General features: G+C 32.4%; 6 protein-coding genes and 1 pseudogene across 12 annotated transcripts in view; 3 read left to right on the top strand and 4 right to left on the bottom strand.

The window, feature by feature from the left end:
- The first annotated feature begins 30,555 nt into the window (after nt 1-30,555).
- Nucleotides 30,556-32,160, top strand: LOC107963932 (uncharacterized; annotated as a pseudogene). Its single transcript, XR_005921915.1, has 2 exons — nt 30,556-30,688; nt 31,220-32,160. The product of XR_005921915.1 is annotated as an uncharacterized protein (transcript).
- Nucleotides 32,161-33,554: 1,394 nt separating this feature from the next.
- On the bottom strand, nt 33,555-35,921 carry LOC107963930 (60S ribosomal protein L23A). Its single transcript, XM_016900482.2, has 4 exons — nt 35,825-35,921; nt 35,696-35,740; nt 34,377-34,734; nt 33,555-33,843 (listed from the first exon to the last, which is right to left on the bottom strand). Exons 2-4 carry the CDS (start codon nt 35,706-35,708, stop codon nt 33,759-33,761), a joined length of 456 nt encoding a protein of 151 aa, XP_016755971.2. The 5' UTR covers nt 35,709-35,740; nt 35,825-35,921; the 3' UTR covers nt 33,555-33,758.
- Nucleotides 35,922-37,032: 1,111 nt separating this feature from the next.
- Nucleotides 37,033-50,835, top strand: LOC107963929 (UDP-galactose/UDP-glucose transporter 5B). 4 transcript variants are annotated; one of them, XM_041107312.1, is made up of 13 exons: nt 37,033-37,810; nt 37,919-38,048; nt 47,377-47,500; nt 48,209-48,322; nt 48,430-48,522; nt 48,596-48,661; nt 48,832-48,930; nt 49,234-49,313; nt 49,596-49,708; nt 49,830-49,918; nt 50,065-50,151; nt 50,239-50,307; nt 50,386-50,835. In XM_041107312.1, the coding sequence occupies exons 2-13, from the start codon at nt 38,026-38,028 to the stop codon at nt 50,500-50,502; spliced, it is 1,074 nt and encodes a 357-aa protein (XP_040963246.1). In that variant the 5' UTR covers nt 37,033-37,810; nt 37,919-38,025; the 3' UTR covers nt 50,503-50,835. The 4 variants fall into 4 exon arrangements, with proteins under 4 accessions (XP_040963246.1, XP_040963243.1, XP_016755970.1 ...); XM_041107309.1 differs by lacking the exon at nt 37,033-37,810 and adding an exon at nt 43,422-43,483 and having other exon boundaries at nt 37,981-38,048; XM_016900481.2 differs by lacking the exons at nt 37,033-37,810; nt 37,919-38,048 and adding an exon at nt 46,691-47,289.
- On the bottom strand, nt 43,275-45,886 carry LOC107887532 (monofunctional riboflavin biosynthesis protein RIBA 3, chloroplastic). 3 transcript variants are annotated; one of them, XM_041107297.1, is made up of 7 exons: nt 45,649-45,883; nt 45,237-45,561; nt 44,925-45,146; nt 44,517-44,842; nt 44,088-44,217; nt 43,711-44,007; nt 43,275-43,641 (listed from the first exon to the last, which is right to left on the bottom strand). In XM_041107297.1, the coding sequence occupies exons 1-7, from the start codon at nt 45,687-45,689 to the stop codon at nt 43,375-43,377; spliced, it is 1,608 nt and encodes a 535-aa protein (XP_040963231.1). In that variant the 5' UTR covers nt 45,690-45,883; the 3' UTR covers nt 43,275-43,374. The 3 variants fall into 3 exon arrangements, with proteins under 3 accessions (XP_040963231.1, XP_040963237.1, XP_040963226.1); XM_041107303.1 differs by having other exon boundaries at nt 43,275-44,007; nt 45,798-45,886; XM_041107292.1 differs by having other exon boundaries at nt 43,275-44,007.
- Nucleotides 50,836-58,556: 7,721 nt separating the features above from the next.
- On the top strand, nt 58,557-60,263 carry LOC107963928 (glutelin type-A 1). The gene is made up of 3 exons (XM_016900480.2): nt 58,557-58,977; nt 59,136-59,856; nt 59,941-60,263. The coding sequence occupies exons 1-3, from the start codon at nt 58,782-58,784 to the stop codon at nt 60,092-60,094; spliced, it is 1,071 nt and encodes a 356-aa protein (XP_016755969.1). The 5' UTR covers nt 58,557-58,781; the 3' UTR covers nt 60,095-60,263.
- Nucleotides 60,264-63,976: 3,713 nt separating this feature from the next.
- LOC107887530 (dirigent protein 24) lies at nt 63,977-64,863 on the bottom strand. The gene has a single exon (XM_041094043.1). It carries the CDS (start codon nt 64,745-64,747, stop codon nt 63,977-63,979), a length of 771 nt encoding a protein of 256 aa, XP_040949977.1. The 5' UTR covers nt 64,748-64,863.
- Nucleotides 64,864-71,923: 7,060 nt separating this feature from the next.
- Nucleotides 71,924-72,089, bottom strand: part of LOC107887989 (protein SODIUM POTASSIUM ROOT DEFECTIVE 2) — a 1,460-nt gene continuing 1,294 nt past the window's right edge. Inside the window, exon 3 of the mRNA XM_016812186.2 lies at nt 71,924-72,089. This exon is cut by the window's right edge and continues 192 nt beyond it. The gene's annotated coding sequence lies outside the window, so the exon portion shown is untranslated.

Genomic DNA, 72,089 nt, shown 5'->3' with positions numbered 1-72,089 from the left:
ACTTGCGTTATTTCCATGGTATTTATACAGGTGACGCCATTCTACATGGCTTCACCAAAAAAATTAATTTTTTTTCGTGAATGCTGACATGGCATGTTGGTGGCACCAAATCATTTGGCTCCACCAACTTTTACTGTAGATTTCAGGTTATTTTTGTATTTAATTAAAAAAATAGGTCATTTTGATAATTAATTAAAATTTTTGGGTTATTTTTGTAAAAAAAGCCTAAATTTTGTTATTTTCTCATTTTGCCCTTATTTCACCAATTCTCCTGATTTTTCTCAGCTTATGCCGTCCAGAATATCTCCTTTTGGGCTTATTTTCAATTTATGTCCCTCCTCATTTAAAAATTGAGCTATTTAATCCTTTTAGTAACTTTTACACCCTTTTCAATTTAGTCCTTTTTAATTAATTAACTACCCAAACGTAAAAATTTCCTAACGAAATTTTAATACCATATTACTAACATTTCATAAATATTTATAAAAATATTTTTGACTTAGTTTTACGAGATTGAGGTCTCGATACCTTGTTTTTACCCAATTTCTTCAATAATTTCTTTTTCTAACTAATCACTAAATCGATAAAATTTTTCTATCGATATTTTCATACGATTTTCCTATCATATCAATATTCATGCAAAAATATTAAAATAAATTTAATCAAATTTGTGGTTATGAAACCACTGTTCCGATAACATTAAATTTAGGCCATTACATTACTAGTGTCAAAAAGTGCGTTTAAGAAAATAAAATATTCATTTTAGAATGGTGTTTGTAGAGGGCTCTTTGGTGGAGAGAGGTAGTGTTGCAAACAAGTAAACGAGATGAACGGGAAGAAGGGGGACAGGAAGACTAGAACAAATCCAATAGTACTAAACATAGTGGTAGGTGGTGGTTGGTAAGGTGGAGAAAGGGAAATTATGTTGACGATAAGGCTAAACAAATAAAACAATTTTAGAGAGACTTTTAAGAGTCAGAATTTCAAAGTGCCAAAGCCCTTTCACCGATTGTGAAAGGCTTTTATTTATAGCGTTTCAAGGATAGAAGTTACAAAGCTAATAATTAATAAAAGTAATGATAGATATTTTCCAGTTATAAAGGCTAATAGCTTTCTTTTTTTATGAAAGGATTTTGTAGGTGATAGTAAATAGTGAACAAGAATTCATTATGTTCATAAAAGAAGAGAGAAGCACACAATGTTACAAAAAAGTACTAAAAGGAAAACCTTTTAATTACCTTATCTGATCCACCATGTCAAGCTCTTCAAAACATCCCAATAGTGAAGATAATCTAAGAACGTTGACATATTTCGGGGTTACTTCCACTTTTTCTACGTTGGAAGTGGTACCATTTGAAACATTTTTGCAAAACATATCCTGAAATGCAAGATAATGGTTGTTCTTGGATGAGAGTTGTTCCTGAATAATGGTTATTTTGACTTGTTTCAAACATGAGTTGTTCTCAATGCAGATGTTGTTCCAAACTAGAGTTTTTTTGTGGTGATGCTTTTCTAGGTAAAGCTTGTTTTGAATAACGACTCTTCCGGAAAAACACAATTGTTCTAAATACAAGTTGTTCCAAAAAATGGTTGTTCTAAACATAGCTATTTTTGAAACACCATTATTCTAAACAAGAGTTGTTTCGAACTTTAGTTGTTTTCAACAGGAGTTGTTCTCTAAGGACAACTACATTGAATGACAGTTGTTTAAACTAAAGTCTTATCCTGAACATAATTATTCTCAAACAACAGTTGTTCTGAACAACAACTATTCTAAACAAGAGTTGTGGCTCCGAAAGAGATATCAACTAAAACGACAAAACTAGTTGTTCCACGCTTGATAGCACAATTTTCTTAAATACAATATAATTTATCTCAAAGAAGAGATAAAATGTTAGTAGCGAAAATTGAGTATTTGCAGTGTTGTAAAGTAGAGAATATGTATTTAGATTCATTTATATATGAAATATATAAGCTTAGATTATAGTAAAAATAAAAAACAAGTTGTTAAGTAATTAATATTATGAAATATGTACATGTAATATATAAACTCGAATTTGTTTGTATTGTGGTATATGAAATATATAATCTTAAGCTATAAATAAAAATGATAATTTACTCAAATTAAAGTATCATTATTTTCATGTGTTATTATTTACCACAATGCTAAGTTAGTAGTATTTTGGTGTTAACAAATATTTAACTGAGATTATTGTATAAACAAAATAAAATAATTTAAGGTAACCCATTTATAATTTTGTGATATATGAAATATAAATTTAGATAATTAATATAATTTATTAATTATTTGTAAAATTTAATTTGAATCTATAAATCATAAATTTCTTTTATAATTAATATAAATGGTAGGCAAATTTATAATTTAACACTCAAGCTAGCTTTTGAAAACTCACACATACACATTATGTTCAAAGGTAATTTGAATAAAAGCCCTAAAAACTCAAACCCAGATGAGCTCTATGTGTCAGTATCTCTTAGCCACTAGATCAATCACAAGAGTTGTATTGTGTCCAAAGTTTTGTTTTTTTTTGGCTTAATTAATGGTTTGGCCTTCAAGTATACTCATTTTTCACTTTGGTACCTAAAATGTCAATTTCCTTTATTTTTGATCCATTTTGTAACAACTGCTAAAAAAAATTTTCATTAAGCAACTTTGGCCAATGGAAAAGTGGCATGCGACATGTTTTGACTAATAAAAAAATACCACATGACAATTAGATTTATTTAAAATAAAAACATTAAATATAAATTAAAATTTTAAAAAATATAATATATTTTTTAGAATTTTATAAAAAATGCTTTTAATTTTTTAAAAATATATATTATATGTTATTTTTTACATTTTAATCAATATAATATAATATTGGAAAAATAAGAAAAAAGAGACACATAGTGTATTCTAATACAAAACGTAGCCAATCAAAATCAAAAGTAATTTCTAATATTTAAATATTTAATATTATAATTTTTATTTTTTAATTTAAATAAACTTAATTTCCACGTGATGTTTTTTATTTCTCAAAACATATCACGAGTTGCTTTTTCATTGGCCAAAATTGCCTAATGAATTTTTTTTAACCATCGTTATAAAATGGACCAAAAGTAGAAGAAATTGATACTTTAAATACTAAATTGAAAAAAAAAAAGTATGAAATGATTATTATGACCGGTGAAGCGATACCTTGTACATTCTATAAGTCCAAGTAGCTGGCCTACGGTAAGCCCAAATTATATGATAAAAGGCTAGGCTTTTAAAAAAGCTGATTTTTCTACGTTGGCCCAATTCCCTCCTTTTTTAGTATCTTCATTCTTAAATTAGAGTTATTACAACTAATTAAATAATTAATGATTATATCATTTCCTAAAAATTATTATCAAAATAATTAAACCTGATTTATTTTTTATTTTAAATAATAAATATATTCGACGTACAAAAACACACTAATTTCTCTGTCAGATACTTCTCTTTTATATATATATATACACGCACATATTTGTTTCGGAAATGTTTTTTTTTTACTTGAGTTAAAATTTGTTATTAGTTTTTTATTAAACCTAAATTATGATTATATCTTAATTTGGTTATTTTTAATTATTATATTTTTCGAGTTTTGAAATTTTAAATCCTGACTAAATAATGATTTTAAATTGTTATTACCATTATTTTATGTGAAGGATATATTATCACATATATAATGTTATGTCACATATTACATAAAAAAAATTAATGAATTTATAAGTTTTCATTTGCAAATAAAAAAATTGCCAGCTTTTTTGTTGGAAGGTAGTTGAAAATGATCCAAATTTGTCATCAAAATATTTGTGTCTCACTTCTTGATGGAATTTATTCATCAAGTTAGCCATACTACTTAATATGAATTATTATGGTCAAACTTTTTGGATTCAATATTTCTCTACTTTCGGGTATTAATTAACTCAAAATTGCAATGTTTGTGATAATATCATTTCGAGACCAGCTTGATGATTGATCCATATGCCGCCATGCAACTACTTTATGGCATTTCAAATTTAATGCAGTGGATGAGTCTAGGTGACCAGTTTCGAGCTTTAATTAATTTTCCTACAACCAAAAGTTGATCAATAAATTTGTTCAAACTTTTAGACTGGATTATTGTTGTATTCATGCTGAGTGAATGATCCAAAAGGGAATGTTGTCATTGGAGAATCTACATTCAAAACCATATGTTCCACCCTTTGTTTTGTTTGGTCAAATCTGTACTGAAATTGGAAAGATTTGTTCATCAAAATATGTTAGGGGAACCTATGAAATGATGTTCCTACATGTGCTTAGAATATGACTTGCCTCTAGGGACCGGGTTGGCTCAAAGTTTACATCCCTAACATTCATTTTTATATCATCCAACTCATGTATTTTATGCAGTCAAAGAAATACTTTCCATGGGAGCTGTTGCACCATTTCCAGCAACAATTTCTACAATTTAATCATTTAGGATATGGGTCGATATGCAGTCTGGTTGTAATCAGAATAAGGAGTCCCCTTGTTTTCATTTATATAATATTTGGGTATTTCTTGTAATAAATTGGGTGTTGATTGCAATAAATCAGGGTTATCTAATTATTAATTTCAAAATTCTATAATTCTCCTAAGTATCTATACCATGTAGAAGATCTATGGATCTTAAAAGAGAGTTTAATATTCAAAAGATTTATGTCATTACAAGAATAATTGAAGATTCTTTGAAGACCGTTATTATTTTAGTGCAATATGTATTTGCAATTTATTATAACTTAACAAGTCTTCTTTAACTATTTATATACACAACTTGTTCAAGTTAAATAGATGCATTGAAAGAGCGTTTTATTCATTTATAAAGGACTTTGAGTGAACCTATTTAAACTTTCAAAGGAGAAGTCTTAGTAGAAGAATGATCTAAACTGTGCATGGGAATAAAGTTACAATTTGGTGAGTGAATTAAATATAAGTAGTCACGTCTAGTACAAATTGATTGACGATGAATTATCGTACAAAATTTTCAAATTGCATAAATAAACTTTTGACAACTATCTCTATTTTACCTATAGTAATTATTAACTGCAATTGAACATATATCGCAATTTTTATGATAATTATTATTTTAACTCGTGTGAATATGTCATGCATTTTGTGTCCATAGTATAATTAATACGATTAATTTGAGTTATAAAATTAATTCAATTCGATCTGATTATAGATTTAAAATAACTTGAATGTAATGATAGAAAAATTGACCTAATTGACTAAACCGGCCTAACTTACCAAATTTACAATTATGCTCCTAATTGGCTAGTCGTCTTAAAAGCTAAAACTCAGCACATTTTGACAACCATTTTAATAAAACGGTCTTTGAATAGATGGCCATGGGAAGCTTCGGCTTTATAGCTCATAATTTCAAAAGCATGACGGTGCACGAGTTTGGCTGGATTGAAGAAATGTAGAAATTTTGGTGAGGATTTCAAACAGTGTGAAATTAAGTACTTCATGAGATGTCATTATATGGACTAAAGTGAAAGAAGAAAAATATAAGCTTTATTCTCTAATCATCTTGACTTTTAATCATTATAACATGATGTACTTTTCTAAACGGAGCATAATTAGTTTAGTTATGGATTAATCCCATCAAACATTCCCAAATAATGGACCAAATTTCAAAAGGGTAAAACTATAAAAATAGTCACTTTAGTTTGTCTCAGATTATATCTTAGTCACTTATATTATCATTTTGTTACGAAGTGGTCACTCTACTGTTAAACTTCATTACCTCCCTAACAATGGTTCTATGTGACAGTCCAAATGGGTTTTAAATGCCAACTTGGATATTTTATGTGGTAGTCCAAATTAAAATTATTTAATTAAAAACTCATTTTCATCCCAGCAGCTAGACATCCAAGTTGGCATTTAAAACCCATTTAGACTACTATATAGGACTGTCATTAGGGAGGTAATAAAGTTTAACAGTAGAGTGACCACTTTGTAATAAAATGATAATATAAGTGACTAAAACGTAATATTTTAAACATAAATAACTATTTTTATAATTTACCCATTTTTAAAATGTTTCAATTAAATCTTCAAAATAAAGTAGAGAGAAATCGGGTTTCTAAGCCAATTTGATCGGTTTTCATGACTTTTTAACCGACCATCATAGGTCTTAATCCAATTCTTTTTTTTTTATATAAATAAGTTATATAATATTTAGGTCGAGTTAAATTAGGTTAAAATAATTTGAGTTAGGTTGGATTAATTTAAATTATATACTATATATTTATTATATTTTAACATATTTAAAAATATGTATTAAAGTCAATGAATTAATTAAGTTATGAATTTCATTCATTGTAAATCAATCGACTTAATTATTTTAATCAAATTCTAAATTGATTTGATCAGAATAATTTATTTAACTCAAACCAACAAAACCATTTGTGTAAATTAAATGGGTTGAGTTGTTTTACACCAACTTTTTTGTTCACCTTTAAATCTAACTATCAACTTTGGTATTTAATACTAATTTGAACTTAAAGCAATTGTTTTTTTAAAACATATATGGATTATTCCATATTTTCGAACATGTCAAACTTACAGTAAAATTAATGGAAGAAATTGATTAATTTAATTTTAGCTCATAATTTCAACACCTCTTTAATTATTTAAGGTTAGATATTTAAAATTTTTTCTTATCCTCGTCAACACGTTATAATCCTTTAACTGTCATGTTATTGAACATGGAGGAGTAAACACATTGGATGGTAGTCATTGCTGTACAGACCCAATGTTGCCCGGGCCCAGACAAATAAAAAATAACAAAAAACAAAACCCAAAACAATAAAAAAGAGTCCAAAATAATTAACCCATTTACAATATTAAACAGCCCAATTTACATCAAACCCTAGCCCAAATAACAGCCCACTTGCTTAAGGTTTTTCAGCAGCAAACCCCTGGCACCCCAGCTCTCCATGCCACCATGTCGGCCACCATGCCCCTCAGCCTTGGCCACCACGCCCCACGCGTCTGACACTCCCACCAACTTCTCCATGTGCGCCCACCTGTTGATTTCCATCACCTGCAGAATAAGACAAAAAAGAAAGCAAACACTAAGACAGAGGCAGACGGCAGGAAGCAATGGCAAGAAATTTAAAAAAATATTGTATTGAAATGGCTACAAATGCCAGATCTGAATGTAATAGAGGGGGAATATATATTTTTTTTGGAGATTTCAAAGGGAAGAATCGGTTGTATTTTGGGGGGGGACCCCTTTTTTTCTCTTCTCTCTTTCGATTTCTTAACCAAAAAGCAAACAATTGATATCCGAAATACTACGATCTTAACATCAAAAGGTAGAGATTCGAACACCTAAAAATCAGTGAATCAACAAGTCAAAAATCAGAACCGAAAACCTAAGGTGGTTGTGAATCTATTCTTGTTTTGTCTTTTGTTCTATTTTCCCATATATATATACTAAAAAATATAAAAATAACAATATAATACAAACAATAAAAAAAAGAGAAAAAAATTGACCTTTTCAAATTTGCAGCGCCGGCGAGACTTCGGTGACCGGACCGGTGACCCCCCCTGGCCGGAGCTCTCCCCTTTCCCCCCTTCTCCTCTCTTCCTTCTCTCATCTTCTTTTTTTTTTCCTAGCAGCTGTACAAATGAGAAAAAAAGCAAAATTTTTAACTTATATAGGGGACCAAAACGGTGCATTTTGGCCCCCCCCCAAGTAAATAAAACGACGTCGTTTTGGAAGCGGGTCGGGTCGACCCGACCCGCACCAGGGAGGATCCGCGTGTTTTTCTTTGGAAGGGCTAATTGCACTTCTAGCCCTTCCGCTTTTCTGGGAGTTTACAATCAAGGTCTTTTTTTTATTTTTAATTTGGCCCCATGGTTTTGCCCCGAATTCATTCTGGTCCCCACGCTGCGCAGCGTTTTAATACCTGAGTTTATTGCGCTTTTGACCCTCCAAGTTGCACGTGTGTTACAATTAAGTCCCTTTTCTTTGTTTTTATTTTAAATTGGCCCCATAACTTCGATTTTATTTTAATTTTAGTCCTTTTTCTTACCTTTTCTCATTTTTAATGTTATTGTATTTATTATTACCTATTACTTTATTCTTATTTTATTTTTATATCATTATATTTTATCCACTTTTTATATTATTATTATATATATTTTAATCTTACTTGTCATATTTTTCTTTTACACTATTATATACATTTTTCTAATATTATATTGTATATTCTTAATACTATTGTTTATATATCTATATATATATGTGTGTATGTATTTGTGTAGTGTATAAAATAGTTTTGTTATTATTATCATTTCTAACGTATGTACGTATTGTATATGTTCTATATATTTTTAATATTACTAGTTATATATAGTTCTTATACATTTCCATGTACATATCTTTATACCATCTTATGTATATATTCATTGTTTCTATTTCGTGTTTAATTCTAGTATTGCGCTAAAATGTCGTATAGATCTTTATCATTTTAATATTATTGTCACATTGGTTATTTGTTTCAATATATGCCTAGCCCTATCATTTATTTATTTTTATTTCATATCAATTTACTTTGCATTATTTCGAAAATCATATACTTGTTTTGCTAATTAATTTCAATAAACAAGGAAATGTACCGATTTAACATTAAGTCATCAAGTTCATCGCTATGTTGGGTGAACGTCAATTGACTCGTGTTAAAACAGCATATCCTTCTCAAAAAACCGAAATAAACTAAAATTTCTTGTTTTTTAATCGGATCACGACTAAATTTTACATTGAACCGTATTTTTGAAAATCAAGACAACCTGTGTTTATGAGATACCAATTTTTGGGCGTCGCGAGGGTGCTAATACCTTCCTCACGCGTAACCGACTCCCGAACCCTAATTTTTCTCTGGCTTTTAATGTAGACCTAAACTCACCCTTTTATTTGTTTTAAAAGAAGTCTAACAGGTGTCCGGTCACACCTAATAAAAAGGATCAGTGGCGACTCCCTGTTTATTTTTAAAATCAAACTTCAATTTTTCAAATTTTCAATAAATCACCACAATTAGCGACCGAAACCAAAATTTTTACGTCGCTACAGCTGGCGACTCCACTGGGGATGATTTTTGAGAGTCGAGTCAAATTAAACTCGCGTTGTCAAAATTTTCAAAGTTTATTGTTCAAATTAACATTTAGTCGTGATCCTTAAATTTTTTGTTTTCAAAAAAATCATGCATTTGCATCGTGTTGTATATATTCTAACTTGTTTTATCAGGTTGTTTTTCAGCTTTAAATTTTTGCGATTTTAGTTTTGGTTTAGTTTTTCTAAATAAAACGTAAAGGTTTACAAGTTTCTCCCCACACACCGTGCACGTGCATTTTTGTTGCATAAATGAGCTCTATACCCGGGCTCCGTCCCTGTTAAGAGAAAGTAAACGCTACGCCTTCGTGAGTTAACTCGTTCCTCCGCACAGGCTAGTGAATACTTTCGGGTTATATATGACTTATGCTTTCGTGAGTTAACTTGTCCCTCCGCATAGGCATAAGTAAATGTAATCCCTCGAATTGATCTCGTAAGCCTATGATGGGCCATGACCGAGGCTCTGTACTAATCTTAGTAAATGACAGTGCAGACGATTCGAGTACCCATCTAGAACCAAAAACGCATATAGTGAACCATACGAGCCACCTAACTAGAGCCATGCCGGACCTCTGTCCGCTTATAGTCACCAAAATAAGTACATGGGGAAAATGCCTTTTGCCTTTCATTTACACTGTTTATGCAAAATAATTGGATTGGGTAGTTTAATTTGTTTTTCAAATTATATTTGTTGTGTTTACTAACCAAGTTTGTTTGTTTTTACTTTTATCTTCATCATGCATCATAGGCATCATATTAGGAAGGTGTTGATTAAAAGTTGGTTGCCAAAAAACGGGTTTCTGATGGAGGAGTCAATTACACAAATAACTGAGAAGAATGTCATGGTTCGGGACTGGTCTCTAAAAATTCAGAGAGAAAAGGGGGATAGTCTAGTGGAAGGGTGTGTCGCCAATTTGCCCGAACATATAACTGTAAATGTTCGCCAAAATAACTTCGAGGATTTGGTTCGAATTTGGAATCAGTGGGATTCAGACACTAGAGACATTTTCACTGAGAGGTATGGAGATATAGCTCACCTGATCATCATCCGTGTAGACGAACGGTTGATTCAAGCCATGGTTCGGTTCTGGGACCCAGCTTATCAGTGTTTCACCTTCAATCAAGAAGACATGACTCCAACCATATAAGAGTATGCTGCTTTACTCCGCATCGACAATGTACAATTCGACAAAATATATGTGAAGGAGCCTAAGCCGATGACCTTCAAGAAAAAGTTAGTGAGACTGACAGACATGACTGATGCATGGGCCGAAAAACAGATAAAGAAGAAGAATAAAACCATTTGCATTCCATGGTCCTCCCTACGAGATTTGGCTCTGAACCATCCCAACATGCTGAAAAGGGTAAATCTTTCGCTTTGGCCATTTATGGTTTGGTCATTTTCCCAAAAGTTCTCGGACATCTCGAAGTTACAGTAGTTGATTTCTTCGAAAGGTTAAAACAAAGAATCAACCCTGTCCCGACCATCCTAGCCGAGACCTTCAGGTCCCTGAGTAGTTGTCGAAGAAAAGGGGAGGGACGATTTATTGGATGCGCGCAGTTGCTCAATGTTTGGATTTTGAGTCACTTCTGGAAGGTAGAGCGCACTCCGTTCCATATGTTTTCTAAAACATTCTCCTCGCTAGAAGCTTACCTCAAGAAAGAATGGCCGAAGGAAGTCACTGAGCAACATTGGGTATCAGTTTTTCAGAATCTTCGCGCCGAGAATATAACATGGAGAGCACCCTAGATCCGTCCTTCAGTTCTGCTATACAAATGTGGAAGCCAAGATTGGGTACCTTTACTCGGGTTATAGGGAGGAGTTGGATATGCCCCGCTATTAGTCCAAAGGCAATTTTCTTCGCGACAATTCCTCCCCGCAACTGGAGGATTAGCACAGTTCGAGTTCACTTTCGCGGGTGAAGGATATATAAAGAGAGTCCGAAACACTGCAAAGTATTGGAAGGAAATTCATTTCATGGAATTAGCTTTGTATGCTGATACCCTTACCCAAGATTACGACATATGGAGGAAGCAACGGGTAAATAGTCAGCAAATCTCATCAACAAACTATACCATCCAGAATCCTTTCTCGGAGGAAACGCCGTCTGAGCTAGAAATGGCAAGACAAGAATTCGAACGAGAAAAGGCCAAGATGTCTCGGGACCTTAGTGCCCTTCAAGAAGAAAACTATCAACTGAAGATTGAAGTTCAGGTTGAAAGGTCCAGAACTGAAAAAGTACAAAGAGAAGCCGAGATTTTGAGAAACGACTTAAGGGACCTTCATTTGGAAAACAAGAAATTAAGAAACACTATAAAGAATAGCAGGTTGGGCAAGTCGACAGCAGAATGGAAGGAAGAAATTAGCAATATCAAGGGAGGAATGGAGTTTTGGAAGGGAAAAGCAAAGAAAGAGGAGAAAAAGGCTGCGCGCGCTGTGATAGAGTTAAGAAGGAAGAACACCGAGTATGAAATAGTGACTGCAGAATTGGCGAATAGTCAGTCTGAACATCAAGAATTAAAAAGGAAAACACGAGATCTAGAAAATATGCTGCAATCTCGTCAACAACAATTAGATAACCTCTTGAAGGCTCTAGAAGAAAAGAGTGAGCAGTACGATAGGGACATTCACGCGTATGAAGGAACTCTCAAAGAAAAAGAAATGCAACTTGACTTCTTGATCAATGAAATTCGTAAAGCGGCTATACAAGTTGTTCAATTATCAGATGAAGCCGAAGTTCTCAGTTGCCAATTCCCTCCGAGCCAAAGATCGAGCATATCAGAGTTTTTAGAGCAAGTGAAGAAACAAGGCAATGTGGCTAGGAAATTTGTGTAACTGTTGGAAAAATGAGAACTTTGTGTAATAAACTATGTTGATAAATGAAATGCCTAAATATGGGGCTATCTTGAAATCAACACCAATTTCTTGCATTCCATTCATAACTGACATTCATTTGACATTCATGCATTCATTCATGCATCAATTCATTCATTGCATATCCCATACTCGTTCGCTGAGGTTAAAACGTACAATTCACAATTGCAAGACTTCAAGACTGGAACCACGTCATCCGTATAAAACGCGCCAACAAGCTAGAGTAATGGAGAATGAATTCAATGAGAGAATTGAAAGGATGGAAAGGGCTCAAAAGGAATTACAAGAGCAACTGGCCAAATCGCAACAAGAGACGAGAGACCTAATGGTGAAATCTCGAGAGGAATCTCTCGAGCAAAGAGATCATATGGCTAAAATGATGGAGATGATGACAACTTTGGTCAAAGGAAAAATGCAGAACCCCGATGTTATGGAACCTCAATCAAGAATTCACCATGACCAGCATCCACTCTATCCCCCGGGATTCACTCCACCGCCCGCATATACAATACAAAGAGGGTATACTCAAGAGGTGAAATTCATCATGGATGGCTGTTTGGTCACAGTCGATGGCAAAGAAGACATCGTCGCATCTATCTCTGCTGATGCGCCATACCTGGAAGTAAGCAAGGACGCAGTGGAATGTTTCTTTCGATCCCTTGAATTCATCAATGCCACTTTCGTCGCTGAGGGAAATAGAATTCTGATGCCAAAACTGTCGAGAAATACCAGAATGGGTGTCAAGTTGACCGTAGGAAGGGGAGCTCGTGCGAGAAGAGGTTTAGAGAGACATCTGCAAGGAATAGTGAGGGCTTTAAAGCCAGTGCACCACAAGGCCCGATACGGTTTAGAGTTCCAGCCTGACATGCGCCAAAGAAGAAGACAGTGGAAGAAGGATCAAGAGAGAAGAATTGAAAGAACTTTGGGCTGGGAACCAGAATGGGAACCAATAGAGTACCCTCCTCTGTCAAAAACATTTACATCTGCGGGAATGATGTACCCTGGACAAGATGATCCACGAAACATGATGGGATTAATTGAAAGGGATTTTTAGAATGTCAGTATAAATGTCATTGACAAAGAAGCTGGTGCAAGTAAAGATGTTTCGGGGATACGCCCTTGCCCTCCTGGTTTCATGTTGAACAATTGGATTGCTGAGGAGCTTCTTGTAGTTTATAAGCCTTCAGAGTAATGCTAAACATCAACCTTCTATTGTGTCCTTAGATATAATGGAATTATTTTGTAGGAGCTTGCATTCGCTCTTTATCATTTAAGTGAATATCAATGAAGATGCATTTTGTCACGATTTTTCGCATTATCACTAATTTCATAATCATTTTCTCATTTCATAGCCTATCCTTACATTTGCCTCATTGCCATGACATAACATTTTGTTTGTTGTTTCCAATACTTGGATGTCCTCCGATAGCTTCCTTTTCCATTCAACTTTCAGGTGCTCAGATATTAACGACATGAATAAGCCCGTTACGAATCTTGAAATTGATTTTGAGAAGGCTGTTTGCTTAGGAGAATTTGAAGCCAAAGAAAATGCTGAAGATTATGTCTCGTCTCCTGAATTGTTAAGAATGGTGGAACAAGAGGATAAACAGGTTCTGCCTCATGAAGAATCTGTGGAAACAATAAATTTGGGCACTGAAGAGAGGAAATAAGAAGTGAAGATTGGGACTTCTATTTCAGAAAGTACCAGGCATAGTTTGATCACTTTACTCCGCGAATACAAAGATGTTTTCGCGTGGTCATACCAGGACATGTCAGGGCTAGATGAAGATTTAGTGGTCCATAAGCTCCCATTAAAGCCAGAATGCAAGCCCATCTAGCAAAAATTAAGACGGATGAGGCCCGAAATGCTGTTGAAAATAAAAGAGGAAGTCAAGAAGCAATTTGACGCTGGCTTCCTACAAGCCTCCAAATATCCAGAATGGGTGGCTAACATAGTCCCGGTACCAAAGAAAGATGGAAAAGTACGAATGTGCGTGGATTACCGTGACCTGAATCGAGCAAGCCCAAAAGATAATTTTCCCTTGCCACATATTGACACGTTGGTGGACAACACAGCAAAACATTCATTGTTTTCTTTCATGGATGGATTCTCGGGGTATAATCAGATCAAGATGGCCCCTGAGGATATGGAGAAAACTACCTTCATAACAATGTGGGGAACGTTCTGCTACAAGGTGATGCCATTCGGGTTAAAGAATGCTGGGGCAACATATCAGAGGGCTATGGTGACATTATTCCATGACATGATGCATAAGGAAATAGAGGTCTACGTCGATGATATGATTGCTAAATCTCGAGGAGAAGAAGAACATGTAATGAACCTCAAGAAGTTGTTCGAAAGGCTGAGAAAGTTTCAGCTAAAGCTTAATCTAGCCAAATGTACATTCGGGGCTACCTCGGGAAAATTGCTAGGCTTCATTGTCAGTGAAAGAGGTATCGAAGTTGATCTAGATAAAATAAAAGCCATCCAAGAATTACCTCCCCGCGCACACAAAAGGAAGTCAGGGGATTTTTAGGGAGGTTGAATTACATTGCTCGATTCATTGCTCAACTTACCAATCAGTGCGACCCAATTTTTCGACTCCTTCGAAAACATAACCCGGGAGAATGGAACGAGGAGTGCCAAGTGGCCTTCGATAAGATAAAACGGTATTTGTCTAATCCTCCTGTGCTAGTACCACCGACCCCTGGAAAACCCTTAATTTTGTACCTGACCGTGTTTGAAAACTCAATGGGTTGCGTACTGGGGCAACATGAGGAGTCAGGGAGAAAAGAAAAGGCGATCTACTACCTCAGCAAAAAGTTCACTGAATATGAGGCAAAATATTCGCCCATTGAGAAATATTGTTGCGCTCTGGTTTGGGTAGCTCGGAGACTCAGACAATATATGTTGTATCACACGACATGGCTAATTTCAAAGCTGGACCCAATAAAATACATGATGGAATCGCCGGCACTATCAGGAAGAATGGCACGATGGCAGCTCCTCCTTTCGGAATATGACATTGCCTATGTAAGTCAGAAGTCAATAAAAGGGAGCGCAATAGCTGACTTCTTAGCAACTCGAACGACAGAGGAATATGAGCCTTTAAGATCCGATTTCACAGACGAAGACTTAATGTACATCACAAAAATAGAATCCGAGTCATCAAAAGAGAAGTCATGGAAGATGTGCTTTGATGGTGCGTCAAATGCTTTAGGGCATGGAATTGGAGCAATCCTGGTATCACCAGACGGGAATCATTATCCGTTCACTGCAAGACTGAACTTCTTCTGTACCAATAATATCGCAGAATATGAGGCCTGTATCATGGGGCTTCGTGCAGCTATCGAACGAAACATCGAGATCTTGGAGGTGTACGGGGACTCAGCCCTAGTGATTTACCAAATCCGTGAAGAATGGGAAGTGAGGGGCTCAAAATTGATTAAGTACAGCGATTTAGTGGCTGGATTGATCAAGGAATTCAAAGAAATAACTTTTTATTACTTCCCACGAGAAGAGAACCAACTGGCTGATGCCCTGGCCACTTTGGCTTCAATGTTCAAAGCAAGTAGAGAAGCAGAAATAATGCCCCTCAAAATGAGCATATACGAGGTCCTTGCACACTGTTGTAGCATTGAGAAAGAAGTAGATGGACGGCCTTGGTTCCATGATATCTTAGAATATATCAAGAATCAAAGGTATCCTGAACAAGCGAATGAGAACGATAAAAGAACAATTAGAAGAATGGCAACGGGATTTGTTCTTGATGGGGATATCTTGTATAAAAGAGGAAAGGATCAGATGCTTTTGAGATGTGTGGATGATGTTGAAGCCAGAAAAATACTTGAAGAGGTCCATGAGGGAATTTGCGGAACGCATGCCAATGGTTTCAATATGGCCAGAAAGATCATGAGACTCGGTTATTATTGGCTGACAATGGAAAGTGACTGCATCAATTTTGCCAGAAAATGCCACAAATGTCAAATCTACGGCGATAAAATTCATGTAACCCATTCACCCCTTCATGTCATGACTTCTCCGTGGCCTTTTTCTATGTGGGGCATGGATGTCATAGGGCCAATTTCTCCAAAAGCTTCAAATGGACATCGATTCATTTTTATGGTTATCGATTACTTCATAAAATGGATTGAAGCCGCTTCGTTTGCCAATGTGACGAAGACTGCAGTGTGCAAGTTTTTGAAAAAGGAAATCATTTGCCGATATGGTTTGCCTGAAAGAATCATCTCAGATAATGCCACGAATCTGAACAATAAGATGATGAAAGAAGTGTGCGAGCAGTTCCAAATAAAGCATCATAATTCCTCGCCCTATCGCCCAAAGATGAACGGGGCTGTTGAAGCAGCTAACAAGAACATTAAGAGGATCATCGGGAAAATGACTGAGACATATAAAGATTGGCACGAGAAACTTCCATTTGCTTTGTTTGCATATCGCACATCTGTGCGAACATCTACGGGAGCAACTCCTTTTTCTCTAGTCTATGGAATGGAAGCTGTGCTACCTATCGAGGTTGAGATCCCCTCTCTGCGAGTATTGATGGAATCAAAGTTAGAAGAAGCAGAATGGGTTCGAGCTCGATATGATCAGTTGAACCTCATTGAAGAAAAACGTCTAAGGGCAATTCGTCATGGGCAAATGTACCAAAAGAGAATGATCGTAGCCCATGACAAGAAGGTACGACCAAGAAAGTTCCATGAAGGAGAACTCGTTCTGAGAAAGATTCTCCCAATACAAAAAGACCTGCGAGGAAAATGGGCACCAATTTGGGAAGGACCATACGTTGTAAAAAAGGCATTCTCAGGAGGAGCTTTAATTCTCACTGAGATGGATGGGAAAGAATTACCTAATCCAGTGAATTCAGATGCTGTGAAGAAATATTATGCCTGAAAAAAAGTAGACAAAAAAATAAAAAAAACAACAAAAAAATAAAAAACAAAAAACAAAAAAAGAAAAAGAAAAATTAAGATGAAAACTCGAAAAGGGCATCTTAAAAAAAAAGGGATCAGGGCGAAAACCCGAAAAAGGCGTCTTGATTAGTACAAAAAGATTAGGATGAAAACCCGAAAGGGCGTCCTAATGAAACAAACCTGGCGGTCGAACGGTAGGTCAAGTAGTGAGACTACAGTATTTGAAGCACTTCTGAAAGCTCGAAATTTTCTACGCAAGAAGCCATGCTCGAAAAGATTATTGATTGAGGAACGTGGAAGAGTTCATGTGTTGAATATCTAGAGCATTTGTATCCATTGAATACGACCTTTTCTTTCTTTTTGACATTTTTACTCTCATTGGTTAACTTTCTTTGTTTGCCACATTTGAAATAAAGGAATATGAGATATCCTTTTTGTCCCTACCTAACCATTTTCATGCATCTCATTATGTGTTTATTTAATGATAAATAGTGAAATGACGTACTCTAAATAAAAGAAATGTCAAGCATTACCCGGATAAGAATTCGATAAGTACAAGATCTTCAAAGCAAGAACAAAGTTTAACCAAGGGCAAAAGGGTGATATCTGAGAAACGTCGATTACTCGTAAAGCTCGAAGACAGGTATGAGGCCTGAAGAAAAGGTCGAGAATCAAAGCAATGAACGCAGATCCTCAACAATCATGGCGAAAATGACATACGACCAATATGCTTAAGGAGCACTGCATAATCATGTAGGCATAAAGGCATTTAAGACAAACATGTGCATATCATGATGACATCATGCATGGCATATACAGGTAATCCAGTAAAGCAAGAAATCTTGAATGAGAGTCACACTGAATCAAAGGAAAAGATACCCGAGTTCTACCAAAGGACTGATTTTGGTATTTTGATGTTTAATACTCATGCTTTCCAAGGAAAATCAACTCATATTGCGAGAGATGAGTTGAGCCTCAAGACTCGTTGAGGTATTTTTAATTTTTTTTTTCAAAATCAACTCATATTACGAGAAGTGAGTTGAGCCTCGGGGCACGCTGAGGTATTTTTAGTTTATGTTTTAAATTGACTCATATTGCGAGAGGTGAGTTAAGCCTTTTAATTTTTGTTTTTCAAAATCAACTCATATTGCTAGATGTGAGTTGAGCCTCAGGACACGATAAGGTAATTTCAATTTCTGTTTGTCAAGAATCAACTCATATTGCGAGAGGTGGGTTGAACCTTTTAATTTCTACTTTTTCAAAATCAGCTCATATTGCAAGAGGTGAGTTGAGCCTCGGGGTACGCTGAGGTATTTTCAATTTTTGTGTTTTAATTTCAACTCATATTGCGAGAGGTGAGTTGAGCCTCGGGGCACGCCGAGGTATTTTTAGTTTATGTTTTAAATTGACTCATATTGCGAGAGGTGAGTTAAGCCTTTTAATTTTTGTTTTTCAAAATCAACTCATATTGCTAGAGGTGAGTTGAGCCTCAGGACACGCTGAGGTAATTTCAATTTCTGTTGTTAAAAAAAAATCAACTCATATTGCGAGAAATGAGTTGAGCCTCAGGACACGCTGAGGTAATTTCAATTTCTGTTGTTAAAAAAAAATCAACTCATATTGCGAGAAATGAGTTGAGCCTCAGGATACGCTGAGGTAATTTCAATTTCTGTTTTCAAAATTTAACTTATATTGCGAGAAATGAGTTGAGCCTCAAGACACGTTGAGGTATTTTCAATTTCTGTTTTCAAAAAAAAAAATCAACTTATATTGCGAGAGGTGAGTTGAGCCTCGGTTCACATGCTGAGGTATTTTCAATTTCTGTTTTTTTTTTTAAAAATCAACTCATATTGCGAGAGGTGAGTTGAGCTTCAGATTACACACTGTGGTATTTTTTTAATTCATATTGCGAGAGGTGAGTTGAGCCTCAGGACACGATGAGGTAATTTCAATTTCTGTTTGTCAAGAATCAACTCATATTGCGAGAGGTGGGTTGAACCTTTTAATTTCTACTTTTTCAAAATCAGCTCATATTGCAAGAGGTGAGTTGAGCCTCGGGGTACGCTGAGGTATTTTCAATTTTTGTGTTTTAATTTCAACTCATATTGCGAGAGGTGAGTTGAGCCTCAGGACACACGCCGAGGTATTTTCAATTAAGCCTTTTGATTTCTGTTTTTCAAAAAAATCAACTCATATTGCGAGAGGTGAGTTGAGCCTCAGGTCACACCGAGGTATTTTCCATTTCTGTTTTCGTTATTATGTTTTTGAAAGAATCAACTCATATTGCGAGAAATGAGTTGAGCCTCAAGACACATTGAGGTAATTTCAATTTCTGTTTTCAAAATTCAACTCATATTGCGAGAAATGAGTTGAGCCTCAAGACACGTTGAGGTATTTTCAATTTCTGCTTTTCAAAATTCAACTCATATTGCGAGAAATGAGTTGAGCCTCAGAACACGCTGAGGTAATTTCAATTTCTGTTGTCAAAAAAATCAACTCATATTGCGAAAAGTGAGTTGAGCCTCAGTTCACATGTTGAGATATCTTTATTTTTTGTTTTTAATGTCTGTTTTTAAAGAGTCAATTCATATTGCGAGAAATGAGTTGGGCTCAAGATCACATGCCAAGTAAGAATAAAGATTGAAGTTGATGAAAGACACCAGACTTGGTCTCCCTGAAGCTATAGTGGAACCGGTCAAAAGTTGCAAGTCTTGTCTCCCTGAGGTCGCAGTGGAACTGATCGAGGATATCAAATCTTGTCTCGCTAGAGTTACAAAAGAGAAGATCACAAATCTCATCTCACTGAAGTGATAAAAGAGTAGATTGAAGCTGTAGATCTTATCTTTATGAAGCTACATGGAAGCAGATCAAAGCCACAAATCTCATATCCTTGAAGTTACATTGGAGTAGATCGAAGCTACAAGGCATATGTCAGAAGATGTAGTGGATTGAATCTAAAGCTGCAAGATGCAGCGGACTGGAAGAAGATTATCTGAACTAGAAGAGCACCAATGAAGTCAAGACCCAGCAAGACCAGGCAAAATTGGCATTTCATTATGTCTTTGCTCCATTCCCGTTACACGACAATGAGCAAAGAGGGGCAGCTGTACAGGCCCAATGTTGCCCGGGCCCAGACAAATAAAAAATAACAAAAAACAAAACCCAAAACAATAAAAAAGAGTCTAAAATAATTAGCCCATTTACAATATTAAACAGCCCAATTTACATCAAACCCTAGCCCAAATAACAGCCCACTTGCTTAAGGTTTTTCAGCAGCAAACCCCTGGCACCCCAGCTCTCCATGCCACCATGTCGGCCACCATGCCCCTCAGCCTTGGCCACCACGCCCCACGCGTCTGACACTCCCACCAACTCCTCCATGTGCACCCACCTGTTGATTTCCATCACCTGCAGAATAAGACAAAAAAGAAAGCAAACACTAAGACAGAGGCAGACGGCAGGAAGCAATGGCAAGAAATTTAAAAAAATATTGTATTGAAAAGGCTATAAATGCCAGATCTGAATGTAATAGAGGGGGAATATATTTTTTTTTTTGGAGATTTCAAAGGGAAGAATCGGTTGTATTTTGGGGGGGGACCCCTTTTTTTCTCTTCTCTCTTTCGATTTCTTAACCAAAAAGCAAACAATTGATATCCGAAATACTACGATCTTAACATCAAAAGGCAGAGATTCGAACACCCAAAAACCAGTGAATCAACAAGTCAAAAATCAGAACCGGAAACCTAAGGTGGTTGTGAATCTATTCTTGTTTTGTCTTTTGTTCTATTTTCCCATATATATATACTAAAAAATATAAAAATAACAATATAATACAAACAATAAAAAAAAAAGAGAAAAAAATTGACCTTTTCAAATTTTCGGCCACCGTGCGCCGGCGAGACTCCGGTGACCGGACCGGTGACCCCCATGGCCGGAGCTCTCCTCTTTCCCCCTTCTCCTTTCTTCCTTCTCTCATCTTCTTTTTTTTTCCTTTCAGCTGTACAAATGAGAAAAAAAGCAAAATTTTTAACTTATATAGGGGACCAAAACGGTGAGTTTTGGTCCCCCCACAAGTAAATAAAACGACGTCGTTTTGGAAGCGGGTCGGGTCGACCCGACCCGCACCAGGGAGGATCCGCGTGTTTTTCTTTGGAAGGGCTAATTGCACTTCTAGCCTTTCCGCTTTTCTGGGAGTTTACAATCAAGGTTTTTTTTATTTTTAATTTGGCCCCATGGTTTTGCCCCGAATTCATTCTGGTCCCCACGCTGCGCAGCGTTTTAATACCTGGGTTTATTGCGCTTTTGACCCTCCAAGTTGCACGTGTTTACAATTAAGTCCCTTTTCTTTGTTTTTATTTTAAATTGGCCCCATAACTTCGATTTTATTTTAATTTTAGTCCTTTTTCTTACCTTTTCTCATTTTTAATGTTATTGTATTTATTATTACCTATTACTTTATTCTTATTTTATTTTTATATCATTATATTTTATCCACTTTTTATATTATTATATATATTTTAATCTTACTTGTCATATTTTTCTTTTACACTATTATATACATGTTTCTAATATTATATTGTATATTCTTAATACTATTGTTTATATATCTATATATATATGTGTGTATGTATTTGTGTAGTGTATAAAATAGTTTTGTTATTATTATCATTTCTAAGGTATGTACGTATTGTATATGTTCTATATATGTTATATATATTTTTAATATTACTAGTTATATATAGTTCTTATACATTTCCATGTACATATCTTTATACCATCTTATGTATATATTCATTGTTTCTATTTCGTGTTTAATTCTAGTATTGCGCTAAAATGTCGTATAGATCTTTATCATTTTAATATTATTGTCACATTGGTTATTTGTTTCAATATATGCCTAGCCCTATCATTTATTTATTTTTATTTCATATCAATTTACTTTGCATTATTTCGAAAATCATATACTTGTTTTGCTAATTAATTTCAATAAACAAGAAAATGTACCGATTTAACATTAAGTCATCAAGTTCATCGCTATGTTGGGTGAACGTCAATTGACTCGTGTTAAAACGGCATATCCTTCTCAAAAAACCGAAATAAACTAAAATTTCTTGTTTTTTAATCGGATCACGACTAAATTTTACATTGAACCGTATTTTTGAAAATCAAGACAACCTGTGTTTATGAGATACCAATTTTTGGGCGTCGCGAGGGTGCTAATACCTTCCTCACGCGTAACCGACTCCCGAACCCTAATTTTTCTCTGGCTTTTAATGTAGACCTAAACTCACTCTTTTATTTGTTTTAAAAGAAGTCTAACAGGTGTCCGGTCACACCTAATAAAAAGGATCGGTGGCGACTCCCTGTTTATTTTTAAAATCAAACTTCAATTTTTCAAATTTTCAATAAATCACCACAATTAGCGACCGAAACCAAAATTTTTACGTCGCTACAATTGCTACAGCTAGTCATTTACCATGCATTATAGTTTTCAATTTCATATTTAAATCATGAAAGAGCACTACTTAAAAATTTCCATGTCGTATATGAAACTTCTTCTCTTTGGAGAATGGAACAATTGATAGATATTTAGCAATCTTCTTTGCATCAAGTAATCCTTCTTGTACGGTCCGTAGCAAATGGGCAAAAGAAATTAAAAATTATAGGATTTCAAACCATAATAACTCTATTACAAAAATTATAACGGTAGATTTGAATGATCTGATCTTAAAATAATTTAAATCTAAAATTAAAGATGAAGTTCAATGTATGAGTAAAAGGATTTTAGAGACCAAGCGCAAAATAAAATCAAATTTAAAAATCTTCGGGACCGAAGACAAATTATCACATTTGTAAATATTAATTATAAGGGTTAAAATAAAATTCCAAAAATATCAACAACAAAAAATCTCACCTAAATTTTGACAAATTAGACCCAAAAAATTAAGATTGACAAATAAAAATAACCTACTTAAATTGGAAACAACACTAAACACAAAATGACTTAATTTTTTAAAAAATCAAATTAATCCAATCACATCCACCTAATTCAAAACCCCAATCTAATAGTTATACTCTTACTCTTAAAATCTTATACAGCAGTGTCAAAAGTAGCAGATTTTGACAAATATTTGAACCAAAGGTCTCTCAATAGATCCACCATGGAAACCTTGCTTTTATAGCTCATGGTTTCAACCTAAGATGAAAAGGGACTAAAAATTATTCCAATCATTATAACATGTAATTATTATTCATTAATTCTCCTCCTTATTTTACCATGCAGAAGTATATTTATTGGTTGACGAAAAAGAGAGGTAAATTATTTAAGGTTGATTTTTTAAAATATCTTTTTCCTTTTTCTCCTTATCCTCGTCAAGACGGTATAACCTTTCTAGTATCACGTTCTTGAACTGGAAGGAGTAAACGCATTTCGTTACCATCCTTTCTACTTTCTGCTTTTCATATTTAAATGTCTCTTTCAATTTTTTCACATAAAATCTCAATTAAATTTTATTTTAAAATATCAAATTTCTTATGGGTTAGACCAAATAGATTGTTTTGTTCACTGACAAATAAGTTGATTACATCAAGTAATTCCTTATTGTACGGTCCGTAATAAATGGGCAAAAGGAGAAAAAGGAGGATTTCGGCTATCATAAGAAGGTCGATCCATCTTTGAGCATTGAACAATGGTTAAAATCCAATGGCGTCTCATCAAAAGGAGTTGACCCCCTAAATATCTCCCACTCACAAAGCTGGTTTTTGTTGTTGTTGCCTATGTAAGTGCCGTTTGTAGACTGAATCCCATAGTGCGCATTACTCGATTTTAATCAAATTAATTTATAGAAAAAGAAAATTTGGTTGGATTAATAGAAGACATTAAAAAAAAAATTTAATTTAACATAATTTATCAATTTATTCGAATTAACTGAAATTTTAACACGTTTAGTGATCAGTTAATGTTTCAATTTTGTTATTCTGAAGTTGTTAACATCTTTGTTGGTAGAGTTATTAAAATTTTCTCCTTGAGTAAGTCTGAGTTTAACCTCTTTTCTTGAGTCTAGATCAATCTAGGATTAAAATTTTTTCGTTAAGTAATATTGAATAATTTATTTGGAGCCTAGGTTTTTTTACTTAATTTTTTTTCCTTCTCTTTTGAGTAAAGAGATACAAGTATTATTTCTTTCATTTTCAGTCGCTATGTTAGCAATCTATTTATTCTTGTTAAAATTTTTATTGGTATTATAGAGATCCAATTGGAAGATAAGAATATTCAATCAAAGCAGATGTCAGAATTCATGGTAATCTCTTATCGTATTTTAAATCAAAAGAGAGTTTTGAGGATTTTAAAGAGTATTTAGGCAGTTGATTCTTGTTTTTGTGTTCGGGATGTTGGAGATAACACTTATTCAATTTCATTTCGCAAAGAGAAATGGATGAGGAAAACCATAAATGAGGGGCCATGTATAGTTATGGGTCACCCAATAGAGTTTCACATATGGAGGGAGATACAATGGTTTTTGAGTTAGATATCTCCGGCATCCAATTTTGGATTCAGATTCACAATCTTCCAATGAATCTAATGAGTACTAAGAATGCAAAGATCATTGGGTGAAAAGTTAGGGACGGTAGTTCAAATAGATGATTTGATCAGTAGAAATGGAACTGGAAGGAGTTTCCTTAGGGTCCGAATTGAGGTGCAAATTTGCTATGCATTGGTAGAGGGATTCTGGGTACCAAGGCCAAATAAAGAGAAGTTGTGAGCATCAATCAGGTATGAAAGACTTAATGATGTTTGTTACAGTTGTGGTTGTATTGAACATACTGTGAAAATTTGTAACAATGATCTAAAATATGAGTTGGGCTGACGGGCCGGGTCGGGCAGTTAAAGTGGGATGGACAGGTCTAATCGTAATCTAGGCGTGTACTTGTTAGTCTGAAAATTCTGTGATTGAAGTCAAAATTATATAGATGGCAAAGGTGAGGCACGAGCGACCTACCAAATTTGGATTAGAATAAATAAAAAAGAAGAGACAACAGAGGCATGTGCCACACTCCACGGTCCATACGCCAAGTGTCGTGAAAATAGCGGCACACATGGCACGTGGTTTCGGCTCCGCACGGCGACTCTGCTGTTTTGTCTCTTCCTTACAACTATATTCCACCACCATAACGCGGCCAAATGCTGGCACATGACTCATTACCTAACCGCCATGTGCGGATGTGCACTAAATGACAACCCCATTGGCTACCACAGTACTTCCAAAACCGAAAAAAACAACCCCACCTCCTTTTATGCCTGGAAAAAGACCTTTCTTTTCTCTTTCTCTTCTCTAATATGAATGTATTTATAGATTCGTATTTAATATGCTGGTAGTGAAGAAACATTATTACATTTTTTTTTGTTTTATTATATCCTAAAAATAAACGACATTTTAATTTGCTTCTATGGTCTTTCCCGTTTAAGGTTTGTTATGGCTCAATTTTAAATTTCACATAAATCTAGTGTAACTATTTAACAAAAATTAAATATTAAAAAATTTTGAATAATGGATATCAAAATTCCAACATGTTATTCTCAAAAGTAAATTGGTTTAAATAATAAATTTCCTATTGTAAATATATACATTCTTTTTGGATAATTACAGATAATAATTAAAATATCATAACCGAATATTATCCTACTCCTTAATGACGTGTTTTATTGAATATCAATTTGGCTATCTCCATGTTTTTAATGAGACAATGCAATGAATCTAAAAATTTTGACCAAAGAAAATGCTTGAGCATAGAAAGCTCATGGCACAGTGCTGATAAAGGTAAACAAAAACATAAAAATTCTTTTTTTTTTTTGTTGGGTGATAAATGACAATAGTTGAATGTTGAAGGTTTTCACTTCAACAGTTAGACAGGTAAAGTCGTTACTTGTTAAGAACCTAAAATAGGTAATAATAGTAAAAAGTGGGAACTGGTCTCCACTTTATTCGACCGTTTCTTAATCTGAATTTATTTTAATTGGTATTATATTTTTTGAGCTAATTACCCTTTTAATTTATTTAGTAGGTCTGTATACCCTCTTTACTTTTCAAAAACACAAATAATTGTTAGAATCAAGCAAAAACTCGAATGAATAGTTAACTAAATGTTAAAATCAGTTGAACCGATTAAAAAAACATTTGAATTGAATTTAAATTATTTTTTATAATTTATAAAATATTTTTTTCTAATTATTTATCATTTTTATGAATTTTCTAGATTTTTTTTAAAATTTTACAACCATTATTGATGATTTGATCGGTTCAATTATTGGTTTGATTTTTATCGCATTGATATTCATATTTCAAAAATCTCTTTTTTGAGTTAGAAAATCCATGATTGACTTTCGATTACTATCATATCCGATGTGTTGAAAGTGTATAATTTTATATAGTAAATTAAATGAAGACAAATTATTTAAAAAAATTATAAAAAATATACTAACCTTTAAATAATATTACACACAACTAATGCATTAAATTGTAACTTTAATAACACATAGTCAACCAAAAGAAATATGATAGCATAACAATTGAAGTGTGTGAGATTTGAGTTACTTGTTCAACTTAATTAGGTTTTTTTTTTTTTACTATCCAAACATAGAAAATTTGGGTCAACTCATTATTATAACATTACCTAAGTACACGTATGTCATGAGATTTACATAATGTATAGGGGCAAAACAAGAAGAAAAGAATTATTAAAAAATATCAAAATAATTTAAAATTTTAATAAAAAGTTAAAATATAATTTTACCATTTTAATAATATATAAAATCAAAGGATATATCAGCCCTAATAAAACAAATTATTAATAAAATTTATATAAATTATAAATGTATTAAAATATAGTGGTAGACAAATTTAATGTAAAGTATCCAACCGATAACGCAAAAGATTAAAAAAAAAAAGAAAAGAAAAGAAATAAATACGATGTCTCGTGCACTGTTACAAGTAACTAGGTTCATTGTATTAAGGACACCTGATTTATTTATTTATTTATTTTAATTTAACATCTTTGTCAAGTACTAATTTAAAATCCAGCAGCTTTTGTCAGCTTCTTAAGCCAAATATATATATATTATGAAAAGCTCACAAATTATTCTTAGCATTACCCAGGTGGAAGTGTAGGACCTTGAGATTAACAGCTGGATTAAGAAATAATGAGATGATTAAAGGTGTATGGTAGTTTTTGTCCTATAAATTTTAGATAACATGGGGAAGTGTGCCGAAACCGAATTGTCGGATTTTTCCATTTTAGAAAAACATAGTTCATGTTCTTTTGTTCTGTCAGAACGAGGTTTTATGTTGTTGGATTTCTTGTTTAAACAAATGGGAATGCATGAATACCAAACTTAGGGTTTTGTTTTGCATGAATTTTTGTTGTGATACGACGGATTTGTGCCATCTGGCAATGATGCTCTAAGCTATCATTCATACCAGATTATGCTACCGGGTGATTAAACCAGAATTTAGTTAAAATGATATTTTAGATTTAAATTTCATTGTATATTTAGTATTGTTGGGTTTCTTTTATGAATACTTTTTAAAATTAATTAATACGTAGAAAATAATTTGATGTACTAATTAGTAAAAAATATTAAAAAGAAAGAAGAGAAATATGTTTCTATTTTAATTATTAGAACATGTTATTTGTTATTGTTTAAGGGTAATTTTGGCATAAGTGATATAAAATAAAGTTGAAATTGTTATAAAAGTAATATTCTAAAATAGAATGTAATATAACAAATTAAATGTTAATTTACTTAAACTTAGAATAGTAATAAATAATATAATTAAAATGTTATTTGAAGAATATATTAAAGAATTTTAAATTTTGATTCGTTAATTATTATTTTAATTTTTATTTAAGTAAAAATAATTAAAATTGTAATAGAAAAATATAGCATTACCAAGAGAATGGAAGTGGTGGTATTTTAGAATCTTTAATATTATTAGGAATGCGAGATTACTAATCCTCGGTAACGTTTGAAATCCAAACATATGAATCCTATGTTAGAATCTTACATTATCCAAGAACATTACATTCCTTGAACTAAACACACCATTGTGGTGTGATAAAAAAAATTAAGTTTTCATTTTTAAAATAAGATCTATAGCAATATTTGAACTTTGCTTGTTGAGTTAAAATTATCACGGAAAATGTATTAATACAAACTCTTAATATCTTATCTATAAAAAAATCTTAAGATCTAGATCTACTCTAAATCCTTGTACTCTTTCATATATTTAAGAATGGTTACTTTACTTTTAATACTATAGTAATTACAATCCAGTTCAGTGCAATTCAAATAAATTGAGTTATTTGACATATTTAAAATAAAGTAATTTGCTCATGTGGCTAGTAATACACGCCCTTGAAAACCAAATAAGTAAATAAAATATTAAATATTGGATTGTTAAAGTTTTATTATTATTATGATTTTAAATTCGTAGATTTAAGGTTCATCAACATGGATTTAAAGAAGTAAAGTGACAGCCGACTTTTTTCTTTTCTTACATAACTTCCACGATGTTTTAAGTTAGCGATGTGAGGAATTTTTTTTATTTTCAAAATGTTATGTAATTTAATTAATAAAATTATTTTGATGATGTTAATAGTCAGACTTTAATTATTATATCAAAAGCATAAAGAGACTTAACTATTGGGATTAAAAGTAGAAGGATTAAATTTTAAATATATTAAAATAAACTTAAAATTAAATATAAATTCATATTAAATTTATTAATGGATAAGTATTTTTTGTTTTGCATAATTAAGTATATTATCATATACAAGATCATGATATATCTGCTATGCAGAAAAAATGCAAGTATTTTTTTTCCTAATAAAAGCTGACCAATATATGGAAAATTCATTGAATCTTAAATTGGAAGAAAATAAATTACATATAAATTATTATTAAAAGTAATTTGACTCAGATCAGAATGATTCTTAAGAAACTACAGATATTATCACAATCACGTATTTATATTTATTTAACTGAATAAAAAATTCATTTATAATTTTAAAAATTGTCTGTAACTTTTTTTTTTTTTTTACAAATCACATACTCTTTAATTTGATAGGATTTTCCATCTAAATAAGGCAAGAAGCTATTTTGTTTTAAAATAAGGAAAAAATTAACTATTTTTTAATAACTTAATTATAAGTTCTGATTATATCTGTTTTTTTTTACACAAGATATTTAAAACTACTCATAGCGTCTCCCCAACGCATAAATATGAGAATAATACGTTTCGGTGCACTCAAACTCATATCTTCCTATATTGACAGCAATACTCATGCTGATCAAGTTAAAACTCAATCGAGGAAATAATATCTTTTTCATGCAAAATAAAAAAAAATTGTTTTTAGAATTTAAAAAGAAAGGCTGAGTGTCTGGAACGGCAGGAATCCAAACACAGACAATAACTGAAAACCTTGATTGAATTTCTTGTCAGTTGTTGTTGTTGTTGTGTATATATATTCATAATGCTGACAAAGACTACGAAAATCTGCCATTGTTAGGCACCTTGACTAAAAGATGGAAAAGAGAAAAAAATATATATATAAAGTGCAGGAAAAGTTGAAAGAAGATGAATATTTAATAGAAAAAGTGAAGTAATTATATGGTTGGGCAGTTCATAATGTAATCTAGGACAGCCCCTAGCCAGATAATATAAACAATTTGGGAGCCATAGTGTCCATTCTTTTTTAATTCATCAACAATCTGAAAACCTTCTCTTTTTTTAAAACAAATTTTAATTTAATTATTTTAGGCTTAATTTTTGGGTTAAAATGTAAATTTGTGGGTGAATTTTAAAATTTCTCACTATATTTTATTTTGATTAATACTTATCATTGATAATATTATGAGTAAATTATATTTTAAATTTCCTAAAAAAATATCTAATTTAATTTTAATCCTCTTAAAAAAACTCTGGTATACTTAAATATATAAACATTATTTTATATTCATATCAATAAATATGGAATATAGAAATATGGAATATAAATAGTTAAAATTCCCTCCATGGAGCAAAGTCGTGTTTGGAAATGAGAGTAATTCTTATAAGGTAGCATTTAAAAGCGTTAAAATAGCATTGACCATAAAGTTTAAAAAGCATTGAAAGAAAAGAAGGGAAAGGGTTTTGATATTTATTACATCCTTAGCTAATGATCTTACTTGGGTTTTAATAATCTAAATGACTACAAAGTGAATAGGAAGGAATTTGGGTTTAAGATGGGGACAAGCGTCCTGAATTAATGGCAACACTTCAATGCAATTTTTTCTTTATAAAAAAAAAATTCTATCCAAAGGTTTTTTATTTACTTATTTACTTAAAATTTCCAATTGGAAAGTTTATAGCTTTCCTTAATTTTGTTTTATCATTTTTTTTTCCCTTTTTGATGTGGACTTCTTGTCTATAAAAATTATGTCAGTTAAAAAAAAAAAAAAAGAGCCATCCTTTTGTCTTTATTTGGCTTTTGTTTCTCTATAAATGGCTGACTATGTCTTTTCCTTAAGTCCCTCCCCGCTCTCTCTCTCTCTCTTTCAGCAATTTTTAGATATTTTTCTCTCACTGTTCCCCCCTCATTGTATTCATTGCTTTCCTTTCTGGCCTTAAAAATGGAAGAATTGGGTTACTTGTGGAATTATCAAGAGGTTGGTCCCTTTCCCCCCCTCCCCCCCAATTTCTGTTTTGTTTTAATGGCATTCTTTCTTGTTTTGCGATTTTGGCTCATTTGTTTTCATTTGTGTCTCCATTCTAAGGTACCATTTTGGGGGTTTCTTTGATTATTCATTTTTTCATTTCTTTGTATCTCAAAGTTAACTTTGTTGGGATGAATGAAATGTCCAATTTCTATTGAAGAATTAGATTCATATGTACTTTAAAAAAAAAAAAAAACTCTTTACATTGCTGCACATGAACAAAAAACATGTTATTAACCAAATGTCTTTTCAAAGAATTTCATTTTTCCCCATCTTTGAAATGGTTTAATGTTGCATTAATTCTTGGTTTGACTAGAAAAACAAAAGAATGACATTTGGATCCACATGGACCAGGCAGTGTTTCACACTGTTCTTCCCCAAACTCTGAACTGGTTGTTCTTGTTGATCTACTAGGCTCATTTGCTTTATTATATAGTGATTCATTTCATTTAATGATATGTCTTTATTTTCTGGTTTTGACAGAATCTTGATGAGCTGAAACTGAAGCTGCAATACAGTTCAATTGAGCTAGAGTCTGTGAAAATGGAAGCCAATGAGCAGATAAGGAAATACAAGGAGGAGCTAAAGTTGATGGTGAATCTATTGAACCTTGCATACCAAGAAAGAGATGAAGCAAGGGACCAATTACAAAAGCTACTCAACAAATTCATGCCTTGTCCTCCCCCCAACCTGAAACTCCTCTCATGGTTGCTGCAAAAACTAACTCAAGCATCACTGAGTCAAATAGTTTATCACATGGTTCACCCCCAGTGGACTCTTTCTTTGATGCAGTCACTTCACCAGATTTTCCCACCATTAAAATGCCTGCTGATTCAACTGGAATGGGGCTTTTGAATAATCAGCCCTTGGTTCAAAATGGTTGTGGTTTTGTCCCTTCCATGGTGAGTCCCAAACCTGATGGTGAAACAGCTGTGATTGACAAGCTTGCAAAGGGCAAGACTTTGCCTGAAAAGGGCAAGCTTTTACAAGCTGTAATGGAAGCTCGCCCTCTCTTACAAACACTGCTCCTTGCTGGTCCCCTTCCTCAATGGAGGAACCCTCCTCCTTCAAACACTTTCAAAATCCCTCCTGTTTCCCTCAATGGCTGTGATTCTAAACCTGTGGTCACCCCAAAACGAGTGAACTCGTCACAGTACCTTGAAATGAGTCGTGGGACTCGGCAAATGTGTTCAACAGCCATGTTGAGTTTTGCAAGTTCTGGTGCTGGTGCTGGCGCTGGCGTTAACAATCAAATCACAGTAACAAAGCGGCAAAGGTTCCAATGAGTTTCTTAACAGAAGCTTTTTTGGGTGTCCTTTTTTGTAAAGATAAAAAAAATAAAATTGAGGGAGTGGCGGTGTAAATTGGTTACTCATTTTAGGGGGTTGAATTGAATGATATACATATACCATAGTTGTTTTACACTTTCTTAACTTCTGGTTTATTTTTTTATATCGTAATTTTGCATATTTTGTTCAATTTCCCCCTTTTTTTTATGGCATTATAGTTGTGAAATTTTAATTTATATCAAGAGGATCTAATTTAGCTTCAAATACAGGATTATGATTGAATTTTGAGATTTGATTTTTATAATTATAAACATTTTATGTTTGTTATTAATTTAAAGTGTAATTATCTTAAATACAGAATAAGTGGCAATGCTATCATTTGAAGTGCAAGAACCAAAAAAAAAAATAGTTATTACTTTAAGTGTCAATATACTCTAAATTGTATTATCTTCTTATTTAAGGTTAAAAAGAGTTATGAATTATTTTAGATATTATATAAAAAAAACAAGTATAATAACAAATTATAATAAAATTAAATTAAAAAAAAACCCACAACATGCCAGCTTAAATAACTCATATGCTATGATTTCTATTCATAGAAACTTTTCTTGTTTAATTTAAAATGCTTTTAATTTTTGAACCATTTGATATTCCATGTTGACCTAAACCCTAAAAATTTAGGTGAAAAATGATAATTTTAATTCACTTAAAAAGCTTTATTAGGTCTCTTAAAATTTTTAATTAAAATTGTCAATTTTTTAAAAAGTTTTATTAAAACCTTTAAAGTTCTGAAAATTTTAATTAAGCCCCTAAATTTAAAAAAAAATTAATTGGGTCATTCAAAACTTAATTCCAAAATCTATTACTGGTGCGGAAATTTGAAAGTCTCCTGGAAGAGAAAAAAATGGTAAGTGTCAATGATATTGATGACTAGAAAAGGGTAATAATTAGGCAAAGAGTGATGGAGACGCCATTAGTGCCCCTTTCGGACTTCAACTGCAGCAAATAAGGGCAACTTTCCACCTCTGTAGTCTTCACTCAGCAGTGTCAGGGACTTAATAATATCAATATGTCACCGTATAGGTTCCTTTAATTTGCTTTCACAAACTAATATTACTCAAAAAAAGTGATCTTTTCAAGAATTTTCCAGAAGAGTAACAAGGCATAATTCAGTACCAGAAGGTAGAGGTTGATTCGGGATATGCGTCAATCATTTCGAGTTGGGTTAAATGAGTTTAATTGATTTCATATTCATATCTGTTCAAATCATAACATTTACATTAGTCAAACATCTAAAATAGAGTACATAATTAAAAGGGGAAAATTTTAAAATTTAGAAAATACTCTAACCTGTAATGCAATATTTAAACTGTTATTTGATGAAATTATATTGGAAAAAATTAAATACCTCAATAATAATTATTCGAGTATGTGATATAATAGCCAGATAACCATCAGATTACAAATGGCCAGCAGACATCAATGAGTCATTTGTAAGTAAGAATAGCCGAAATTCAAGCATTCAACCATTTTAAACAAATATGAAAACATGTTAAATACCTTCTGACTTAAGTTTATACCAAAGATGATTAAGTGGCAGTAAAGCAAGATTACAACCTTAAAAAACTAAAAAACTAAAGCTTAAATCTTCCAGCTGAACCTGAAAATAACAGTCTCACCTTGCAACAAAACACAAAAAATAAAGCATTCAAAACAAGGTAGTCGCCAACTGCTTAGATAATTCCGATTTTGTTTGCAACATCCAAGGCATCGTAATCCGGCGTCAACCTAACATATGCCTTCTTTGTGCCATCGGGCCTGCATCATGAGAAACATGTACATGAAGAAGAATGTCCACATAATATTTATCGAAGGCACAGGATGCAAGAAAAAGCTGGCCTGAGAAAAGCATGATATGTATGTGTGGATCTGTGTGCATGTGTGAATTCACATATCTAACAAACTCTAAAGTGTGGTCTACTTCATTTAGGGCTAAGATGCAAGGCCCTTTGGTTGCCTTGTCCTAAGGTGCATGGCTCATGCGCGCCTAGGAACATGACTCGACAAAACTGGGGTCATCAAGAAACCCAATTGAAGAATACAATCATAAGCAACTATTTAGGGCATACTCTGTTACAAAAATTCAAAGCATTGTTATTCTCAGTTATCCATATGTGCTTTTATAACAAAAAAGTTGCCAAATGAGTGTCAAATTATCTACAAGTCAACAAACTTGTGCAGAAATGATTATATCAAACAGTACAATACACTAAGCTATAAAATAGCTACCAAAGATATAAACTAGCTCATGGAACATAAAAAATGGTTAATAGGCACATATAAAGCTATACCTGATCAAGGTGTTCACTTTCTTGGCCTGAATATCATACATCTTCTTCACAGCATCTTTGATCTTCTTCTTGTCTGCACGGATGTCAACAATAAATACTAAAGTGTTATTGTCCTCGATCTTCTTCATGGCTGACTCAGTTGTGAGGGGAAACTTGAGAATCTGGTAATGGTCAAGCTTGTTCCTTGGTGGGGCACTAATGCGTGGATACTTTGGGTTCCTATCTTTCTTCAAGGTCCTTGGCCTGTGAAACGTAACCTTTGTTCGGATCTTCTTGGCCTTCTTCTTAAAAGTGGCTCCAGATTTCACTGCTTTTGCAGCCTTCAAGGCCTGTGCCTTTGCATCTCCCTTCTTCTCAACTGCATAATAGGCAATGATCAAGATAATTAACGAATAGAAGCTATAAACACCATTATATTAATAGGTTTTAATTCTAGCAGAAACTTGAGTCATGTATGTCCATTACCATTGCAAAATCCATACTCTACAAATATCACGAAAAGTTAAGTTTTAAATAACTCTATCAATTGACATATTCAAAAGGACCACTAGAATACAGAAAATAACCCTTGTTATTGTTACGAATCGGTTATTACTTAAATGTATTCGATTTGTTTCAGTTTTAAGTTCAAATTTCCAAACCAAACTGAGCCTAAATTTATCTTTTAGTTAATTTATAATTTTTATAATATAAGAATAAATATTTCACATTTGATTTAGTGAAAAAAAAACTAAAATTACTATATAAAATATTTTTAAAGAAAACAAACAAATCAGAACCAGCAGAATTCAGTTTGGTTTTTTAAAAACCAAAATTACTGCATAGCAAACAATTTTTTTTCCAGAACCTATCCAAACCGAACCATTATCACCTCTAATAAACCATAATAACCCAATCATTGAATCTATATAACTAAGCCAAGATGATATATTTAGCTTGAGAGACATCACAAGTTCATATCACTTCCAATGAAAACGGTTAACGGAAAATGGGGGAAAACGAAAACCCCGTATCCAAATTTCCAAAGCAATGAAATGCATATACATGTTAAATAACACAAACTATTCAGTAATATTCTATATCCTTATAAATCCAACACCAGGAAAGAGTAAAGAAGAACAAATCAAAAGCTTACTTAACAGTCCATTTTGATTTTTTTTTTAAAAAGCAAAAGAGTACAGAAAAAATATATATATACTCAATGCATCGAACAACAAGAAAAAAGAAAACATAGATAAAATATATCAATCAGAACTGGAACAAGCATTACAAATACAAAGTAAAGAAAAGGAGTGAAAGCTAAATTCAAAAGCAAATACCCTTGGGAGCCATTGGTTACAGCTGCCTCAATCCCTTTGTAAACCCTAAACCAATAAAAGAAAAACAAAAAATAAATAAGATTGAAATCAATATAACAAAATAGAAGGAAATGGGAAAGAAAAAGAGACCTGTAGATGGGGAAGCGAGCGGCTCTAGGGTTTGCTGGAGAAGGTGAAGCAGGAATTAGGGTTTATATAAAAGGGCTTCTTAATTTCGATAAAACCCAATGGGTTATAATTAAAGGGCCGACCAATAACAAGCCTGGTGCTCTATCAACTGAATTTTAAAAATAATACACTAATCTAAATTACAGTAGTAGTGAACTAATTATTAGTATTTCTTTTGGGTCATTAAATTATAAAAAGTTACAAAATAATTATTTTAATATTTGATTTTTTTCTTTTTTGGTCACCAACCATTAAATTACTAATGGAAAGATAACTTGACAGCTTTTGAAATTTGCATAATACCGCTAATATTTATACATTGTGTTAATTTAGTCTTGATTCTAAAAAAATTTAACCCTCAAAATTTACTCATTTTTTTTCTTTTTCGCAGTTTTACTTTTATTTGTGATATTGAGGGTGAATTTTGAAATAATAAGAAAATATAAAAATTATTACCTTGGATTTTCGAGTATTTTCATTTTTGATATATATATATTTATTTATCAATTTTAGTTGATAGATTTGTTTTTTTAGTTTTTTAAGTGAAAGAATCATAAAGAAAAGTAAATTTGAAAAAAAAATCAAATTACACAATGTGTAATTGTTGAGAGTTAAATTTTTTAGAATCAATACTAAGTTGAAGCAATGTATATATATTGAGGGTTAAAATTGTTCTTATGACCAAAAAAGAAAAAACCGAATAATTGAGTGATTATTTTGTAAATATTCATCATTAAATGATAAAAAATAAATTTACCAATAATTGAATAATAAGTGTAATTTATCCAATAAATATTTTAATTTATAAGGAATTAAAGAAAGAGGCTTGTTTATTGTGAATGTTCTTTAATTTTTTTTTGGGGGGGTTAATATGCAAGTCTACTACCATATCTTAGTTGAAAGTTGAAATTTGTCAACATATATATTTTATTGATTTTTTTTTGAAAAATTATCTTTCAATTGGGCTTTATTAAAATGTATCAAAAAATACTAACATAAACCTAAAATAACAAAAATAAATGGACAACAGGCCCAAGACTAACTCATTCGGCCTTACTGGATCCTATAAGAAAATAATTGTAAGATAGGCCTAATAAATGAAAACACAGCATCATTCTCTTAAGAACAAGCCCATATACTTTGGCTCCTAAAACATAATAGTATATTCTAAAACCTAATTAAAAAACCACCGTTTCATTGCCCAATCAGAAAAAGCAATCTGTTGCCCGTCCCATCTAATCGTCTGTCGTTTCTTCTTCATGACTCTTCCAGATTTCCAAGGAGAGCTCTTCCACTGAAGCTATTGATTACTAATCTCTTCTCTCCATTTCACATTTTGCCTTCATTCTTACATTTTCCTCATCCTTTCTGCAAAACCCTATCCAGATTTCCACAGAGAGTTGTATTCTCCTTGTCTTTTTATTTCCATTTCAAACGCTCTCCAGGGTTTCATCTGACCTTCGTGTTCAGTCTAGTTCTCGCACCCTCTCCTTGTCAGCATGTTTCTCAGCGAATTTAGGAACCCATCCTATCAGGTAAAACTCTTTCGTTTCCTTCATTGATTCAGTGGCTATACTATGTGCTAGTTCATTTGCTGTTCGTGGGATGAACTCAAATCTGAAATTCTTGGAAATTGACAGTGACCTCTAAATGTCGTAGATATAAGCCCCTATCTGTGAATTATCTATACTATCCAACTTGCACTTCTTTATTATTGCTAATGAATCACCCTCAATGATAACTGATGTCTATTGCATGTTAATACCGAGTCGAACTGCTGTGCGACATGTGAGAGCCTCAGCAGCAAAAGCCGATGCAACTCACTCGTGATCTCCGAGCACGAAACCAGAACCCTGCCCTTACTGTTCCTGGCTACTAATCCCCTTGACAATTGCCGAGATCTTTCATCAAAAGCTGCATCGAAGTTGATCTTCACGACCTTTACAGGTGGAGGCTTCTATTTACTAATAACTTTGCATTTTCCTGTCTTTTTTTGTTCTATCGCACTTAGCTCTGAGATGTAACTTTGTACAAAACATGCTATTTTGTTTCCAGTTTTGTTGGTCTTCTTGTGAATCCTGTTATTTCTGTCACCCCAAATTGCCCATAATACACAGCAGACAACCTTACTCTGAGATGGAGAACTCTGCAAAAACACCCAAATGAGCCACTGTGCGAACTCCAGGTTCGATTTTTGTAACACATACTGATATGATAATTCTTTCCATACTGTTACTGAAATTGAACATTCTCCGAATAGGTGGTCCATACTTTCTGATCCTCTATCATATGCTTTGCTCATATCAAGTTTAACCGCCATGTATCCCTTCAGTCTTGTTCGCTTTTGCCGAAAAGAATGTAATATCTCATAGGCCAATATCACATTATTAGATATTAACCTTCCCGGTATAAAAGCACTTTGTGCCTCATTAATACACCTACCAATTACTCCTTGAAATCTGTTAGCTATTGCCTTTGCCACTATTTTGTAAAGAACTGAACACAAACTGATAGGTTTAAAATTGATTAGACTTGTAGGATTTTGAGTTTTTGGGATCAACACGATATCTGTTTGATTAAGAGAGCCAAAGTTCTGACTTTTATTTAAAATTCCCAAACAAAAATTAGTGACATCTTTACCTACTATGTGCCAGTATTTTTGAAAGAATAGTGCTGGAAAACTATTCGGTCCTGGGGCTTTAGTAGGCCCCATATCTTTCAATGCCGAATACACTTTCTCTTCTGTAAAAGTTGATAATAGAGCATCATTGACCTCTGCTGAAACCCTACTTTCAATGCTTGTTAAAAGATGAGATGAATCTCCGACACCATTTGTCTTGAATAGCTTTTAAAAAATAGAGTAGCCACTTCACTAATCTTGTTAGAATCTGTAGCCTCTCCTCCCTCCTTTGTCTCCAACATATTGATTATATTCACTCGTCGACGATAAGAAGAAAATCTATGAAAAAGGCTGAATTCTTATCACCTGCTTGAAGCCAGTTTGCTCTTGCCCTTTATTCCCAATAAATCTCATCTTTGTCAATTCCTAAATTAAGAGAAATTTTTGTATCTATAATTTTGGCAATCATTTCGTCACTTTGTTCCTCCGCCAACATCATCTCAAGATTCCTTGTAAGCTTTTTCTTTAATCCGTCCCTCCCTTCTTTAATTGTTCACTCCCAATCTTTCAGGTCTATTTGTAGCCGTTCCAACTTCTCCACTATTGTACCCCTTGTTGATTCCCATGAATCTTTAACTACTTCTTCCATTGTCTCTTCTAGAGTCCACCATACTTCAAATTTAAATCTTGGAATTCCCATATACTTATTTCCCCCTTTGTATTTAAAAGGAATGGATAATGATCCGATATTGAATGAGGTAAATGTCAAATATTACCTGTTGGAAAGATATGCATTTATTTATCATTTACAACTTCTCTATCAAGTCTTTCTCTTATATTAGTTTCTAGCAAATTCCTTCTTTCCATGTATACCAAGTTCCCTTAAATCCCAAATCTTCTAGTTGGCACACTTCTAAAGTTTCCCGAAAAACCTTCATTCTTCGCTCCTCCCTTGGTACCCCTCTTCTTTTTTCAAACGAGTACAAGATTTCGTTGAAATCTCCACATACTAACCATGGATGATTTTTATCTTGTCCTAGTTTCCTTAGTAAGTCCTAAGAAACACTCTTATCTTGAACATAAGGTGAGCCATAGAAACCTGTCAATCTCCATTCTTCTTTGTCATCGTCCTCCTTAACCATGACATCAATATGATGTTTAGAAAAACTCCTCAAAGTAACTGCAATATCACCTTTCCACGCTAGACTTAATCCACCTCTCGAACCTTCCGCTTCAACATCGATACCATTAAAAAAACCCTAACCTCTCCTGACCATCTCCAAGCGTTGCTTGTTAATTTTTGTCTCCATTAAGAAGACTATATGGGGATTATGCTACTTTAGAAAATATCGCAACCTTCTTATTATCCGTGGATTCCCCAATCTCACGGACATTCCAACTAATGTGTTTCATGGCGTCCGGTCGGCTTGCCAGTTGGCAGCCGTCGATTTTGTGCATTCAGAAAGATTATTCTCCTCCGTGATCTCATTCATTACTTGAGGCCAGACTTCCCCACCTTCCTCTAAACTCTCCCATCTCGCTCTTTTAACTCCCTCTTCTTGTCCACCCTCCAAACACCAGACTACACATTCTTCCTCCATAAATTTCCTTTTCCTCTTATTATTAACCTCCCTGCTTTATATCAAAGTAGCCATTGGACCGATTCTTCTCCATCCTTTCTTTTTAGATGAGCATGATTCATTACCCGACTGATTTTTATTGTCCACCAGCTGGTCATCATCCTTAGCTATTGATGTGTCCTCTTATTCCATATCGTCCTTTTTACCATTTCCATTGAGCTTCGTTATTTGCATCCCATTCATATTTATTCCTTCTTTATGCGTACTGCCCTTCTTAGAACCGATTCTTCCTCTCCTATATACGAGCATTGAGTCCCTTCTCTCCTTAAAATCGCTCTAAATTTCACACATTCCTTCCCAAGTAAATTAGATTCTGCTTTCAAAGCTAGTGTGTAGGGTGAATCATCACCTATTTTACTTATTTCTGTTGTTGGAGTTAGCACTGAGCATTTTTTAAAGCTATGCCCCATTCGTCCACAACCAAAGCAAAACATTGGTAAACTTTCATACTTAAAAGGGATCCATGACTTAGTCATATTATTAATTGAGACAAAAATACCTCGTCGAAGCGACTTCTGTACATTTAAATTGATCCTAAGACGACACACCTCACCATTGATCTCGGATCTTATTAAACCTCCAAATATGACTCCAATTGCATGCAACAGATCTTTTTTGTCGTACTCTGGTAAACACGCCCCTATTTTCAACCAAAAAAGAGAAGAAATAAGCCAAATCTTAGTTCTTTCTACTGGTTAAGATAACCTATTAAATAAAATAAGACTCTTAATGAAAAGCCATGGTCTCCCCTCCATTATTGTCTCTAGATCCTCTTCAAGATCAAATTCAGTTAAGAACAAATTCTGCCCTACCGTCTGAAACTCAAATTTCTTTCTTGTATTCCATATACTCCTCATTTGTGCTTTCAAACTATATTGATTATACAATTTTTCAGTCTAAATTGTGCAGATCAGATTAGACTTCTCACTCGGCACCACCATCGATCCTTTGACTGAGAGTTGAAGGAGTTCTTCAGCTAAAAGCCCGATCTCATCTCTCCCTACCCCAACGTCACCACCACTTTCCTTTATCCTAAGCTGCAACTACTGCCTTCTCCAGGACACTATAGGAAGCACTCTTGGTTGCTAGGGTTTCACAACTTATTGACATTTGATATTGTATTTCTAGGCTAAAGATAAATTTACCATTATATTTTAAATTTATTTTAAATTTTACAACTTTACTTTTATTCGATTGAATTTTGACATTAAAATTTAATTTTTTTATAAAATTCTACTATTTAATTTCAATTTAAAATAAAATTTAATAAAAAATTAATATATTAATTTAATACTTATAAAAAATAAATTATTATAATATTAACAATTGATAAAAAATTATAATTAAACTTAACTTTTTTTCAAGTTTTTCTTTTATTAAATAAAAATTCTAAGTCAATCTCTTAATTTTTAATATTTAATAAATTAAATTTTGTTAATTATTAAAATAAAATATTTAAACTATCCTTAAATTGATTGAACTAGCTTTCTTAATTGATTCAATCGATTTTTGTTACCCGTTCAATTCTCTTTTTGGTTTTATGACACCATATGACTTGATTGGATTATTAATTTTCCGTACAATCGATTTCATCGATCAAAATAATCAAATTTTAATTAACCTAAATAGAGATTAATGGCATTAATAAGAAAATAAAGTTTTTTTATGAGAAGTGGAGGGTGGAAATGCCTAAGATCTAATGGTAAAGAAAACTTTTTTTCAAAATAAAAGCTGTTTGCTATTTTACCATAGTAAAAAAAATTTATTTGATGTTTGTTTTTTCATTTCATTTCATTTTTATCTTTCTAAGTTACTTTAAATTTTTTTTATTTGATTTCCTATATACTACAGTATTACTATATGTGATAAGTTAAATATGATTTTTTACAAAGTTTTCATCATGGGTCAATTTTATGTTTATAAATTAAAATATATTTAATAATTTTGAAATAATTTTCACTTAAATTAAATTTTATTTAATTAAAGTACAATAAAAATATATTTAATTTATATGTTTAATTAACAAATTGTAATGTGTTTTAATATATTTTACTATTTTTTAAATATTTATCTAAACTTATAAAATTTGAAAAATTAAATAATTTATTTTAAAATAGGCATGTTAAACTGTTTTAAAATTTTTAATTTTTTAAAAAAATTAAAATTTTTTAAATAATTATGTAGTTTCATAAAAGTATGATCTTAGAAATTAAAAACGGATTGTTATCGGAGGTAGACACCTTAAAAATAGGATCCCTTTAAATATAATTTAAAAATGAAGTATTTTAAAACTTAAAAGTTGTCATTTTTGTTTTCATACCTTCTTTTAATATATATATACAATTATATTTTTAAAAAATATCTTTTAATTATATTTGATTAATAGGTTAAGAGATATAAAATCGAAAATAATTAATTGATAATGATATTATATTAGTTATAATTTTGAACCTTTTATACATTGTGATTATCATATCATATTTAATACCCTTATTGATTAATGAGAACATTTTTAAAATGTAATTATAATATTAATATACGATTTCATATATTATCAATGTAATTATTATTATCAATTGATGTGTTAATACATCATCAATAAAACAAATTATAATTATAGGTTTAAAATTGAAATATTTAAATATGTCTGTAATTTTATACAAAATCATTAAAATTTATAAATAAATTTTAATTAAAAATGATAAAAAATTCATATTTAAAACTTAGTTGTAAAGACGAGACCCACATTTAATATAATTAAAAAAACATTTTAGAATTCAAACAACTGACCCGAAACTCGATGATTCCATAGATACTCCTGTACTTTTTTTATATTATATAATATATATATATATGATATCTTACCAAGTCACTTTAATTTTTTATTTTATTTGCTTTTCCATATGCTACGTGTGATAAGCTAAAATGTTTGAAGCGTAGAACCTCCTTCACTTCAACACTTTAGCAAGTTTCACATGCCAATGCAGCTATTGTTTGGCTTCAAAATATTCTGAAATGTATGAGGGGTGGGGAATGAAAATTCCATGCTGAATATGATAAGCAAACACTTAAAAAGTACATCAATGCCCATTGTCTTCAATACCCAAGTGATTCAAATGATGTATAAGCATGCATAATATACACATGTATATATAAAAGAATGTTGTATCCATTGGATTTGAAAATTTTGTTTCTATATGAAGTGAATCACGTTTGCTTCTAAAGCAGAAGCCAAGATGAATATGTATATATTATTCAGGGTTTGGCTCCCCATCAGATGATTCTTTCTTGTTTACAGATGGTTTAATGAAAGGAGCCAATGGTCCTTGGAGATCAGAGCCATAAATATGACCCATCTTGGTACGTTTTGTTTCCAAGTATCTCTTATTTTCCTCTGTAACGGGTGTCAAAACAGGCACTCTTCCAATCACAGCCAACCCATAACCCTTCAGGCCTGTGAACTTGGCTGGGTTATTAGTCATCAACCTCATGGTTTGAACCCCTACGTCTCTCAAAATCTGCAGTTCATTGAAACCATAACTAAATGATGCAGGAAACATGTTCAAAATTGATGTATGGAGACTAACCTGGGCACCAATACCATATTCACGAGCATCAACAGCTAAACCAAGTTCAATGTTGGCTTGAACTGTGTCATGGCCCTGATCTTGCAAATTATAGGCTCTTAGCTTGTGACCGAGTCCTATCCCTCGCCCTTCATGACCTCGAAGGTAAACCACAACTCCTCGACCGGCTTGCTCGATTAACTGCATTGCCAAATCCAACTGGTTGCCACAGTCGCATCTTGCTGATCCAAATATATCTCCGGTTAAACATTCTGAGTGAACTCTTACAAGAACATCTTGTCCATTCCCTATGTCACCCTATTTTGCAAAAGAGAGTATCAGCTTTGGCATACTTTTTGTACAGCTTTAAGTTTATAAAGAAAACAAAGTGAATTTACCTTAACAATTGCTATATGTTCTGTTCCATCTAGCTTCGAACGGTAGCAGTATGCTTGAAATAGACCCCATTTCGTTGGCAGACGTGAAATAGCTGTCCTTTCAACGAGCTTTTCCCGCTTTCTCCGGTACCTTCAAAAATAGCAGCCCAAAATTAGCCTGCAACTAATCCTTGAGAAGGCAATAGTACACAACAAGCACAAAATTTCCACAGATTCTGGTATAGGGTCCTTCTATGAGTAATATACTCGTGTTATGTAACCGAGCTCATCATTTTCGTATGTGATTAGATCTTTAACAATATCAATGTATCTAGGGTGGATGAGCAATGTCATTCAAGTCTCAAGTAAATCAATGGATAGAGCCTATGTAGCTAAAACTTGAAACTACCTAGTCACATTGAGAAACCAAGACATATTTTGATAGCTCACCTAATGAGATCAGTTATGGAAATAACTGGTATGCTATGCTCCAAAGCCAACTTTCTTATAAATGGCAAAGATGCTATAGAACCTTCCTCTGGATCCACAACAGTTGAAAGAACTGAAACAGGCCTTAAACCGGTGAGGATGACCAAATCGACCGAAGCCTCAGTATGACCAGCTCTTCTTAAAACCCCACCATTCCTATACTTGAGAGGAAATATATGACCTGGTCTTCTAAAGTCATCAGGCTTTGACTCCGGGGAAGACAGTGCAAGAACAGTCTTTGCCCTATCCAATGCCGAAACTCCAGTTGATGTACCGGTTTTTGCATCCTAACGAAGCACACAATTTGAAATAAACTATTGCAGCAAGCTTCAAATATGCTAATACTGAGAAACCATACATGATACATACCACTGTGATTGTGAAAGTTGGGGCAGAAGAATCTTTGTCTTCACTTTCTGGTGACATTAATGGAAGCTTAAGCCTTTCAAGGTCCTCCTCTTTCATACCTACGGAAACAATGCCTGAGCCATGCTTTACCATGAAAGCCATCATCTCAGGAGTTGCATGAGAAGCTGCCATGATAAGGGTTCCTTCAAAATCCTCATTTTCATCATCTACAACAATCACAAACTAAAAGAAAAAAACAAAGGCATTGAGCGAGTGATATAGTCAATACATACAAAAAGGACTTAAACTTGAATGACAGTGGGGGCTCCTAACCTTTCCTTGGCGTATTGTATTCAATGCTTGGTCAATGGAAGAGAATCCTTTAGAAGGGCAGTCAGGATCACCTTCTGCATCACTAACAAAGAAATCAACGGTTTCTGGGGTAATTTCAGCATCCACTGTTCCAAATGGTGGTAAAACTGAGTCACCAAGTGCACCCAACAATGACCCATTTTCAGACCCTTTCAAGGACCCATCATCAAACAGGTTGCCAGCACCCATCTCAGACACCCCCACAGCACAGCAACTAGAATTCAACCATCTTTTTCTGTATAGCCTGATTTCAACTCCTTGTCTGATGGCCACACACCTAGGAAATCTGTAACAAAATGAACCACCATGTAATCTCAGTACATAAACAGGACAACTTTAATCATAGTTCACATATGTACCATATAATTTATACCTTGTGTTTATGAAGATCTGAGGAGATAAAGCACAATCCATGGAATGAAAGTCGGAGGAAAAGAAAGAAATATATATATATAATTGAGATGGCAGGATCTGCTCTACTAGCTTTATTGGTGTTTTGTATGGAAAGAATAGAAGGGGTACCTGTAGTTGTGGATGGCATTTCACTTTGTAGCCAATCCATATGATGTTAATCACAATGACATGAATGGCCCTCTATGTTTCAAGCAAACCTGTCATTTTCTTACCCCATCCAAACATATTAAACAATGAAAAAATTTTAATCTCCTTTGCTCAACCTAATTATCTATTTAGTCCTTATCCTGTATTTAAACTGTCACATTCTGGACTTGGAGAAGTGACAAAAGGATAAATGGAGAAGTGACAAAAGGATAAATAATTTCTTTCTAAAACAGAGAAAAAAATAAAGCCCCCGTGAAATGTTTGGACAAATTATAATTTGAGTTAATTCATTCTAAATTACTACACAAATTTTAATTTATTGTAATTATATTTTTAAAATATCGAGGCTATATTAAAATTTTTTATTATTAAAATCGTTAATTTAACAATTAAATTAAACATCATATTTCGAGTGACATAATTTAAAATGAAAATAAAAATAAATGAATATTGTGAAAATGTACCTAGTAATTATCTTGGCTTGGAGGGTTTTACTTTATATTTTCTCAATATTCATTTTAAATTATGTCATGTAAAAGTTGGTATGATGTTTAACAATTAAATTAACTATTTTAATAATGGAAACACTTTATTAATATAACATTCATAATTTAATTTAGGGATGTAATTAAAATGTTTTAAATTATAGAGATCAATTTAGATTGAAGATCATAGTTTTTGGATGTCTAATACAATTAAATCTTATAATTTTTATCTTTTTACTAAGATTTAGTTCATATATTTTAATTTTCTTCTAGAAGATCATAATGGGAATTGGATTGTTGGTTTCATAGTGTATTTAAAAAATTATGCAGTTATTGATTTAGAATTATGAGGCATCTTTGATGGGCTGCAAATTGTTCTTGATCGTGGTTATCGAAAAGTCATCATTGAGACAAATAATTTTGAAACTGTTAACCTTATTAATGAAGGAATTTGTAATGGTTCTAATCCTACCTTAGTTAGGAGAATACTTTTATTTTTAAAGTGTCACTGAAATTTTAAAGATATTCCTAAAAAAAATAATAGAATTGCAAACAAGATAATCAAACTTAGGCAGGACAGGATTTGTGATTGGTTGAAAAAGTTAATGTGCCGAGTTTTTTTAATATTTGATACTTGACTTGTAATTTCTTTTTCACCCAAAGAAGAAAAAAGCTGCGTTAAACGGTTTCTAGTCTGTACCACCTTACCGTAGCCCGTAGGATTCATAGAAAAAGCCAATAGCTTTTTGTTTTACACTTGAAAGTGAGAGAGAAGCGGCGGCGCGACGGCTTAAAACGACACTAGTTCCGATCTCCCCAAAGCTTGAAACGACAATTGTTTGTTTTAACATTCCTAAGTTTCCGCTTCTTCCTCTTCTTTTTGAAAACTTTCACTCTCTCAGCTCCCTTCCTTCTTCCACGTGTCCCCCGATCTTTTTTTTCTCTTAGATCCGTCCGTACATTTTCAGGTGATTTTCATTTTCTCTGCCCTTTCTGAAGTTCTTTTTTTTTTAAATATATATAAAGAAAAAAAAACTAAAATTGGTTTGATTTAGTGCTGAATGGGCTATGGCCGAACCACTGCCGACGGAGGATGGGGTGAAGGAGAACAAATTATGGAAAGGGGTCTTTGCTGTCAGTGGAATCTTGATTACTCTTGTCATCTATGGGGTTTTACAGGTTCTTCGTTTTTCTTTTTTAAAAAATGGTGTATATTTCTTTATTTGTTGCTTTTGTCTGTTTATAATAGGATCTCTGTTCTTAATTTTTAATTGCATTGTTTGTTTTTACCTAAAAAAGATTGTTATTTTGGGTTCTTTTAAAAGTTAATTTAAATGTCTTTTCTGAATGTAAACTGTTTACAAGAAAGAAACATTAGATTTTAATATCTTTGTCTAGAGCTTCTAAAACGATTGATTTTAGTAAAACACGCAAGCCCAGGAGGTTTTTATTTATTTATTTATTTATGCAAATGGAAGATCTGGGTACTCTTTGATTGTTTGGAAATTTGAATATGAAAATAAAAATTGGGAATTTTAGCTGTGCTGATGATATAGCAGAACGATTCTTATATATTTCCTCGCTAAAATGTAAGTTAAAATTTTTTGCGTGAGTTTCTCTATATTAGAATTGAAGATTTGGCTTTTAATTCCAGATGAAAGCAGTTGGTTTTTTTCTAGTTTAAAGGGTACCTAAATAAATACTAAGAATGCTGGAGAAGACACTTAAGCCATTAATGTCTTACTCTATTAATTATAAGAAGTATGATTATTTGGTAGTGGTAGCATGATGATCTTTGCTCATGTTATGTGCATGTAGTTATTGTCTACGAAATGGTTTAGTTGTGTTTTCTTACAATGTGTTGATGGAAGTTTTACTCTCATACAGGAAAAGATCATGAGAGTTCCTTATGGGGTAAACAAAGAATATTTTAAGTACTCGTTATTTCTTGTTTTCTGCAACCGCATCACAACATCTGCGGTCTCTGCTGGTTCTTTAGTGGTACGTAACTGTTTCTCAGAAGTTGCTACAACTGTGTGATGAACCATCTCACAGGAAGATGGCAAGATTGGCAGACATATTTTCATTTTTTTTGGGTCTTTTTCTAGGCAAGTAAGAAGGCATTGGATCCCGTTGCTCCAGTCTATAAGTACTGCCTTGTATCAGTAACAAACATCCTAACCACAACATGTCAATATGAGGTAAAGCTATATCCCTTATCCTTTAGATGCAATTATGGTATAATAATTTTAGTGACAACATTTCTGTTTTCAGGCCCTCAAGTATGTAAGCTTTCCGGTTCAGACTCTTGCTAAGTGTGCAAAAATGATACCTGTTATGGTAAGTTTTGCATGACTAATAATGAAGGCTTATGTATTTGATTTATCCAAGTGGTTGTACAAGTTTTTGGACTTAAATTTCATCCATTTCAAGCTCAATACTAGTTCCCCTTATTTATTATCAGTCTCAAGTGGCAAAGTCATCTTATTTTATTTTGTTTTTCCACATAGATTTGGGGCACTTTCATCATGCAGAAGAAATATAAGGGTTTTGACTATTTGGTGGCTTTTCTGGTGACCCTAGGTTGTTCGATATTTATCCTATTTCCGGTAAAATTCTGGTCTTTGTCAACAACACTCACTCTGTTCTCTTCACGGTTGTTTAGGCCTTGAATGCCAGTGATAATTCTCAATGGGTCTTCATTTCTTTATATAAGAGCTTGATTGGTGGATGGAGGCTACTTTAGGATATATATATATATATTTTAAATTATAAGGCATTGAACCATGGGATTATGAATAGACATTGGTTACCTTCACAGGTGATGCAAAGTGATTTTCTTTTAACTGCATATAGCTTCTTCTAGATTGTGAACTTTGTTTCTCTGCGAACTAATTCTGCTTTCATTGTAGGCAGGAACTGATTTTAGTCCATATGGCAAAGGAAGAGAAAATACTGTTTGGGGCATTTCTCTGATGGTTGGTTATCTTGGGTATCGACCTGAACTTATTTCCTCTCACTATAAAAGATACTTTCTGATCCTTTTTTTGTAATTGGATCTTTGAAATATAAAGTGATACATGTACCTTTATAAGACCAAAATAACAATTACTGATTTACTACATCGGTTGCAATTGTATTTGTGAAATCTGCTCTTTCTTACCAAGGATCTTTAGGCTAAAGTATTTCTTTAATGTCAGTTGAACTAGCATTGCTGTTCTGAGTGCTTTTTGGAGAAATAGTTTTCATAGATGCTCGTTTCTATTTTTCATAGGTTTGATGGCTTTACAAGCACATTCCAAGATAAATTATTCAAAGGCTATGATATGGAAATACACAATCAGATATTCTACACGACATTGTGTTCTTGCGTTCTCAGCTTGACAGGTAGAAATTCCTTCTACCTACACATAGAAACGATCTTCTGTTTTTACCTTTATGTTTGATTTGTTTCCGTTGCATTTTACTGATTGATTACTCGTGATCAACCCTTCTCTGTTGGATTTAGGTCTTATATTTCAGGGACATTTACTGCTAGCTGTAGATTTTGTTTATCGCCACAATGATTGTTTTCTTGATATTGTATTACTCTCAACTGTAAGTGATCTTCGCTTAAAACTGTTCTAGTTTTAATAGTCTCTAACTGATTATAGGATGGTCAGTCATACTCTTCTTTGATTGTCCAATACTTATTGGGAAATACCTACTGTGGGGTTCTAAAGTTAGGTGACTATATGTTATAGGTAGCAACAGCCAGTCAATTTTTCATTTCTTACACGATTCGTACATTTGGTGCTCTCACATTTGCTGCCATAATGACCACGAGACAGGTACCGTCAAGTTTATCGTTTCATTTCCTCCTAATGCTATATTTCTGATTGAATCGAGATTCTTCAAACTCTTTTTTGTTGTTTAAGCTGGTGAGCATCATGCTGTCATGCATTTGGTTCGGCCATCCCCTTAGCTGGGAACAGTGGATTGGGGCGGTAAGTTTTGAAACACACACATATTCTACATTCTAGTTGATTTCCAAAGCTTGATTATGTATTCGATGCCTTGATCAGATCATCGTGTTTGGCTCCTTGTACTCCAAAACCTTCTGGAAGAAAGTGTCACCAGCTCCCACTCCTCCACAACAAACAGAAAATGGATCTTCGAGTCCTTTGAAAGGGATCCCTTAACGAGGTCAATTTGGCACCAGTAACCGCAACTGATTCTGGTCGGGTAAGAGTCTGCCTATGTTAAAGCTGCATTTTGAAGCTTGTCGGGGCGAGGTTTTGTTCGAATGGTTTTTTAATGAAATCCGAATTGAAATTTTGGGTGAAAAAAATGAAAATAGGAACACTCCATTTTCATTGAAGGAGCATTATGAACTACAAACTAACTAAATCCCAGAAATACTCTTCTTGTTTTTGTGTGTTTTTGTTTACAATAGGAATTTATATGTATAAGCAACTGTTGAGGCCGGTATTTTCCATTCAGATTATGAAAGAGAAATTGGGGAGATTTTTTAATCAAGCAGGGTGGTTTGTTGATGTTGCTTTTCATTGTTTTAAATAATAAATAAAGTTAATTTGGAATTTTATTAATAAACATTTTATGTGGACCTAAATAGCATTTTGGAAAATGATTAGCCATGTTGTCCCAAGTATTATTTTTATTTTTTGGGTCAATATAATCTTATTCAATTTTTAATATCTTTATGATCCTTGAACTGTGGGAATCGAAAGTTGACAAATAGAATATCATATGGAAATCACGTGTTTGAATATAACATATAATAAATATGGGTTAATATACGAGAAAATATTTTATTTTAAAAGTTATTTTTTTAAAAAATTTATTCAAGAATTAATATGGGTGCTGTGGTAAAAAAATTACTGGGTAACAGAGGTTGAATCCTTAGATGTTTTATTTAAAAGTTATATAAAAATATGAAAAATAATAATAGTAATCGTGTTAATTATTTTCTAATTGAATGAGTATTTGATTAACTTATGACACCATTTTAATTAAGAGTTTTATTAATAATATAGATGTTTTTTATTTAAATTTAAAAATAAAATGGATAAATAAATGTGATAAAAAGTAAGGTAGATTTTGATGGATTCTCCTAAATAGTAAATGCACTTTCAATAGAAAAACAAAATGCATTTTCACTCCTATGAATTATTCTTTTGACTATGAGCATTTGAAATATGAAATTAACATCTCTACCATATATATTAAAAAAGTCCCCCATGGGGTAATTGCTTGACACCTGGTAAGTTCAACTCTCTAAGGTTTTTTTTTTTTTAAATTTTAATGCGGTTATAAATTTATAAAATATTTTATATTTATTTTAAGTTTATTTTAAATATATGTAACTGGTTTTTTATATATAAATTTGAGATTTTTTAGCTTTTTTTCACTTTACTTTTTTATATATAGAACATATAATTTATTTTTAAATTATGTATTTATAATTATTCATCCACAGGAGAATATAAATATTAAAATATTCCTAAAACATATTTTTAAAATTTTTAAATTGAATTTTTTCCATTTTTAAATACTTATACATATTGGTTAGGATTCATATCAGATCCATTTGAAAATAATTAAAAGTTAACAAAGTAAATGATTATTTACATTACAAATATTAAAAAATATTATCGGCGTCGTCGGGCCGAAAGTGTGCCAAAATTTGATGGGTGTTGGTTGCGAGGAGGATTTCTTCGTACTTGGGGTTTCAAGTCCTCATGTTCTTCATCTTCATCTTTATTCCATTCTTCTATGCTTGAGTGTTGTGTCATCCTAGGTTGCCATAATATATCATCGTTTGTAGTAACAGGTGGTTGCAAAGATGAGCCACCCCGGTAGAACAATGATGTTGAGAGTGTTTGCAACACTATCGGGGAATGTATGGTGTTGCATAACCCAGTTGCTGATAAAATGTTAGAATTGTCAAAGATAGTAGATACATCGGTGTTGTTGTTAACATTGGCACTCCATATGGTGCTGGGATAGAGGTGGTGCAAAAAATAAACCTACAGAAGGTGTTAATACATGGTAATGGTGCATAATGTGGTGCTTGTGTAAAAAAAAAGGGGTTAGTGAAAGCACTAGAATAATATGAACCATACTGACTAGAAGGTGGTGCACTCCTCGATGCCTTGTAACGCCCCCTTACCCGAGACCGTCGCCGGAGTCGAGCACGAGGCATTACTAAACTTATTTGAGCACTTAAACAAATTCGGACAAGCTGTCCAACTGCGTCATAGTTGCTTAAAAATTCATATCTTGAGTTCTGAAACTCGAAATCAAATTCTGTAAATTTTTCCTTAAACTAGACTCATATATTTATCTACTAATTTTTTTTTAATTTTTGGTCAGGCCAATTAGTACAGTTTATTAGTTAAAGTCTCCCCTGTTTTAGGGTTCGAGTACTCTGACCTCTGTGTATTACGAATCAGATATCTCCCTATACAGAGTTTCAATGACTATGCCGTTTGTGTCTAATAAAACTAGACTCAATAAGGAATCTATACATATAAAGCATAACTTCTAATTATCATTGTACAAATTTATGGTGAATTTCCAAAGTCAGAATAGGGGATCTAGAAATCGCTCTGGCCCTGTTTCACAAAAACTTAAACTTCTCATAAAATATAACTCATATACCTGTTTTGTTCCATCCATATGAAAATAGACTAATAATTCTTCAATTACATATTTTATTCATCATCTAATTGTATCTCTACTATTTTTAATGATTTTTCAAACTCACATCACTGCTGCTGTCTGGATCTATTTTATGGTAAATTTTGCCTATTTCATGGTTTCCATGGATTAGCTAGCAATTTAGCATATATAACACCAAATATGATCATGATTAGCCATTCCAATGGCTAATCATTACCAAACATTTCCATACCACTCAATATCCATATCATAAGACCATATATACAAAATGATTATAATGCTATACATGCCCTACTCAAAATATACAAGCCATTATGCCAAGATGGTATACGGATAGTGTGAGTGGGCCTCCGACCGTTCCCGATTTCCGAGCTGGCTTATCAAAACTACAAGGAATGAAAAGGAGGGAGTAAGCATAAATGCTTAGTAAGTCCATATGAAATTAATAAGCAATTACCAACATGCTTTTAAGATAAAACACCACAATTGTACAATTATACATACTCAGCTTAAACTGTTTTATCGAGATACATTTACTAAATAATTTATTTCTGGAGCTATGAAACTTCAAATTAAGTTCCGTTAATTTTCCTTGAAACTAGATTCATATACCTTTCTTCCATAAAATTTCCAGAATTTTTGGTTTAGCCATTTAGTACAGTTTATTCATTAAAGTTTCCTCTGTTTCGCTGTCCAACAGTTCTGACCTCTCTTCACTAAAAATTATTTATCTCATAATTCGGGACTTGGATGATGTTCCTGTCTATCCCTATTGAAAATAGACTCGATAAATATTTTAAATATATAAATTAAAACTCATAATTATTTTTGTACAATTTCTAATGATTTTCTAAAATCAGAACAGGGGATCTCGAAGTCATTCAGACTCTGTCTCACAACAATTTAAATATCTCATAACATAAAATCTAATTGCATGCACCGTTTCCTCTATATGAAACTAGACTCATCAGGATTTAATCTCATATTTTATTCAGCCCTTAACTCAATTTTCACAATTTATGGTGAATTTAAAAATTTACACTACTGCAGTAACCCAAAACTGCCAAGACCATATTTATTCATTCACCACTATTATTCACTAAATCCATACAATATCATTTCATCCATCATGGTAAGAACACATAATTATGCTTCATAAGCATAGATCCATAATCTCAATGTCATCAAGTATCAAGAATTTATTCCAAATCGTGTCATTTTCATAATATTCACCAATTCTTAATCCTTTTGGGCCATTTCACATTTTCGTTCATAATCAAATTAGGGAACGATTACGGAATTGAGTACCTCATTATCACAATGCCATAGTAAAACTATGGTCTTGCACATAGTCACATATCACATACCGAGGCCATAGCCCAGCCATGGTCTTACACGGATCACATATCACACTGATGCCATATCCCAGATATGGTTTTATACAGTAGCACATATCACACCGATGCCATATCCCGGATATGGTCTTATACGGAAGCACATATCACATTTCTCCGAAGCCATAGCCCAGCTATGGTCTTATACAGAAATCACATTTCACATGCTGCCATGGTCCAACCATGGTCTTTTCCGTCAATTCGTCTTAGCCACTGAATGAAAGTACTCAAGTCCGTTGTTCCATTTAATTTGTACTTTTATTCAAATATCATTTTACAATTATCACAGTTTAATGACATTTTATATGCAATAATATACTATATCATTCATGAAATTTTCATTTCAAAACATTAAATTACACATTGCATTATTAAAAATCATATGAACTTACCTCGATATAAAATATTAGCAATCGAGCTTATTCCTCGTAAACTTTATTTTTCCCTCGATCACGACTTGAATCTCGTTTCTCTTGATCTATAATATAAATTATTTCTACTCATTAGCATTTATTTGATTTCTATTTCACTTCACAATTTATGCTGTTCAAATTTCGAAATTGCACTTTTACCCCAAAATTTATAGTTTTTACAATTTAGTCCCTACTCAATTCACCCATAAATTGAACTAACTTTTCTCAATTAACACTTTATTTTATCATTATAAACTATTTCACAACCTTTGATATTCTGAATTTCAACACCAACATCTAATTCACAATTGTTTTCACAATTAGGTCCTAAATACCATTTTCTATCAAAATGACTTAATAAAACAACCTTAATATGAAATTAGAACTTCAATTTCACAATAATTCATCATAAACTGCCCGTACTCAGCCAGGGGAACTTCCAATTTCATCCACCAAATCAAAAACTAATGAATTAGATGATTGGACCTAATTGTAAAAGTCACAAAAACATAAAAATTACTAAGAAAAAGTAAAAATTGAACTTACATGGTGCAAAAATATGAAAAACCAGCATAGGAGACCTGCTAAGGTGTTTCTGGCTGAGAAAGATGAAGAAATGTCTAGATTTTTCAATTACATCATTATTTAATTACTAACTTTTATGCTATTTCCAATTTTGCCCCTTGTTCACATTGTTTTATTGCTTATTTCATACCCAAACCGTCCAGCCATTAACCTTTGGGTCTAATTGCTCTTTAAATCCATCTTTTTAAATACTTAAGCTATTTAATCACATCTCACAAATTTTGCACTTAGTTCAATTTAGTCCTTTTCACCTAATTAATTACCGAAACCTTAAAATTTCTTGACGAAACTTTAATACTAACTTATTTACACTCCATAAATATTTATAAAAATATTTATGGCTCGGTTTATGAATTCGAGGTCTCGATACCTCGTTTTTATTCCGTTTTATCTACAACTTCCTATACTACATAATTTCATTTAATATCTAAATGACCAAAATGCCCTTACTACTAAACTTTCCAAAAATTCCATCCATGTCCAATTTTTGTCCATAGACTTACAAATTGGTCAAATTCTCTGTAAGGACCTCTAATTAATAATCTAATTCAATTTTATGCAAAATGCTTCTAGAACACAAGTTTTGCAATTTATTCAATTTAGTCCCTAATTTCAAATTAAGCACTTTATGCATAGAATTTCTTCACGAAATTTTCACACAATCATGCAATCATATCATAGACCTCAAAATAATTATAAAAAAAATTCTTTCTATCTCAGATTTGTGGTCTTGAAACCACTATTCCGACTAGGCCCAAAATCAGGATATTACATGCCTTGTGTGAGGTCGGAGCTAATAATGATTCTACTGAGTCATTTACTCCCAACCTAGGATTCATATGGGGTCATCTTGACCTCCTTCGATGACATTGCCTATTCCTTTCCTCCTTTGGAAGTAGATATAGTATACCATGATTTCTAGATCATGTCATGTAATCCAAAGAGGTTGTCAAATCTAGTGTGAGAATTGGTTCACTCATAAATATGAAATCATTCTTATGCTCCCAAATGTAGATATATTTGGCGTGAAATTTCACCGAATCTTTGTCAGTTCTCCCTCGCAAGTCAACCTTGTGTAGTTCTTCGATGTCCTAGGGAAATGACAGAATACTTTGCCTAAACCCAAACTGGCCCATTAGTTGATCGGACTCATGCATCTTGATCATCACAAAAACTATCAATGGCACCTTGAAGTGCCAAATATTACAGTTGGCCAAAAATTCAACCAGGATGCATTGTTGAATTCTCAAACTAGCGCATGACATCCATTCAAACTATTGTACGAAATTATAAATTTTATAAGTACCTAATATTAATTTCAAATCTTTACCCAAATATTATATAATTTAAAATTTTAAAAATTCAAAAACTAACATCAGTTTTCGTTTGTTGATTTAACAGTAGTCGTGTCACACTCTATTCTTTTTAAACCCAGAAATTAGGAACCATTAGGGAATCTAATTGAATAAGACTGTAAGTTGGCAGTCTTAACTGAAAAATCAGGAAAAATTAGAAACAAAATGGAGCATGGTTGAAATCTAAGTTTGGTTCAGCTGGATTAAAATCAGTTGGTTTGTTAGTGGAAGACAAAATGATTGCCAATAGATGGTTTCTAAAAAGTTGAAGATCGTGTGTGAGGGGTTATAAAAGGCTGAGAAGTAAATCCTTAAGGAGATTCCTCCTAATTCTATTTCATTTTTTTCCTCTTCTTCATCTTTCATGGTTGCTCTGAAGAAGCAATAATTATGGAAAGCTCTACTTTGAGTGGTGATCGTAAAGAATTAGTCGAAAAAGTAGAAAAACTAATAAGCTAGTAAGGTCCTAAATCATTCAGTGTACATAAGATTAAGGAAATAAAGTTAAGGGTTTTTTAGAACCATCTTAAGGGTTCTGCATGTTTTTAGAAAACTAAGTTTAAACTGGAATTACTGAATTTAACCCATGAATTGGTTGTCTTGCTTAGCTTCTAGAAGAATGGAAGCTCTAGCGTCTGCAAAAGTTAAGCAAACAAGGCGAAGAAGTATCAGGTGAGTTTTTGCACTCCAACCTTGAAATGCTAAGTATACTGAAAGTTTGCATAGGTCTATGAGTATCCGTCATTATAGTTTAGTAGGCATGATCCATGATGTTTCATTTATAAAATGCATGAATTGCATATGAAATACGGAAAGGGGTCTCCGTCAGGATTAGACGAAGTTAGGATAGGAAAACGGGTGATTTTGTTAGATATCACCATCTGATGTTGCTATGTGCACCCGTAATGAGCGAAACTTCGACCTTGCGGAGAGGGCACTGCGGTGTTCAAGCATCAATGTTAGGAATTGTGAAATGGATGGAAGGCAACGGGGAAAGTAAGTAAGAAAGATCATGGCTAAGTCATGAGTCCGACTGGAGGCTATACGCAATAAATAAGTAAGACCATAGCTGAAAGATGTTATGGCATTATAAGAAAATGAGTAAGACTATAATTGAAAGATGTTATGGCATCATAATAAAAATAAGTAAGATCATAATTGAAAGATGTTATGGCATCATGTGTTTGTCCGACAATAATCCAGAGTGAGACCTTAGTTGAAATAATATTTACTCTTAATTTTATTTGTATTTATTTGAAATATTTACTCTTAATTTTTTTGACATATTTAATAATATTTATATCAACATGATTAATAAGGAAAAAAAAAGAAGATTTAAAAAATGTTGCAGGGGAAGCTGTAAAAAATAATTATAAATTGAAATAATAAATTTCGAACAACAAGTACAACTAACACAACTTAAATTTAGGCCACACTTAGAACGATGAACACCCTTGATTATTAGGCCATCAGATAAGACTCTATCTTTTTATGTATTCTTTTAATTTAGTTATCTATCTATTCATAAAGAAAGCATCAATTTGCTTTCATCTAATCCTTTTTCTAAAATATATTCCGATTTGATTGATATCCAAATCCTAATAAGAATATTAAGAAACGAACCCAATAATAATTATTATTATCAAATTGACCTTTATTTATTAATTATAAATCTGAATTAAATAATATGTATTTAATATCCTTACCAAACTTATTTATTAATCCGAAATCTTGATTTAATTAAGATAATTAAAGTTTCTGAAATGTAATAATAATATGATTTTATTTTTAAAAAGACTGGACTTTCCATGTTTGTTACCATTGTGATTTCCTGTTTGTTAACAATGATTTCCTTTTTAACAAGTTTAAAAAAAATTGGATTCTCATGGATGATCAAATATCTTCCATTTCACGCCTATAAATATCCTTTCAATCACACCTCAATAAATCATTGCTTTCACTACTTTCAATTCTTCATTCCTTCTGTCATTTTGGGTTTTACTCTTCTTCTTTTTTTTGTGAAATCAAGATGGATCTTGATCTTTCTCCAAAGCTGGCAAAGAAAGTGTACGGTGACGATGCTGGAAGCTACTACGCATGGTGCCCCGATGAACTTCCTATGTTGCGTCAAGGCAACATTGGTGCAGCCAAGTTGGCCCTTGAGAAGAATGGCTTTGCCCTCCCTCTTTACTCTGATTCTTCCAAGGTTGCTTATGTCCTTCAAGGTATCATTTTCTTACGAGTTCCTCTCCTTTTTCCATTTTGTGTTTCTGGGTTTTTGTTGAATCTTTATGATATATGATCAGAGTTGGGATTGAAAAAGACCCAATCTTTCTTTAATGGAAATATTAAATAGCAATTGAGTTGAATTGTGTTGATGTAGGGGCTGGTGTTGCTGGGATTATTCTCCCTGAATCAGAGGAGAAAGTGATTGCAATCAAGAAGGGTGATGCAATTGCTCTTCCATTTGGTGTCATCACCTGGTGGTACAACAAGGAGGACACTGAATTGGTGGTCCTTTTCATGGGGGATACCTCAAAAGGCCACAAACCAGGCCAGTTCACTGATTTCTTCTTGACAGGTGCCAACGGCATCTTTACTGGCTTCACAACTGATTTTGTGAAGAGGGCATGGGATGTGGATGATGACACTGCCACGGCCCTAATTGGTAACCAAAAGGGCAAAGGCATTGTCAAGCTTGATGCCAATTTCAAGATGCCTGAACCCAAGCCCGATCACCGCAAAGGAATGGCCTTGAACTGTGAAGAAGCTCCGTTGGACACCGACATCAAGAATGCCGGCAACGTCGTGCTCTTGAACACTAAAAACCTCCCTTTGGTCGGCCAGGTGGGTATGGGGGCCGATCTCGTCAGGCTGGAAGGTAATGCAATGTGCTCCCCTGGCTTTTCTTGTGATTCAGCCTTGCAGGTTACATACATAGTCAAAGGCAGTGGTCGTCTCCAAGTGGTGGGCGTCGACGGCAAAAGGGTCCTGGAAACCATCGTGAAAGCCGGCAATCTGTTGATTGTGCCAAGGTTCTTTGTTGTTTCAAAGATTGCTGATCCAGATGGTTTGTCATGGTTCTCAATCATCACCACCCCAAAGTAAGCTCCAAGACTTTGAAATCCATTAAAACTCCATTAATATGCAAATGATTGAAACTTAACATGTTGTGATTTGATTTGCAGCCCTATGTTCACCCACTTGGCTGGAAGCATTGGGGCATGGAAGGCGATATCACCTGAAGTTCTTCAAGCAGCATTCAAGGTTCCTGCTGAGACAGAGAAGCTTTTCCGTTCCAAGAGGACCAATGATGCCATCTTCTTCCCACCACCAAAATGAAGGCCATCCGTTTAGCTGTCTTCTGTTAGTTTTTAGTGTGTTTTTTTTTTCCAAATAAAATGGGTTTTAGTGACTATTGAATTGGATTATTAGTGATAATAAATGTTTTTCTTCATTTGGTATATGTCAATGGATGATATGAATATCAATGAATTAGGTGTTTAAGTAATCATACTGCATTTGAAGGTTTCATAGATTCAAACCTCTGCAAATCCAGAATTGATGAGAAAATATTAAATCATTATAAAATGACACATGATTGATGAAAGGGTATAAATTAGCAGCAGCTTTTGCGGAAACACAATATTCCTTTCAGGGAGATTAGATATTAAAATATTGCTTATAGAAAGATTTAAGCATAAAGAAAACCTTTATTTATTTATTGTACCCATGGTTGAATGGAATTGTTGTAAAAGGATGATCATATCTCATCAACTAGAATTTGTTGGACCATCCTTATAGTAAAAAATAAATTATCATTCGGAACTAATGTATGGTATTGTGGTTACGTCTTAGAAGCTAGTAACCAAAACACCATTGGGATGAAAACCCAATACCAACTCCATTTGAGATGAGTTACTCTTTTATTTGAATTTGTATATGCTTGACTAATTGTAATTGTAGTAAAACTTTACATGTTCACTCTTTGGCTTTTCTAAACGAATACGGTATTGAGATTTTTTATCAAGGCGCGATTGATTTCTAAGATCGCTTTCGGCTCTAGGCCTTTTACTAATTAGTCTCGGTAAAGTCCCTAGACGACAAATTTTGAAACAAGGCCCTCGGTAATGTGACATAATGATTCCTTATTAATTTGAATTTTATTGAAATTTCATAAACCGAAATTAAAATTGAACTAAGTGAAACAAAATCGACTGAAGGACTGAACGTAAATGAAAAAACCCCTCTTATGCGTATGTAAACATGATATAGGTTAGCAAGTGGATCGGTATTGAACAGATGTATAAAATTAAAGTCTATATATATCTAGTATAGATGATCATATAAAGGGGATTATGATTTTAGATCAAAGCAATTTGATGAATTCCTTCTAAAAGTTTATATCAAAATAGTATTAGTTGATGAGAGTTACTTCGGAAACAAAAAAAATAAAGTCGATTTTTTTTAATTGTTCTCTCAATTTGAATAAAATACAACTGAACCTCGTATATATGAATTAGCAATCATAACCTATATAGATAAAATTTACAGCAGGATCTCGAAAAACAAACAATTTAGTGTTTTAAATTATTTTTATCATTAAAGTTAATTTCAAAGTTTAAGTTATTTCAAGTCTATGAATTGGTTTTTTTAAAATTCGATTTTGGATGGTTTATAGCGGTATCCATGTGCTCTTGGAAAGAAGAGCAATTTTTACATTATATTGTATGTACAGGCCAATTTTGGGCCTAGCCCAATACCCAAAACCAACACCAGCCCGATAAGCCCAAGTCTCCAAATTTTTTGGAAAGCCAAAAACCCTAAGGTTTCTGGCGCCGTTGCCCATACCCTGCTCCACTATAGCGGCCCCTTACCCCCACGCGTCTGACACCGGCTGCCACCGCCCAAGCATCTGCCACCATGATGTCCATACCGGCCATACCCTGCAAACACATCAAACAAAAAAAGGCAGCCACAACAGAGGAATAAGAGCATTCTTTATTGTTATTGTAATCCAATATAAAACCGAAAGGAAAGATTTTCAAAGGGGACGGATGGTATTTTGGATAAGGAGGGATTTTTCGTTGTAAAGGGAGATACATAAAAGATCAAACACAGAACTAAGAGAAAAAAAGGTTGTTCTTCTTTAAAAATTTTGTTCTCTTCGTTTTCTTTTTCATAGTTTTTATTTTTTTTCTTTTCTTTTCTTCCATTTCAAATCTATTTAAAAGTAATTAAAAAACAAAAAAGGAAAAAGAAGGTTACCTGAATCGGCCCACTGAAGCCGTCGTCGTCGTCGGCTCTTCGCCGTCGTCAGACGCGAGTTTAAGTAGAGGCCCGAAGCTTTTCTTTTTTCCCCTCGCTTCCCCCCGTTCCTTGGCCTTGATCTCTGAGTGCGCTGCAACGCGCGGCCTAAGGGCGCCCTTGCATGGCTCCGGCCACCGGGCAAGGGGAGGCACGACGGCGGCTGGGCCAGGAACCCGAACGGAAAAGGGGAAGTCTCCCTTTTATTTTTTTCAATTTTCTTTGAAAGGGAGTGAAACGGCAGAGGGAGTAAAAATATTTTGCTTTTATAGAGATGAAAACGGCGCCGTTTAAAGGGGAGACCTGCGCACCTTGCCCTAATGGTTTATTTGCGCTTTTGGTCCCTCTAGCTCTGCGACACGTTCCATGTAGCCTTTTAATTCTTTTAATTTTGGCCGCACGTTTTTTCGTCTGCTCCAATTTAGTCCGCGCATAAATGCGACGCTTCAGGACTTGGGCATATTTCCCGATCAGTCCTCCGTACTTTGCGCGCGTCCCATTTCAGTCCCCTAGCCTTTAAATATCTCATGTTTCGGCCCCAAATTATTTTATTTGTTTGCGATTCGCCCTCAAATTTTAGTTTAGTTTTCAAATTTAATCCCTTATTTGTTATTTTAGTTATTTTATCATTAAATTAGTTATTTAATATTATTATTACTATTATTACTACTATTATTATTGTTATCTATTTATTTATATTTATATTTAAAATTTCGGTACATATATATATACTTATATATTTTCTATATTTACAACTTATGTACATACCTACATATTTATATACATATTTTCATTTTCATAAATATATACACGTACACATTTTTCTCTAATATATATATGTATATATATACTCATACACATTTCTTACTATATCTTATAATTTGTATATAAATACACGTACATATTCTCTATTTATTTTAAATATATTTTATATTTCATATTTTCTACATGCATATATATACACTTATCTATTTATATATTTTAATTCATATACCTATACATGTGTACATATTTACATATATTTTTATATTTAATAATCTCACAATACGTATACATACATAGATTTTTCATATTTTCATAATTTTGTGTACATTCATGTATATACGTTCTTTACATCATACTCATTATTTATTTATTTATCTTCATTTTCATTATTATTTGTATTTAATAATCTTATTTCCGTTGCTATTATTCGTGTTGTTTCTATGCCATCATACTCATTATTGTTTTGCTATGCATATTAACATCATACATCAAAAGGAAATTTTTTAATTAAGGAAATATTTTGCGTTTGGAAAATTCGAGAAAATCGTGCCCTAACTTACTGAGCTTCGATTCTTTTCTCGTTGATTCTAAGTAATCGAATATCCTTTTTAAAATTAAAATAAATGAGGTTTAAACAAAAACTAAAGGCAAGCATACTCTCGAAAATACGATGTGTTGTATCCTAACTTATTGGACGTGACATCTTGTTACTTCGAGATAAGGAAGTATTTTCCATTTTGATTTATTTGAGTAATTTTAAAATAACAATATAAGGAGGGATTGTATTTTAAATTCTTTTTGAGTTTTCAATTTTCGACACTAAGACACTAATTAATCAACTAGGTACCAATTTTGGGCGTATCGAGGGTGCTAATCCTTCCTCGTGCGTAACCGACTCCCGAACCCATTTTTCTGAATTTCATGGACCAAACTTGTTGTTTTAATAAAATCAAACCGTTTATTAAAAACAACCACTTTTCGAGGTGACCCGATCACACCTCATCTAAAAAGATCGGTGGCGACTCCCGTTTTTTTTGTTTCGTCAAAACCCAAGTCGACCCCGTTTTCATCCAAAAAAATGGTGTCAACATTGTATTTTTCTGTTTTATAGTTATAGTAGTATTTTATTATTTTCTAAAAAAAAGAAGAAAATCAGTACCGAGTTATGAATACACTAAACTGCAAAAGGGTGTCGACACCATCAACGGTGTACTGGTTGGTGTTGTGAAGGGTCTCAACGACGGCATACCCTTGAGCATTTTCATATTTTCCGGTTCCACCAACAATAGCAATAGGAGACTCAACCGCAGCCGTACGGTGCACCCCAAAGAAACTAATAGCATCATCTTTATCATGATCATCTTCATCATGAAACATAGCAGTGAACGCCATCGTATGACTGCTACCATCCGTGGAACTAGCCACATAAAACCCCTGTGCTTTACCCATTATGGAAGACCCATATTCACGTCCTTGAGTCAGTTCATCATCTATCACGATCACAGCTCCAAACAAGAGCCTTTGTAAGGTAGCTTGTGATGGCAGTGGTATGCCTTTATTAGTGATGATCCCATTGCGTTTCTTGGAGAAAGGGATTTCATTGGCTTGGCTAGGTGTGGGCCTTTTGGCAATGGCAATCACCCCAGCAACAACCCTTACCGATGGTGTTGAGCCACCAAATATATCATGCATGTAGAATGACAACGTGGGGCGATGATCGCTTGTGTTAGCCTGCATGGGGTTCGACGAGGGTTCCATGGCGGGACCGATTACGGGTGTGGTGTTAGCTATGGGTGTCGGAAGAGGTGGGAGTGTATGTGTATCATCATGATGAAGAACTCTTGTTCCATTGACATAGTATTTCATGGTGATGGCTAAGAGCAATAGGTGCAATGTGCCCTTAAATCGTAGCTCTTTCACCATTTTAGCTTAGTGAAATGACAAGAAAATTGAAGAGCTCTTTTTTTTTTTTAAATCTTAAATAAACATGATGAATTTGTATGCTTGTATATATGAAAGAGTTAAACAATGGTGGAGTAGGGAAAACGGGAAATGGAGTGGTTCGGATCTTTCTGTGATTTTTTTTTCTCATTTGTTCTCAACTTTGGTCAAATGGAGTTGTTTAAGGTTCAAATTACGACTAGATTTAGTCCATATTAATTTTACATATTTTACTTATTTATTTTATGATGTCATAATTAATTTAAATGATTAATTTTGTTAATTATTTTAATTAAAATTATTGATATAATTTTTTTTTCGTAGTATTCCTTTCTAACTAGTTATGGGGCATAAAATTTTTGGTATTAGAAAGTGGAACTCTCCATAAGTTAGGCCGGATCCTAATAAAATTTTAAGTTTTTTTGATAGGTTTAGGTTTGGCCTAGTCTAAAAATGGGTCTAATTTTTTTGCCCAAATTTGACTCAGATTATAGATGTTAAATCTTAGCTTGGGCTATATTAAATTTTTTAGTTTATTTTTTATATAAAAATTTTAAAAGATATAATACATCAAAAGTACTAAAAATATTAAAATACATGTTTCCTAATAAATTGAAAATAAATTTAAAAAATCTTTATGTTTAAATAACACTGAGATTTATGCAACTTAATAAGCTAATGCATCTAAAAATAGTAGCAAAATTAATAATAAAATAATAGTTGTACAACATCTAAACAATAACAACAAAATAGTAGCAAGATAATAGTGAAATGGCAGTAAAATAGTAAGAAAATAACTTTTTTTTTATAAAGTTGGACCGAGGGCCTAAGAACCTTACTTAAGACTCGACCTGTTTTTTAAACAGATCTTATTTTTTTGCCCAAATTTATTTTTTTAACTTATATTTTTATCTAAACTCTCTTAGTTTTTGAATAGAACTTCGAATCAAGCCAAGTAACCCAGCCTATAAATAAATCTAGCCAGAAGTAGGATGAAAATATAACCCTAACATTTGATCTTGTCAGGGTGCATTTTTTTTTCCTTAAAAAAAACTTGGTTTCAAGGGTGGGACTAATTTTCTATTAAGAATTTCAAGTTCGGTTGGGTTTTCATCGAATCTGCACTATCTCGACGTCGAAACTTTTAGCAAAATATTCTCTCTTTTTTATATTTTATAACTAAATTTATAATTTAATTAGAATTTCTTTTAACTTTTAGAAGACTTTAAGATTTTTTTACTAAACTTTAGATAAATGTTTTTAAATTTTATAAGATTTTATAATATGTATTTTAACATAAAAAATTATTTAATATTTTAGCCGTATTTCTTCTTTTCTTTTCAGGTTAAATTTAAGTATTAAAATTTTAAAATAAACTCGAATTTAAAATTAGAGATATAAAATTTGAATCGATGTCACCTAGAGAAGAAAATTATTATGCCAAACCCGCTGTCCTCTTTACTTTTAAAATAGTGTTTTTAAGAAAATAAAATCATTTCAGCATTTTAATCCAGATAATTAATAATTTTAACTATTTAAATTCACTAATAATATTATAAAAATAAATTATGAAATTATGTAAAATTAAATTACAGAACCAAAACCAAGATTTGACCCTGTTTAAGTGGCTTGGAATTATGTTTGGGGTTTAAAAAGTGTGAGCCAGAGTCCACTTAGTTAAAACATATAGGACATTGACAAAGCCCAATTGGTCCAATTTAATTTTAATAGGGCTTTTACAACTCAAACCATAGCCCATTTTAGGATTAGAAGGATAAACTGAAATGACCCATTTGACCCCTGCATAGTGAAACTCTTTTTACTTTCCATCCCAAATACCTTTTATCAACTTTTGTATGGAAGAATTAATATATTAGTTGGTATTGAGTTTGATATTTTTTTTTCTATTTTTATTTATTTTTTATTCAAGTGATATTTTTATTTAACAAAACTTATACATTTTGGTAACTAAAAATAACAGTATTAAATATTTACTATTAATATTATTATGTTCGAAATTTCATGATTTTATCAATAAAATAAATTTAATGTTAATTGTGAGTTTATTAAATTTTACGTTTAATTTGTTAAATATTGTCCGATGATTGTATGTTGTTTTTTAGTTTTAAAATTGATTTGATAAAAATTAATTACTAATATTATTAGTAAATTATGAATTTTAATCAAACCAATCTTGAAACCTAAACTAAACATTAAAAAAAATTAACAATATTTCTTTAAATATCAAAACGTATAGCTTTTGTAAAATACAAATACCGCAATAATTAAAAAAAAAACATGGTATAAATACCATATTGAAACTAGTGCAAAATTTAGGTACCTAACAATATATTAATTACAAATTTTACACTTGTTCAAAAAGTCTTTTAAAAATTACATTTTTATTTTTAAAAATTAAAAATTATAATTTAATCATTCACATCTTTAGTGTTTTTTTTGGTCAAATTTTATAATTAATATATTCGTGTAATTATACAAAATTTAAAAGTAAATTAAATAATTATGAATACAATAATTATACTCGATAATAAAATAAATTTTAACAAAAAAAATTGAAAAAGCTAAGGTGTTGGCCCTTCCTTGGTTAAGTGGGTTAATATCAACTCCAATCCCTCTTAATCATAAAATATTAAATTTAAGCTTTTTGTAAACAAATTATATCACAATATATTTTCATGTATAAAATTACATAAATCCTATTTCATATATATCATTACATATTTGACCAAAGTTAATGTATAGTTTAGAGATTTATCCCATATAAAATTTCATAAAATAAATATAAGAATACTCTTAACTTGGATCTAAGTATATGAACAAAAAATTAGTATAAAGAGAAAACATAAATTTTCTCTTTATCATTTTGGCTAAATGCGTTAAAAGGCTAGGGTTGGAGTCAATTCCAGTGATCCAGTCTTAACGGTAAAATTATACTTTGGCTCATCTAAAAATATAAAAAATTGATTTGATTTTTTAAAATTATAAATATATATGTTATTAAAATAGTGAAATTGTACTTTTGCTTTCGTTAAAATTACAATTTAATTTCGACTTCCCCTAAAAACAGTTTCTAATTTTGTCCCTGGGTTATATGGGCAACCATATCAATGCCCACCCTCATTGCACAGACAAAAACCAAGATACTAGATGAATGAGACCCATCAAACAGATCATTAAGAAACTAAGCTTCCATTAGTGAGTCTAGTTCAACAATTACTTGCAAATAATGGGATTTAAATTAAAACAGAAATTAACAATTCATTGATTCATAACATTGATGGAAGAAACAAAAAAAAAAAGTTGTAATAAGTCAAGTCTCGAGATGAGGAAAAAAGTTACAAATATTGAGATTTAAATTTCTACATTTAATATCACTTTTTAATCTATACACGTTAAGTTGAGTGATAAATAATTCAATAAGATTTAAAAATTTAAAATTTTGATAGTATAATCAATCATTCAATATATTGACAGCTGCAAAAAAAAAAAAGTGAAAGTGATAATAAATGCATCATGCAGTAGATGTGGTAGCTTTAAATCATAAGATTAGATATTTTAAAGATGAGTTAATTAATATAATCTCCCAATATAGAAATTCTGATTTTGTCCATAATGTATGCAAATTAAACTTCAAATTTTGTTGAAGCAGATATATTGAGAAAAAAAAAACAGAAAGACAAGAAGCATGGAATCTTCTTTAAGGTAGATTTAGAAACACGAAAAATCTTGGTTATGGGGTCAAAAGGGGGGATATGGTACAATCCCTTTGTTAAAGAACCAATCTCCTTGTGCTTGTGGGATAAGATTAACACAACCATTTTTACTTTTACAATTTAATCCTATTTTTACTTTATAAATTCTAACCAAACCAACATGTTTTTAGATACCATCAGGATTTGATTTTGACATTTTTGTGAGTGTTTTTGGTCCATCTGTCCCCTTTTCAATCTATCACATTAGCTCTGCCTCTTTCGCCATTCTTCTTTTAGGGTGAGTTGATTAACAATGGTTGGGTTAAATTTAGGGATTGAGGTTTTTTCTAATTAAAATAATCAAGTTAATATCTTCAAAATTTAAACATTAGTTTAACAATCAATTAACTACTTGAATCAATTCAAATTATTTCTCATTAGACTAATTTCACTTGTTGTATGTAAAAATATTTATTAAATTAATTAATTATGAAAATTTTATAGTGCGAGAGAGTAATGTATATAAACCATTGTTATTGCTAAACTTTCAACGGCAAGCTATGCGACTCTTTCACTAGTTTTATATACAAAATAAACTAAATTAATTGGAATAAATTAAAATTATAAATTTTTATTTAAATATAACATTTTAATTCCAATAAAATTAGACTCAGAATATCATTAATTATAAATAAAAAAATGTGGTGCGCCGACCCAATACCCAAATTTACGTTATGGAGATCCTTAAAATAATCCCTAGATGCCGACCCTTTTTTTTCTACTATTTTCTATATCCTGCCGTCTAATTTTAGTAAAAAAAAACAACAACTCCAAAACCTACCAAAATATTTAAGACCCTAAAGAAAAGAACAGATAATAAAAAATTATAAAAATGTAAACAATATCAACCATTCATTTTATGACACGTATGTGATTACACGTTCCTTTTATTTTTTTTTAAAAATTATATGATAACAGTTAAATTTTAATTTTAATTTTCATATTATGTTTAAATTTAAAATTAATTTTTGACGTGATTTGATATCTCAATTTTTAGAATGTCTTTAATTAATCTTAATGTGTTATACTGATAAAAATGTCAACATAAATTTTGTAAAATTGTTAATGCCACTAAATTTTTTTATTAAATTCAGATTTATTACAATATTTTTTTATTATATGACTACTAAATGTATATTTTTTAATCAAATTTTAATATGTAACACTAGTGAATTAATAGAAGCATTTTAACGGTATTAACAATGGTACTTAAATTTTTTAAATTTATAATCATAGTGTTTTTATTTTAAAAGTTAAGATTTTGTTTGTAAAAGCAAATAGAATAAGTACAAGTAGCAGAGAAGAAGAAGAAAAAGAAAGAAGATGACATCAAGTTAGCCCCACTCAGATTGGAAAAAATAAAATTGTGATGGAGTTGCAATCAAAAGTGTGCCAATGTTGGGGACTCATCATTTTGCTTTATTTGTGGGGAAGCCATGTTCAATGTTTGTCCAACATTAACATGCTAATTTAAAAATGCTTTTTGAACATTAAACATATATTATTTGGTGTTATATGAAGTATGATACAAAGGTCAAATGTGAAGCTAAGATTGGTTTCCAATTACCAAATACTTACCTAATTCAGGGTTTTCCATGAAAAATGAACCTATGCCTTTGACTAACAATAAAGAGATGTTGATCTTATCCTAAGTTTGATCCCTAAAATCAATGTTGATATGGCTGTGTCTGGGAAATGATTAAAACTCTTAATTTTATAATTTCAAGTAAGATAAATTTTTTAATAAATATATTTTTATATACTTCTTTTCACTTATAATATAGTGTCTTATAATTCAGTAATCATAATTTTTTTATAAATAATTTCTTATATCTTAATGCAATTACAATTAGTTTCTATACTCTGAACTATTCGTAAGGAGTGTATTTAATCTTTGTACATTAATTTAGTCATTTTTAGTCTCAATAAATTTTTTTAAATTTTGAAATTTTAATATTAATCAAATGATAACCGTTAAATTCATTAGATTATATTATATTTAAAATCTTATGTGACAAACATATTATTACATACGTAATGCCATTTAACTTGTTATTTCCATATAACTCACAAAATCTTGTTAACGGATTTAATATCTATTATTTAAATTAAAATTAAAATTTTAAAATTTTAAAAATATAATAACTAAGATTGATCAAATTAAAGAGCATGAATTAAATCTGCAATTTTATGCATAGTAAATTTTAATTAATAAAACTTAACCAAACGGATTTATATATATTTTTTAAGTTGAATTAACCCTATAGATTCGTGGCTCATCCAGAAGACAGAAGGTAAAGTGCAAAACAAATTTGTCACTGCTTGTCTCCCTAATTTCTTCATACTGCACTTTATCGTTGCAGTTGCATGTCACGCGAGGGGCTCAACTCAAAAGCTCATGCCTTGGGGGACCAAAATCATGTTGGTTTTCAGCAGTCTCCCTTTATTATTATTATTAAATCTAACCCTGAATGACGGTGGTGATGCACACCCTTTTTCTGCAGAACATTCCGACCCTTCATTATGGAAACCATTTGAACATTGTAATTAAGAACACCTGTGTTGGCACTCAAAAATGTATTGTTTACATCAGAATAGACCCACCAACACCAGGGCTACACCACTTTTGAATCCACATAAAGGTAAAAAGTTGGGTTGGAGGATAAAGAGTTTAATATCTTTTAAATAAAATTGAGTGTTAAAGGAGCTCAATAACCAAGATAAAATCATGCAGTATGTGATGAAAGAGTATAAAATTTTAAAAAATTGGGAGACAAAATTAAAATTTTCATATTAAAATTGCTTAGATTGAATTTTTTATTTATTTATAAGAGACGTCAAAAATAGAAAAAATTATTTAATAAAAAAGTTAAAAAAATCAAATTGAATTATTAATACTCGAGAAGAATTAATGTTGGAATTATACCATTAATCATGGAGGCCCAACTATGTTATGTAGAGAAGTGATTGTATGAAATTATAATTTTCCCTCTATCCTTATCCCTTTCTAATAATGTAGATTCACAATTTTATACCATCCCTTCTCTACTTATTATCGGGAGAAAGGATTGTATGAAACAGTGATGCCATATCATCTGTATCTCTTTCCAATAGTTTTATGCCACATCAGTATTCTTATCCTGAATTTTAGGATTTTATCATTAAAAAAATCAAATCCAAATTAAAATACTGAAATTCAGGATAAACTTCTGAAATTCAGGATAAGAATATTGATGTGACATAAAACTATTGAAAAGGGATACAAATGATGTGGCGTCACTGTTTCGTACAATCCTTTCCCTATTATCGGAGAGCGAAAGGGTATAGAAAAAAGGGGAATATTTGTGATGATTTGAAGATGATCAGAAAGCATAAGTACACCAAATTTCATCTTTAACAATTGGCTCTTAAAAGAAACGAAAATGTTCTGACAATAATCCCCCAAAAAGCTTACATTTGATTTGTTTACATTAAAACTCAAATGTTAATTAGTATCTAAGCACGCAACTAGACAAGGGAAAACACACTCTTGTTTTTTTTGGAAAGGAAAA

This window comes from Gossypium hirsutum, chromosome A03 (genome assembly GCF_007990345.1).
Source record: "Gossypium hirsutum isolate 1008001.06 chromosome A03, Gossypium_hirsutum_v2.1, whole genome shotgun sequence".
Classification (NCBI taxonomy): Eukaryota; Viridiplantae; Streptophyta; class Magnoliopsida; order Malvales; family Malvaceae; genus Gossypium; species Gossypium hirsutum.
This window is presented reverse-complemented; position numbering and strand designations above follow the sequence as displayed.

Bases quoted from the DNA above. Each gene is read 5' to 3' on its own strand.
- LOC107963929 (XM_041107309.1), top strand. From the start codon at position 43,443: ATGGTCCTTGGAGATCAGAGCCATAAATATGACCCATCTTG. The intron at 43,484-47,376 runs GTACGTTTTGTT...GGTTTGATTTAG, and splicing joins CATAAATATGACCCATCTTG to TGCTGAATGGGCTATGGCCG. The intron at 49,709-49,829 runs GTAGAAATTCCT...TGTTGGATTTAG, and splicing joins TTGCGTTCTCAGCTTGACAG to GTCTTATATTTCAGGGACAT.
- LOC107887532 (XM_041107292.1), bottom strand. From the start codon at position 45,689: ATGGATTGTGCTTTATCTCCTCAGATCTTCATAAACACAAG. The intron at 45,562-45,648 runs GTATAAATTATA...ATTTTGTTACAG, and splicing joins CAGATCTTCATAAACACAAG to ATTTCCTAGGTGTGTGGCCA. The intron at 44,008-44,087 runs GTAAATTCACTT...TTTGCAAAATAG, and splicing joins AACATATAGCAATTGTTAAG to GGTGACATAGGGAATGGACA.
- LOC107963930 (XM_016900482.2), bottom strand. The intron at 33,844-34,376 runs GTATAGCTTTAT...CTCATGATGCAG, and splicing joins AAAGTGAACACCTTGATCAG to GCCCGATGGCACAAAGAAGG.
- LOC107963928 (XM_016900480.2), top strand. From the start codon at position 58,782: ATGGATCTTGATCTTTCTCCAAAGCTGGCAAAGAAAGTGTACGGTGAC. The intron at 58,978-59,135 runs GTATCATTTTCT...GTGTTGATGTAG, and splicing joins GGTTGCTTATGTCCTTCAAG to GGGCTGGTGTTGCTGGGATT. The intron at 59,857-59,940 runs GTAAGCTCCAAG...TTTGATTTGCAG, and splicing joins TCAATCATCACCACCCCAAA to CCCTATGTTCACCCACTTGG.
- LOC107887530 (XM_041094043.1), bottom strand. From the start codon at position 64,747: ATGGTGAAAGAGCTACGATTTAAGGGCACATTGCACCTATTGCTCTTA.